Genomic DNA, 72,089 nt, shown 5'->3' with positions numbered 1-72,089 from the left:
CTCAGATTCGAGATCGGATGAGGACTGCTCAAAGTCGTCAGAAGAGTTATGCAGATACCAGACGACGAGATTTGGAGTTTGCTGTAGGTGATCACGTATTCCTGAAGGTGTCACCTATGAAGGGAGTAGTGCGATTTGGCCGGAGAGGCAAACTTAATCCGAGATATATAGGGCCATTCGAGATCTTGGAGAGAGTTGGCACATTGGCCTACCGTTTAGCTCTACCACCAGGGCTAGCGGCAGTACACAACGTTTTTCATGTATCCATGCTTCGGAGATATGTCTCCAACCCGTCGCATGTGTTGGATTTTGAGCCTCTTCAGTTGACACCGGAAACGTTTTCCATGTATCCATGCTTCGGAGATATGTCTCCAACCCGTCGCATGTGTTGGATTTTGAGCCTCTTCAGTTGACACCGGAGTTAGCATTTGAGGAGAGACCTATACGGATCTTGGCTAGGGAGGAGCGGAGGCTTAGGACGCGTGTCATACCGATGGTCAGAGTCCAGTGGCTGAATCACTCAGAGGAGGAAGCTACTTGGGAGACCGAGGCAGAGATGAGGACTCGTTTCCCGGAGTTGTTCGGGTAAGTGCTTTAATTTCGAGGACGAAATTCAATTTAAGGGGGGGAGAATTGTAACACCCGGTATTTTTAAATACGTAAATCTGCATGCATAATTAGGGAATTTAATTATTTAAATTTTAGATTTATGGGTTAAATAATTATGTGAATTATTTGTGCATGATTTAATTTATTTTTAAGCATTTAACCCATAATTAATAATTTTTAGGATTTTTAGTATTTTAATTATTTTACCGCGTTGACGGGACCGTGGACGGACGAGATGACAACTTTCTATCCAAATTATTTTATGAGTCTTTTTAGAGCCCAAAAATATTATTTTGAGTTTTATTTCCTCAATATTTTTAGTATTTAATTTTATATAATTTTAGGAGTCCGTTTTTATTCAAAATAAGCCAAAATAATGACTTTTTAGTATTTTTAAAATTCCCTTAATTTAATATTTCTGGATTTTAATTTAGTTATCAGATTTTACTTCTTATTTAAAGTTTTAAGTTATGTATTTAATATCCTTTTTAATATTTTCAATTATCCTAAAATCTATTTTAATTAAAAACTTAAACCTAAACCTATCATACCCAAACCCTTCAACCGATCACTCAGCCGCCTCCATCAGTTTCTCACCCCCATCTCCATCGTGTTCTTCAAGTTCTTCAGCCTCCATAGCTCGATTTTGAAGCTTCCAAGTCGGTTGTCATCGCCCCGTCGTCCCGGAATCGTTCTACGCACTCCTTTCTCTTTAAACTACGGTGCAAGGCATGATTCTTTCTCTTTTTTTTTTGTACCATATCAGTTATTATGTGTGTGTGTGCGTGAGAATCAGAATTCCTTCGAAATTTTCAGAAACAAAACGGGATCGGTTCGGTTGTATGCATTTGTTCTTGTGTTTATTGATCATGTTCACGTTTGGTTTGCCATGGTTGTGTCTAGGCTGCTGGTAAAGGTCCCTAGGTTGCCTAAGGTGAGTCTAGGTTCGAATGGCTCGAGTGGCTCGAGCCAAACGAGCCCAGACTTGGAGCTAAGAGGCGATCGACCAAGGGGGGACGCAGGTTAGGGTTCTCGGTAAGGGCTCGGTTCGGCTAGGGGCTGGGCTGCATGGGTTGGGTTTAGGGGCTAGGTTCGAACCGCTCAAACGTGGGCTACGTCTGGGCGGCGGCGCTCCGGCCAGGGGCGGCCGGAGCAGGCGAGCAGCAGCCAAGTGGCTGCTGCTCACGGCCGCAGCCGAGACGGGAAAAGGGGGGGCGACGGGTTTAGGGTTTCAGGGTGGTTCCGGGTCGGGTCGTGGGTCCGAGTCGGGTCTGGTAGTAAGTGGGTTAAGTTAGTTGGGTTCGGGTCCGGGTTAAGTTAGTTGGGCTCGGGTATTTTATTTTTAAGTTAATTAATGAATTTAAGAGTTTAATTGGGCTAATTAGATTAATTTAATTAATGAGCTTCACTTAAGTTATTATTTGGGCTTAATTAATTTAATTAAGTTAGTCCACTAATTTTTATGGGCTTTAGGGCCCATGAAAATTATCGGGCCAGTCTTTGGGCTTTTGGGCCCATTGGGTCAGATTAAGTTGTTATTGGGCCTAGAATATTTTAATGGGCTTTAATTATTTAATTGGGCTTAGAATAATTTTTATTGGGCTTAAGTATGTTATTGGGCCAGTCTCAGTGTTAATGGGCCAGATTTAAGTAAATGAGCTTGAGTGTTAGGGCCAGCAGTCCAGTACAATCCATGAGAAATTGCATGTGTCCTGAATATATATTTAATTATTTTTATGCATTGAAGATTATTTTTATATTTATATGTTAGTATGAAATTAAATTAAATATATATGAAGGACACACATTTTTATTTAAGTACATGCATTCATGAAATAATTTTATGTATGATTTAATGTTTAAGGTTGAGCAATAATAAAATATTTTATGTTGGAAGTTGAAGTAGTGTGACAATTTGAGGGGGATTCGTCCCCATATGTGAACTATTGAAGGGCAGTTTACTGCCAATTTAAGAGGTGATTCGTCACCGCCACGTACGTTGATTTCCACGCTGATCAGTATTTGATGTATGATTTAAGGTTACACTATGGATACAACCATGCGATGTTAGAAAATAATTTGCTCAACAATGTTTATGTATTATGTATGATTATGATATTTAAGTTAATTTAAGTTATGTTATGTCATGATGTTATTTTAAGCATGCTCATTCATGTATATTTTATGTATTAGTATTAAAGTGATTTAAATTATTTTAAATCCTTGTTATGTTAGCATGTTGGGCTTCTAGGCTCACTACACTGGTATGGTGCAGGTGAGTACGTAGAGGACGTAGTACCCACCGGAGGCGAGGACGTATGAGCAGACTGGCAGTGATCCCCGTGACCGTGATAGATATCTGAGTCATGATGCATGTTTGAATATTCCAGCACGTTAAATATTTTTAATTATTTTCAGTGGTGGAGTTTTTGGATAATTTATTTAAATATTTTCAGTGCATGCAGTTTTTAATTATTTTCTTATGACAGCATTTTAATTTCGTATTTGACTCGGATATTTATTTTATTAAAGAATGTTTTTTTTATTTAAGTTATTTATTTATTTTAAATCTTTTTATTTTGTGCATATATGTATGAGCATATATGTACATGTTATATTTAGTAAGTATAAAAAAAAAAAATTCCGCATATTTATTTATTAATTATAGAGTTAGGGTCGTTTCAGCTAAATCCGGAGCCCTCTCCCATAAATATCAGGTTCACTTTCATTATTTGTATTAAATCTTTACTTGTGCGCACACACCACTCTTTATATTTCACTATCCTAGCATCTGACTTGAGCGTCGGAGGGTATACGCCGGAACACCTTTCGGCCCCCTTTAACACTTTTGTTCGTGGTTTCAGGTCAACAACAGCTCATCACTTATTGGAGGAGTTTTGTTAGCTCGACTAATTAGCTAATCCAAGGAGATCACTTTATTGAGGTATATCATTCACAAAAGATATTATGATAAGGTCTCATTGGTCAATTTTGTGACACGGATATTCATTTTATTCTGACTCATGAAAAAATTATTACTGTCAAATGTATAACTTTTCGTTATTAATATGAGTCGAGTTAACTTATCTTACATGAGACATAGTTTATATATTTATGTTATTTATTTTTGTTCAAATTAAATTAAGTATATATGAATAACGATGTTACTATTATTATTATTATTATTATTATTATTATTATTATTATTATTATACATGTATAAATTTATGAGAATCTCATGGGTTAATTTTAATTTATAAGATTGATTTTTTACTTGATGTATTGACCCATTAACTCATGAAAAAATGTTAATTTTTACGGATTTTTATTCGTGAGACGGATAAATCCGGATCATATTTATAACAAAAAATAATATTTTTTTAATAAAAAGTAATAATTTTTTATGTGAGACCAAAATAAAAATGTGTCTCACATAATTAATCTGTGAAAAACTATTTTGGTTTTTTTAAATGAATTTTCACAATTATCCCTGTTTTATCATCTTTAAATTTACTTTATTTCTCTTCTATAATCTATATTACTTGATAATCGAGTTTTTATTTTTAACTACACGTAACGTCGGTCTATCTCGTATAGAATAAACATAATTGGTTTAATTAGACTAGACTTTAAACCTAATTGTAACATTGTCTTCTATCTCCAATCATGTGGCGGTTGTTATATATAGATGAATTCAAATAATTGGAGAAATGGTGTCCTCTAGACTCATAGCCTTAAATCATTTCAACGAAAAGCCAGCCATAGCCATGTCTTCCTATTTTTCTAGCATCGACTCGAAGTCAAGTCAGTAAAAATTAAATTAAATACGTAAAAAAATTATTTGTCACAAATAAATGAAAAAAATATTGCTAGTTTGCGATTTGTTAGGCACTTAGGCTTATCCTGATGATAATTATTTAGTCATTATACTATTACTCAACAGAATAAAGGACCAAAACCAATAATATATTAATTAGCCTAAAAGATTATTTTATAAGTAATTCTATACTCGTTCATGGTGCGAAATAAATAGTGAAATATGGATTGAAAAAATTAAACTTAGGTTTTTTTTAAAAAAAATCATTTCTAAACGAGGTAGTTGATGTTTAGTGGGAATTATCTAATTTCTGTTGTGTCAAAGCATGTATTGCGATAGATTATATACTTTCCTTTCAGTGAATGAACTCGATCTAAAAGTAAAAAGAAATTTTTTTGAAAAAAAAAAAAAAACCAAATATTTATTTGATAGCCACTAAATAAATCGATACGATTTATGTATGAATTACACGATAAAATAAATATATTTAAGCCTAGCTACCTTCTAAGTCTGATACGGACCATACGATCGGAGATGAGATGCTAATTTAAAGATATTGTCTCAAGAGCACAGCGTATATTTATCAATATGTTTGAAGTTCATATTTTTTTCGATACACCCATTAAAATATTACCCTTGAGTAACATGAAATTTTTCCCATCACATACAACATGAACCCATATGCCATAAAAAATGTTATGCTTTGTACGTTTGCTTTATATTTATGTTTATGTTTACGTAGCTGGTTTATGTTTAATTAACTCCCAAATCAATTGTATCGAAAGATATAACATGCATGCTACATATATATATATATATATATATATATATATATATATAATTAATATCACAACCAGCTACAATGTTACTTTTACCATCACAAAGATAAATTATAAAGTCACTTGCCAATTAAAGTGACAACAAATTAAACAGAGTCAAATCAACGTTAAATCTTAAAGCAAAGACCTCATGAAATAGGCAAGCGACGGGAAAAATTGCCGACCATTATCACGCATATAGCTGGACTATTTTCATTGGCACATAGTTTATGATATCATGTGGTTAATTTCCTTTTTATCCTTACATGGATCTCTTTGAAAATAATTTTTTATAAATTGTAAAAAATGGTTATATGAGTCATATATTTTGTGTTTTATTCTTGTAAATTAGGTTATATTTTGGTTTTTTATATTTTTGTTTTGGTCTCTTGACTATTTATGCGGTGTCACAAAATGTTGGTATGACATTGAAAATTCTAATGTTCAATTCCTTATTTTTAATTAATAAGAAACGACAGAAAATAAAATCACAAACAAAACATATTGGACCAAAACTCGAATTTAAATATGTACATGACTGGAACACAAAATAAGCAGATTTAGATGATCAAGCTTTGATCCCGAATAAAATAAATAGATTTCTTGTGATGGAGATAAATCATTATTTATTTCGTTGGGATAAATTAAGTTTCAAGTAAATCATTATAAGTTCAATAAACACGCATCTATATATATATAATTATAAATGTTAAAGTTAGATCGTGCGTCAACTTTGAAGATATAATGTCTTTACATAGACACAATGTATCTTTTCCAAAACGTGTAATTTTTCATTTTTTTTCTTTTATTACTCTTTGATATCTCTCTAACAAGAGATTTCTTTCGATCTTAGATTAAAGAAAAATATTTGTTTACTCTCACATATACAAAGACAAATTAAGTTCTATGTATAGCGTAATTTCAATATATATGTAAGTGCTGAATAAGTAATTATAAAAGTTAAAATTAGATCGCGTGTTAATTCTTAAGATATAATAATTTTATAGGTGTAATCTACGCTACACCGATAATGTTGTTTCCTTTATATCATTTGATATCTTTTTAAAAGGGGCTTTATTTCAACAGACATGAAAGACAAATAATTGTTTACTCTAATATAACTCAATTAAATAATAATTTCTATAGTTATGATATATAAATGTCAATTCTTGATATATATATAATATCTTTCACACATCTTTGCTCCGTCATAGCATGCACCCCCAGTGAATTGGAGCTCCCCTCACTAAAGGCACCCCTTTACATATATACATGTCATTCTCACATCATAAAACAATAATTTTAAATTATCTCACGTCTATAAGAAATAAAAAGACTAAAATTTCAGAAAAAACCAAACATAAGACGATTTTTATTTTTATTTTTATTTTTATTTTTGGAAAAAGAGTACGTTAGAATGGTTTGTGAATTCATTGTGAGGTCATTTTCTGTGTACTAGATTAGGGGGAGAAAAATAACGATATGGGATGAGATTTATGGTGGATTAATTTGTGTGGTAAAGAAAGGGGTGCTGTCTCTTCATCAGTCGGCAAACGAGACGACAAACAAAATGGGGACTGGTTTGCGTTTTGTGTTCACTCCACTCATCATTGCTTACTTTTATCCCAAGTGATCCCATCTCCCTTTTTCATTTCTTTTCAAACTTCTTTTCAAAAAAAAAAAAAAAAACAGTTCATGAATTTGCGCAATCAATTTTTTTTAAAAAAAATATATGTTTTTAACTAGATAAAATAATTCACAATTAATCACATGCTGTCTTAGATAAAGTGTCATGTATGATATGGATACTTGTTCGTGACATAAGTTGACATGATTCATGTATGAAGTTAAATGTCATATTTTTGACATAACAAACAGCATCTAGGGTTGGTAAAATTGTAGATCGATTAATTTATGATATATTTTTACAAGAGTTTTTATGTTAATGTAATTAACCGACTCGTTTCATATAAATCGTTTTATCATTTTCATTTCTCGTTGTCTCCATAGTTTGTTTGTTGATGCTTTCGATCAATTAAAATTCCTTATTTTTGGTTAATTTTCTATATATATGTGTAATGTGTGTGTGTGTGTATGTGTGTCCGTACATCGTGTTTCAATGAAACTGGAAAAAAGGTTTAGGGACCTCAAGACTTTAAATATACGAGTAAAAACATTGCTCAAATTTGTTATTAACATGAAAAATTGGTTGACCAGTTTCAGATATATATGTTTGGAATTTGGATGCGGAAATCGTTGGTGAATGTATACTTGTATTAATATGGACTACACATTTATAAAAAAAGTAAAAAATTATTTTAATACGCAATTGATAAAATATTAAATTGATACATAAACTATTGAAAATGTTTAATAATTGGTATATGATCGAATTCAAAAATCACTTTTGTCATTTACTTAAATTGCTTGTAACAATATCGTTGTCATATTCAACAAGATACATATATATTTCGCTTTTAAATTATTTTGTTGACTAAAATTGCAAAAATAAATTCATATTTCCTATATTAATTATAAAAATAAAAGTGTATATCATGCATCTGAAAAAATATTCTACGTGAAATTTATGTATCATAAATGAAAAGATACACACACATATCATTGGGAAAAAAAATCGATAGCTATGAAGGTCGTAGCAACAACACAACATCACGTGGATCTTACTTATTATCTCGATTTGCACGATGATATTACTAGAAATTAGAAATTTTTTTTTACAAATTACAAGATTTTTTAATTGTATAATATAAAAAATATTTATTTTATATATCTTTATAAATACATTAATTATATTTTATTTATGTATATTTTGATTTATCGGTGAATAATTTTGTTAATATATTTGATAATGTTGTAACATAGATAAAAATAAAATCATTTTATTATATATTTATAAATAGTTTTTTAATATATAATTCATGATTTGTTATATATATATTTATATTTGTAATAATTAATATTTATAATGTTTTCGCACCATGAGTAAAATATCTTTTTTATAATATAAAATTAAAATAAATATAAATTTATGTTTATAATTGCAATCAATAAAATAATACTGAAAAATAAAACATGTATTAATTTGAATTTAACAAAAATATTTGATTTTAAAATAATTTAAGTAAAAGATAAAATTGACTTTATAACTTGATCGTGTATCAATTAAACTATTTTCAATCATTCATGTATTAATTTGACATTTTATGGATAGTTAGAATATCAAAAGATTTTACTCTTTATAAAAAAATTACGTAAAATTTTATTTTATTGCATAAATTTAATGAAAGAAATAAAGTACCAAGGGTTGTGTAATTGAATTTGATGGCCTAGGATAAAAAGGGTGAAATATCAACAAAGTTAAGGCGCGTAGAAAATATTTTTATTTTTATTTTTTGGGAGAATGATATACAAAAACAGCTCAAAATCGAAAATGTTTTAGGAAAAAAAAGAATCATTTTTATTTTTGTTTGCCAAATCATTATGTTTGTCTGCAATATAAGAAAAGGTAGTAAAAATGCCTCAGAAGTTGGGCCTTTGCACTGCTTAGAGTTGTCCTTGCTCATTTAGGCCCACTAATCTTTTTCTCTTCTACTTACAGTGTCAAGTTTATGCATGCCATTTTCTACTTTATGTTTATATATATATATATATATATATATATATATATATATATATATATATATATATATATATATATATAGCCTTAAAATATATGTTTTAATAAAAAAAATATTATTCAAAGCTATTAGTTTATTTTGTTTAATAAATTTGAATACCATTAGGTTGCAATTGGATTCATGGACTTAGGCTAATGTTTTAAATCCATTAGTTTGTTTGCCTAATTTTTCTTTATCATTTTGTTTGGACAAATTTACTTGACAATGGATTTCAAATTATCTCTCAAATTCAAATCTTTTAATACCAACGCAACCATAATTCATTTTTTCGCTATATGAAAAAAATGGTTAGGTCGGATCAGGTAGAGCCGTAGAGGGTTATAAAATCTTAACCAAATTCATTAACTTTAATCGGTAATTAGAATAAAGTGGAGAAAGGGATATCATCTCGTTATAAGTAGAAGCGTTAGATATTATAAATATTTAATTTTTCTTTAAAAAAAATTAGGAGATAGACATCTTATTCTTGACATGTATATTTAATTTTAATGGGGAAAATTCATTTAAATCACATGTAATATATATAATATATATACTCTATATAAATGACGAATGACATTTATGATCACCAGATATGGATGTAATTCCTATTCTACTAATTTTCTTTAGTAATGTTCCATAAACCGATTGTTTTATTTACCCAAAAATATATTAAATCAACACTCAAAAATAATATCAATATAATTAATATGCTTAAAATTAAATTTTAAATCAAGAATTAATAAATCTTGTCCTTAAGGATTCTATGCGTTTAACTCCGATGTTTGTTCTTTTGTAGCCTTCATAGTCAAACTATAAATCGATTCTTTATATCATTATTATTATTCCCTAGGTCTTCAGCCTATATATATATTTTCAATTACAATACCACATTTGGAATAATGTATCACACCCACTTGTTCGTTATGGGGGCATAATATATATACCCTATTTATGTGGGGAGAATTATATTTTTGTTCATGTTATTTGCAATTTTTTTTTAACTTTTGATTCTGTTAATGGTGAATTTGTATTTTTAGTTCTCTAGCTTAAACATTTTTTTATTCATTTTTTTGTTCCGTTACGCTGAATTTTCATTGTTTGTAATGTAACTTGTATTTACTTTCATTTGTGATCCTTTAACTTGTAGTTATTTATATTTATATTTTTTTATAGGTCATAAAAGACCGAAATTGAGAGAAAATACAATTTCAAAGATCAAAAAATGAAAAACAATACACAAGTCATAAGACTAAATATGAAAATTCATCGTAATATGACCAAAAATGAAAAAAAAAATACAAATTACAGAACTAAAAATACAAATTCATTTTTAACATTACAAAAAAATACAAATAACATGACTAAAAATATTATTATCTCATTTATGTACTAGCCAAGTTTGTAATATTTAATTTACATGTTTATTATTAACACAAAACCCCCTCCCCAATAATTGTAAAACATGAAGTAAAAATAATAAATAGTGAAACGAGAATCTAGTGAGTAGGCCCTTCAGACTGGTCAGCAGTCACTTCCCTCATTGTTTTAAATTAACAATAAAAAGAAAAAAAAAGCATTTTTTTTTAGTTTGTCAAATTGATCTGATACGAGTTTTATTCATGTAACTAATTAATTCTTTGTTTTTATATAATAATATGGATTTTTTTTCGGAATTTTGATTTTTTTAAAAACCAAAATCCAATGGCTATTGAATATTGTTTATTTGGCACTGTCATTTTTTCTACGTAGCTCTTGTAACGTTAAATTAAATCCCAAAAAAAAAAAGGAAAATTAAGAAAAAAATACTAATATTTCAAAATGGGAGGAAATAAGTTTGTCGTTCCTCTTTCTATATTTTTCTTAGATAGAGTTTATTCGAGCTAGCCATGTAGAAGAGTATATATCGGTTGTCAAATAAGCAACATAGATTTAGTGGTTTCAAGTTAAAAACATAAATTAAACCCTCAAAACAAAACAAAACAAAACAAAAAACAAAGTCATTGAATAAGAACCAAACATGGATGAGTTATATGACCAAATTAAAACTCAAAACCGGCCAACTAACTGGCCAAAAATTGCAATTTCTCTAATAAAAATAAATAATGCCAGTAAGAATTAAATGTTAACCAATGTCATTTATCTAAGTAATATAATAAAATTGGCTTAAACTTGGTAATAAGAGGAGAAAAAATAACATCTGGAAACCACTAATCTGCATTTTGTCTTATTAATGAATTGATTATATACAGGCTGGAAAATCAGCACCATATCATAATTAACTAATTAAATTTTTTTTTCCTTCGGTCACTTCCCGCAAACCTCAGCGTTTAATTATATTATTGTTGTTGATATCGATAATTATATCATTATTATACAATTATTTAGTACAGTACAGATCGTTACATCTTCCTCGGCAGCTAAATCATTAATATTTGTTGCCATTTGAACCAAACGTAAATAAACTTCGTCACAACATTAATGTAATTAACTTCAATAAGGAACACTAAAATTATCTTATATAAACACACTGGTTCAAGCTAATTTAAACGTTCAAGTCGAGTCAAAATCCCGCAACGTAACTTTCATGTGGGACACTAAAATGAAGCAATTGCTAGATTATATATTGTATGAACGTGTACATTAATTTGGACAGCTACTGTCCATTTAATCGATTACCAACATCGACTGAGATTCCGAGTACACATGCAGGTATCGGAGTTAACTCTCTTTCTCTGTATCTATCTAGATCATTCGACTAATATTTAATAATGTGTTGTGTACTGAATAAATTCCGAAGTTAATTCGGTTGTCTATGTCGCCGGCCCTAAGTGTTGTATATACGTACATACGATATTAAAGTGAAATATACTCTAGAATAACAAATTTTTTATACCATCAACTTCATATTCCACATTTCATTTATTATTATTATTTTTTTAAAAAAAAAAACTTGTACTTTAATTTCTTCTCTATTTTCTATACGCGCCACGACCCTATAGTATATAAAATAGATGTTTAATGTATTAATGTAATTTGTTTGCGGTAGGGCAAAGTGCCACTGTTGTATATTCCAATACATGCATGCCTTTTGATGCAATTAAATCCTGTTTCCGGAAACCTTGACAGGAGTGCTCCCAATTGGGATTTGTATCCATAACTCCTCAGATACATATGTGTGAAAAATATTCCAATTCCATTTGAAAACGACAGCCACAACATTGTAGAAATTGCAACAGTATATATAATGCACTATATATTATAATATATACATATATATATGTCACTTATTTTAATTATATATTTTATTCCTTTCATTTGGATCGAGTAGTACTGGCCGGTCACATCAAGTTAATTAGTGCCTTAATTGTGCAATTAATGTTCCGAAACTGGTCATACGGTAGCGTTCAACTTATAATATAAATCATTAAATCTATGATTTAGACGATACCCTAAAAGTAAGATCTCATATTCTCATTAACCGTAGACATACATACATGTTGGACAATGCACAGGACCATGATTCATTAGAGGGCTAATTAACTACAGTTGGATTAATTTGAGAATTATTAAGTTTAAATAGGTCCCATGTATATATGCTGATAACATGAGGGGTCCGTTTTATTCCTAAGCTGATCCCATATCAATAATAATATATTGTTATTTTCAATGTAACATAAAATATAGTGTCAATATTACGATTATTTTATGCTTAATATCAGTGATGAAGATGATAATATAGGAAAAATCAAATCTTCATTAAAGTGATAAGAAAGTGGTTTAATTTAAAATTAAGTTACGCAGACTTTAAATCCACTATATAATCCACACAATATATATCCTCATAAAGTGACAACAAAGGAAGTTGAGATTCATAGAAATTAAATTTACTTCAACAAATAAAATAAATTAAAATGTTTGATTTGAGTGAGCGCCAAATACAAGAAGCATTGGAGATGGTATGTTTATAATTAAGTGAGGCAAATTAGTTTTTTTTAAAAAAAAAAAGAAAAAGAAAAAGAAAAGTGATTTGTAGTAGAATTTTTGGGGGGTATAAAAAAAAAATTCAAAATTAATAATATATATTCCTAAACATGAGAATCCGTAATTAGGGCATGGGCTGTCACTGCCCAAGGGATCCCCACTCATGACTGGATTATATTTTGTCAAGTAGCAAGAACAATATTTTCAATGGGGTATTTAGTAGTACAAATTAATGAGGTGATAATGTTCACAAAATACCAAAAAATGATTTATTAAACTCATTGATTGAAGGAATAAAAATTTTATGAAGAAAAAAAGGAAGCAGAAAGCAACTGCATGGTGGCCCATTGCATGTCAGCTCAACCCCAAATACCACTGTCTTTTGATGTGATTTCTTCATCTTCCGATTGCTCCAAATAACTATTCCTTTTAACCTTCACACACTTTCCCTTATTTAGCAAACAATCAGGTAGAAGAAGATAATTGATGGTATGGAGAGAGGAAAAGATTTGTCCGAAGGGGATTCGTCGGCGGCGGCGGCGGCTATTACTCCCAGCCGCTACGAGTCCCAGAAGAGGAGGGACTGGAACACTTTCGGCCAGTTCTTGAAAAACCAGAGGCCTCCGGTGTCGCTGTCTCAGTGCAACAGCAACCACGTGCTGGATTTCTTGAGGTACTTGGATCAGTTCGGAAAGACTAAGGTTCACTTGCAAGGCTGCATCTTTTTCGGGCAGCCGGAGCCTCCGGCGCCTTGCGCCTGCCCACTGAGGCAGGCTTGGGGTAGCCTCGATGCACTCATCGGCAGGCTTCGTGCCGCCTACGAGGAAAACGGCGGATCGCCGGAAAACAACCCGTTTGCCAGCGGCGCAATCAGGATTTATCTGAGGGAAGTCAAGGAATGCCAAGCTAAGGCCAGAGGGATCCCTTACAAGAAGAAGAAGAAGAAGACGACTGGAAGTAGTAGTAGTAGTAGTGGAAGGCCTGATGATGATTCCAATTCCCCCAGTTCTATGCCATTTTCTTGATTCCCCCAACCAATGGATCCAATTACAAGTACTACTGGGTAATGATCTTTCTTCTCTATTATTGAAAATGGTTTCTGTTCATTCTTAACTATAATATATATATATACTTGCTATAATTTGACCTATATAGGATTTAATTTCGTCAGTGTCTGTGTAAGCTAAACATGTCTGAGTAAAAATATATTCGATTAATGTAATCTAATCCGATCTTATAAGGAAAAATTACTTGAGGATATATATTATTATCCACAAGAATTAAGAATCAAATTAATCAGATACATATCACAAGGCCCATGTTAGTATGTTACAAGTAATGGGATCAAAGGTATATTCATAAACCCTAGATAAGAACCAATGAAAGACAATTTTGACAGAAAAATCAAATCTAACCCCTTACCATCAAACATTTCCCAGCTCTTATTGAGACCAATGCAGTGTTTTTAAGCATGTGTTTCAGTCTCCTGTAAGTTCCACCTCGAGAATGGCGACATTTTTCTTGTTTATTTCTTTCGACATACAAATTAATGGACCCTTTTTCACTGACACCAGATAGAATCCTTCGGTTCCCTTCTTTTTCAAGCTTTTTGTTCACAAAAATCTCACCAATTTGTGGTTAGCTAGGCCACATTTTTAGTACTCTCAATTGCATGTCAGCCTTCCAATTTTCTTTCTATAGCATCTTTTAGGATTCTGGCAGATTTTTTGCTCCCCACAGATTTAGAGAGCTAGCTGATCAGGGGGTCGCATTTTCATGTTTTTATCTTCATTTTTTCCAGATATTAAAGAATACGTACCATACATATATTGCTGCACTTTTTTTAAAAAAAAAAAAAATTATATTATTTGTGATTCAATATTAGAGTTATATTATGAATATTATTAGCTTCATGATGATGATTCATCCCATGCATAGGAACCTCCATTTTGAAGGATTTTATGTCCCAATATTTAATATGAAAATCTCATCATTAATGTGATATCACTCAGGTGTACGAGAAATCAAGAAATGCTTATTTAATTATATATCATATTCTATTAATTAAAAACTCCATTATCATAAACTCCCCCACTAATTCGATTTCTTTGACATATTATAATAAGATAATGGTGAGTGCATTTCATAATTTTCATTTAAACTCGATTGTCCTTTGCATCTTTACTAGATTTTGCCTCCTGTCTGTACAGATTTTGTGGGACATCACAATTATTCGTTTTTGTCCCAACGCTTTAATTTTTCCCAAGCGAAAGAATAAATATCATGTTAATATCTTGGGCTAATGACCAATCAATAATTTAACAAAAAATTTATATATACGGGTAATTAGGTAATAGAATATTGCATAACAAATTTTTATTTTTTTAATTTTAAGAGGCTCGTGAGGCATAGTAAAGTATATATATGCCTTAAATCAGAATTCATTTTCCGCAAAATATTAGATGCCCAAATTAGCCCTACACTGTACTAAAATGCATTATCATCAACTAAAGATACAATAACTTTTATATTTGTGTGGCATAAAATACATAGATAGTCTGTCTATGATTCACTGATCGTCAAACAAAATCGAGACACGAGTTATCAGTCATAAGCAATGAAGTCCTATGGATTGAGAGGGTGACTTGGATATGATTCTCATGAGATAGCTAATTAGTCAAAGATTTAAATCAGAAAAATTTCCAAGACCAATATATGACTTGGGATTTATCAAACTTTTAGAAAAGGTATATATGATCTCCAAAGAACAAACTGATTCTAGATAAAATGGGATTCTGCAGATATATTGTGTGTTAACATATATATATATATATATATATATATATATATATATATGTAGGAAAACCAAAGGCCAAGATTCTCTCATGCTTTATTTTTAAATATATGTGGTGGGTTTAATTTGTCAGGGTTCCTAGGGTTTATAATGGGCAGTCTGTATTTTTCAGACAAAGTATATATATATATTCAACTGTTGAATATTGATAATATTTAGCTGTAATTAATTGTCATTCAAACTGCTGAACTGCATGCATTGCCTGCGTTTTTACTGTTTTCTGTCGAACTAAATATCATTAAATTAATACTTCATATATATAGTACGTAATTAATTTATGAAGATTATTAATGTATATGTCCAGGAATTTTGAATCTTTTAGTTCAATTTTAATGCGTCTTAAAATGAAATATGTAGCGATGAATCATATGCAAAATTTGATATATTTTATGAGAAAAATAGGTAGAAGGAATTATTACATGAATGCATGTTATTCATGAGGAAGAAGACTTCAGACTTCTAAAATTAAACTGGGTTAGGGTTTTAGTAATCAATTAATCTTTCATAGGAAAGAAAGACATGCTGTTTTTCATTTGGCTGAATATGTTCATTTTCACCTTAAGAAAAAAAATTTAAATATGACACCGCGTTCATTGCATGTTGACAAATACATTATATTGTTTTTTTTTTTTGGAGTTCTAGTCATTAAAAGTTATGATCTTGAGTTAATGATCTTGTGTATTAGATTTCATTCATCTCAAGACAAGGTCGGAAAATGGGTTGAAAGATCAGTTGGTCTTTAATAATAAATAAAAAAGAAAATCAAGATTTCATTTGGACATGTACTTATAAAATGTTTTTATAAAAGTGTATTTAAAAAACTTTTTACAAAATGTTTTAAAAGTTTTTTTTAAGAATAAATATGTGTTTAGACAACTATTTTATAAAAATATTTTAACATTTCAAAAGTAATATTGTTCATCCTTGTATTCCATAGTTTCATTTTAAAAATATTTAAAAACACCTCTAATATATTATTTAAATACTATATTTGGAGAACATTTTTTAAAAAATATTTTTCAAAAACATTTTATAAAAATTTTATCCAAACACATATTTTAAGTTTTTTCACTTATAAAACACTAAAAACGTTTTTAAAGTATATGTCTAAACGAAACTCAAATGTTACGTAAATATAATTTTTGGCAAAAAAAGAAGAATTTATATTCTCTTTTGATTATTTAATTGTTAAATACTTGTATACGTTTTCCAGTGCAGTGAATGATGTAATTTGTTTTTAGCAGGAATATCATGTGAAACTGGTTCGAGGCATGCAAAAATTTCTATTCAAGTCGTGGTCTTCTTTGTATACAAATTCAATATTGATTTACTCTATTATATATATAATATGATAATAACTCATATTTTATTAGTATTATTGCATATGATTTTTGAGTTTGTTTTGAAATATTCTTAAGGTCTTGTATTATCAAATACTTTGATGCATGTTGTTAATTCGGCTTGGTTAGTATGATCAGTTCAAACTCTATGATTCCTTCACAAATGTACACACACTATCCCAACCGTTATTTGGATTTTTTGTTATAGCAGCAAACACTCGATTTTACAAATATAAATCCAATCATGATTTTAGTTGGATGTATATATGATTATATCGGCGTAATGGCAATCAATTGGAACATTTAGGGAGTGTTTTAGAGAGTTTTTACTTATTAAAAAATGATTCTAGTAAAGATTATTTTGAAGTTGGTTAGAAGCTAAAATAGGGAATGTTTGGAAATAAAAATTGAAAATTAATACAAGCTAAAGTTTTGTGTTTGGAGAATAATTGCTTTCAAACTTAATTTTTTAACTAAATGATAACCATACTCTTATTTGATTATTTAATTTTTGATACTCGCACTATAAAAAATGAGTTAAAATATTTTATTTTTTATAAGATGAATACTTGAAAAAATATATAAGATTAATAAAAATAAAAATATAAAAAATGAAATTTTTTTATAAATATACAAGATATGTACAAGAATGTATGAAAATGCAATATATATATTATATATATTTAAATAAATGCTTGTAATAATAACGTAAAATTTTAAAAAATATTTTTTAAAAAAATGCTTGTAATAATAATGTAAAATTAAAAAAAATATTTTTTTAAAAAAATACTTGTAATAATAATGTAAAATTAAAAAAATATTTAAAAATAATAATAAAATCATATGTAATATGATAAGTTTATTAATGGTATATATGTCAACTTGTAATTTTATATCTAAAACAAAAAAGCAAAGCCAAAAAAAGTATCAACTTTTTGCAAATTTTAGTTTCTTGCTTTTTGATAAAAGTTGTAGAAGCTAAAGCAGAATTTAACATTTACAAACACTCAAAAACACTTTTATGCAGCTAGAAGCTAAGAAGCACTTTGTAAAAATTCTACCAAACACTCCCTTACAACGATAAATAGTAAATCAACTAATGGAGTTGAATTTTTATTTGTTCGGAGAATTTTATAATAAGAAAACACACCGCATTGCCCCTCTTTCAATTTTTCATAAACATTCTATTTGACTTTTTGGTGGACCTATGATTTTGACCCCTTATTATTAATTAGGGTATTTGTTGAGAAAATGACGCGGGAAAATTTCTGTAATGGCCGAAAGGTGACATCAATATTTTATATTCAAAAACTTACAAAAGTGAGAATGTCAGAAGACTAAAATGTTAATCACCATTGTTTGAATAACACTTTCAGCAGAATTTAACTCGGTAACTTGTTACAATGGAAAGTTTTTCGGTGGTACAAGTATCAAAAGAGGCATTTGAGAATAAAACAAGATGCAAGAATTCGACGGATTATAAGTTACACCTTCCATTTGAGTCCCAAAAAGAAGAAAAATATAGCACTTAATTCACAGTATACTCGTCATGAAACAAATTAACCTGATAACTCAAGAAAGTCTCAATCTAAATAGCTATCATAATAACAATAACAATGATATCTAAATTAGCCAGACCTGTATGTATATGCAGAGCTTAACTGAAACCGACCATATCATCCGCTGAAAGCTAGCCAGTTTGATGCTGTTGAGTCTCTATAAGTAACCATCTGCTAAACAGGAGATGAAACGCATGTGTTAAAAATTTTAATTTCAAGAATATATCGAGTTTGTGTTAGTTCATTACTTGGAAGATTAAACTTGAAACAGACGACAATTCAGATTCCAGGCTAGAATGGCTTCTGATGGATAATATTACCAGTATGAAACTCATGCAGGATTCCAGGAAATAATATGAGAAAGCCACAAACATTTGTGGTACTAGAAATGATTTAAGTAGAGGTTCAGTCTGTGCAATATAGATACAGTGTGGTATTATCGAAACCTTTTTGAGGGTCAGCAGACTCAGCACGCATTGAATGGAGTGGATAATGAACAAATAAAAGACCAAGAGATAAATATGATCTACCAACTTGTTTTTGGGGGTGTTACTTGGGAACTTGATAACTTATGAATGTTTGGTCTTATGCAGCAGCAATTTTAGAAGCCAACGGTCCATTTACTCGGTAAAAATCATCTTTCAGAATTTACAATTAACTCCTCACATTGGATCAAATGTACTTGTTTCAATGTAACTCGATTGATACTGGCAACAGTGACATAAGGCTAAATTAAAACAGTGGAAATGTCCTGGCCAAACTACAAAACGAATCTATGACCTACAAATGCCAAAATTCTGATGATGTTGGACTCATCGTAATCCGATAAATCCCCCAAGAACCAAAAATTAGCATTGCATACATAGGCCTAAAAATACATGATGTGCAACTATGTTTAATCTTACAAACAATCAAAAACTCTCTTCTCGCTATTCAAATAGGAACAGGAAGTATTAGAATTTGATTATATTAAAACTATGAAGTGCTATCGGCACTGTATTGTCTAACATCTCAGAGGAATGCAAAATCGACTAAGGGGACGCTTTGGTTTAATGAATCATATGAGAACCAAACATGTGTAAAGTATGTTCCAGACAATGCCGAAATAAATACGATGCCCCAACTAATCAGTATGTGAAGGAATAAGAGATGAAATTAATCAGGTAACATTTTCGATTAGTTAAAGAAAAGGAGTGAAAAATCCCATATCTAGTTTAATTAAACAAGACAACAGAGTCACCCAAAAGACTTTCAAAAAGGAATAATAAGAAGTCATCACCAGCCGCAAATCTGATGTTCGTTCATAAAGTACAAAATGGGCAATGCTCGGTTTCTAGAAACATTCAAAAACCAACTCACCCAATTATCTAATGAAAATAGAGGATCTGGAATGGTAAAATTGCTATTAGACACCATTTCATGCAAACCTATACAAACTTGTACCCTTATAGCATATCACAAGAGAAGTTATCCAAAATCCATGATTGCAGAGAACAGAGTTGATTTATGCGATCAACTGAAGCACAAAACAAACATAATCTTCATGGAGTAAGTATTAATCTAAAAAACGATAGAACAACTAAACGTGCAAAATATATTGAATCAAATAAGCAAGGTGCATTAAAACAATCTGATCTTGTAAGGAGAAATGATCCCCCGGCGTAACACCAATTTGCAAGTTCTATAGAGTTACATCTCAATGGGTACCAAACCAAACTCTGTAAATCCATATACAAATGGTGGAACACAAAATACTTACTCTTTCCATCTCTAACATTATACATTCTTACTGTACCAGTGAGACTGCAAGATACCAATGTGCTTAGGTAGCAAGCAGAATACTAAAAGAAAATGCCAATTTCTTCTTCTTGTTTTTTTCCTTTGTCGGAGCAATGCAGCATGATCCATACGCAGCTTCGCAACACAAAACAAAAGCTTCAAAAGATAAGTCAATTGGGTTTTAGACACTTACTACTTTGTGAATTGTGCTTGAGTCGATTAAGCCTCTCGAACTGGACCTGTGATTCCACGAATAACTTCATTCTCTGGATCTCCAAATCCTTCGCAAACTGCATCCTTTGTTTCTCCAACTCCACCATCTGCCTCTGCTTCGCCACCTCCACTTTCTCGTATATCTTCCCTAAACTTGCTATGGCCTCTGCTAACCTCGTATACCCCTCCGCCACCACTGCCCCTTTCTCTCCCATTGGCCCTTTCCTTTTCATTCCCACTGCCGATGACCCCCGACCCCAAGCTGCAGAATCCTCTTCTTCATCCTCTTTAGCCTTCATAACCGCGGCCGCCGCCGCCATGACAGAGAAATTCGTCATGCTCCGCTTAGACCTTGGCCCAACAGGTACAGACCATGGTGGTCTCAGAAGATGACTAAAAACTTGATCTTTTTCTTGGTGGTGGATCATGGCCGGTGGATTCATCCGGTAATGGGTGAGTGCCTCAGGTGGAGGCGGGGAAGATGACGAGGCCTCCGGCGAAAGAGAAACTCTGCGGCGAAGGCTCCTGCTGTGACCATTGGAGTTACAGTTAGTCTTGTAGAAAGCGTCACCAATGAGGGCGTCAACGCTGCGGAAATGGGGCCACGTGGAGGAGTAGCGGCCGTTTGATTGAACGACCTTAGGCTTCTCGATCTTGTACTTCTTTTTGACGGTGTCGATGCGGTTCTTACACTGGACGTCGGTGCGGCGAAGCTTAAGGGAAGTGGCGTGGATGGCATTGACGGCGTCGGCAACCTCCTGCCAGTCCTTGCGGTGGAGGTTTTTGCGGTTAAGCTCCACGTAGCGTGCCCCCCAAGCATCAATGAGCGTCTGAGTTGCATCCTCTGACCAACAGTCCTCGCGGGTCGGAAAACCCGGGGTTCGTATCGCCGGCGGCGGAAGTTCGGGTTTCGTCGGTGAGGGAGGGGATGAATGGAGATCTTTGTCGTCGTCGGAGATGGGGGAGGCTGCGGCGGAGTAAGGAGGGGTAGGAGTGGTGGGTGAAGGCGACATGTCGGTGGCTTGCGGCGGCGGGATTCTGAGAGGTATTTATTTTAGTTTGCGAACAGAGGAGGAGTCCGAGGCAAAGCACCGGTGGGGTGTGTAACCGAACATAAACTCCACGGTGGGGGCTTTCAAATTTATATAATATAATATAATATAAAATAATATAATATAATAAAGAGTGAGAAATAAAAATAATAATAATAATAATAATAATAATAATAATAATAATATTTACTTATAAAATAAGATTTGAGAATACGATCATCTTTATTTTATAGAAATCTTAAACATATAATACTAAAATTCTTTAACATATATTATACTAAAATTATTAAAATACACGCCTGGTGTACATGTAAAAAATGTAATCTTTATTAAAATTATTATAAATATGAAATTTTAACAATTTGCGAAGAATGTGTTGAGTACATGAACGGCCCATGTTTTGTATGAACGGCTCGTGCAAATTAAATGATCCATCTACAAATGGCCTGTGTTTTGAATGTGGGCCGTAAAATGTAGAATATTAGGGTTTCATTTATATTCAAAAGATCCGGCCCAATCTACCTCCCTCGATGCCTCGACCCTCGCTACTCGCTATATTTGACTTGTGAGTCTTGTGGCTCACTCTGCTGAGAATATGATCAAAATATAATTTTTAGTTTTGTATAATTTAAAAATATATAATTATCATCAATTATAAAAAACAATTAGTGAGATGCCAATAATGTGTTTTGCATTATATTATATTATGAATAAATAGACTGTATCATATTTTTGTTTTTTAAAAAAAACTTCAGTCACAGTAGCACTTTTGTTGTAACATGTCAGATGTGATTAATATAAATATGATGTTTCGACAAAAGATAGAGCTGATAGTGAAGATATAACGATAATTTTTAAATTGTGTAGTAGCACAAACACTACATTTCATTATTCTTTTAGCAGGAGTAATTGTTGGACCAACATTATGTCCAGTTTAATACTTTAGGCATCGTTTTGTGTGGACATAACACGTTGATTGTTTACATGTTCTTCCTTTATTTAATGTTTGGTTCAAGTTCTTTCGAGAATTAATGACATTTGTTATTATATTATCTATTTTTATGTACTGATTTATTATCTTCATATTATTCATCATGTCAGTGAACCAAGCTATGCTTAAGTGTATTGTTCACCAGAATTGAATGTATTAAATGTAAGTATATACTATGCATATATGATTTGCGTGGATTTAGTAATTTACATATATCCGGGTAAAAATTTTCCGATACATGTATCTCTTCTCGTAATTAAAAAGAACTCAAGTATATGACAAAGAGTTTATTTTAGTAAATCATTCAACTTATCCAAGAACAATTTATGAGGTAACAATACATAATTTTTTTTCCAATTAATCTCATTGTTGTTATCTAAACATTCGATCCAATATGCCTTGATGAAAGTTTTGGATATTTGTACGTGAAGTTATCAATGATTAACCAATCGAGGTTGTTAGAACAACATAACTTGAATATATCGTCACAATAGTATGATATTGTCCACTTTTGACACAAACTCTCATAGTTTATCAATGAAGGCACGCGTCTTACATGACCATGTCTATAATACCACTTATTAAAACAACAGAACTTGGATATCTCAATAATAGTATGATATTGTCTACTTTGGGCATAAATTCTCATGATTTTATTTTTGGAATCACACAAAAGTCTCGTACCAATGGAGATATCATTCTATATATTAATACATGATCTTTTTTTTTTATCTTTTCATGTAGGACTTTTGGTTGAATACCCAACAGAGGTGATGTCAATCGATTTATCAAATGTTATGTTTAAAATTTTGTTGATGATGTATCTAATAATGCATATTTTATTGTTTGATACGTATTTTTTAAAAAATAACTGTGCACTTAAATACATCTAATGATAACATGAAATTGTCCATGTCAATATCAACTTTTCCACATTTCTACTTATTTTAGTGTGCTTATTGATTTTTATTGGAAATTTATCGCATCCACAAGTTCAAACGACATGCGAGTCAATATATATTTTATGAATTACTTAGTTTCTTGATTTGACAATACTATACTTAAAAAAATAAAAAAAAATCCACATTGTAACAACCCACTTGCAATAATTTTATTTTATTTTTGTAATTTTTTTCACTCTGATTGCATTAACTATCAATAAGTACATCCGTTTACACAACCGAAAAATAGAATAAATTTGATTCAATAAACTTATCACTTATCAGACACACAAAATTAATTATATACGAGTGAATGATTATAACCTTTTTGTTTTATTTGTATCCGGTGTCATATTACAAAAATACAAATAATCAATATACCTCAGAAAATCAAGAAATTAGTATATAATATATATGATAGAAAATTTTTTGAATTCGAATGTATCGCTCAATGTTGTATTAGACATGGCAAATGGGGGTCCATCTTCGCCATTGAATCCAAAACTTATATCCATCCCTACCTCAATCTATGTGTCATACCCGAATTTTTACTTAACATCATCGTGAGATAAAATTAACAAATTTATCTCTTCGTACTTGAATTTTTAATCGAGAAATCCTCAATAGTACACATGTTATTATATAATTCAAGGGACGGGGATGACATTCCTGCACTTGTTTCGGGAATTTAAGTTTCCCCGAATTCAAAACCGAACTCGTATCCAAAAAATAGTCGTGAACTCATCTTCATTCAGGACGACACGGCTGAGAGGCCCGGGAACCAACTGATGGAATTGTATCCGAATTTTGTGTATAAATCAAGAAATATTTACTGGGCGTAATGAATATTACTATGATTATTATTCAAGGACAGTGACAATATCGTTGGGGCCCCAATTATATCGAAAACCTAATCCAAAGAGAATCACCCACTCTGGATAAGGCTTAAGAATTTGGATATGTCCAAAAATGTCAATGCCTCGAAGACTTGTTTGATAAAGACTCGAACTCATTTGTAGGTGCATCATTTAATTTATGAATTTTTGAAATATAATTTTTTAAAATTGTAACTCGTATGGGAAAAAAAAAAAACTAAAATATTAAAATAATTAAAAAGGGTATGATAGATAAAATCATAAAATTAAGGAACGTAATACAAATGATGGATATTATAAAATTCGTGAACGAGAATGAAAATTAACGCATAACTAAAAGAATCCCAACTTGGAATATCTTGTTAAAAGCAAATTAATTTCAATTTTTCAACATCATCTCCGATAATTTAATTGTTATAATAATAGTATTATTTACATATACAATCCAATTAACGCAAATAAACGGATCACTCAATATAATTTATTGATTCTTTCATTTAAATTATATATATATATATATATATATATATAATTAATTGTGGATTTCAGACTTGACCCGACGTGATCTTAAAAAAGGTATTAATTTTTATGTAAATTTTTTATTTTTCTACATGGATCCAAATCAGTTCCATTTGTACATGTCGCAAGACACCAAGTATTTAATTTTTAAATAAGTTGATTAAATATATTTTTAGTATAAAATGGTAGCGTAATTGAGTATTCGTTTGCGATCACACACTAGATCAACTAACAATACTTTATTACTGAAAATTGTCAGAGCCTCGCGTGAAAATGAACTCAGAATTTAATTAAGATTTATACGTGATTATATATATCTTTTAAAAAGATATAATGTTTTTTAAATTATTATCGTATGCCAGAATGTTTTTATATATATATATATATATGTATGTATAATATTCGTATGCAGATTAAGGCCCCGTTTGAATTTAGTAGTCTTTTTTTTAAAAAAAATGCTTTTTAAAGTTATAATTTTTGATTTTTTAAAAAGCTCTAATTTTGACTTTAAAAAGTGCTTTTTTAAGCACTTATTTTACCATCCAAACACCTTATTAACTAAAAAAAACTTTTTTTTTTTATAAAAAAAGTGCTTTTCTTCTCAAACGAAACGGGGCCTAAAAACAATAAGCCTAAAATAATAATCCATTCACTACATTTCTGGCGATCCACCATCAGTCCTGTTTCTTTTTTTTTTTTTTTTTTTTTTTTTTAAAAGATCAGTTTTGTTTCGGTCGCTTGCATTTTCTCTGTTCCATTGTTCAATATTTTATTATTACAAAAGTAGATTTTTTATTTTTCATTTACGTTTTCAGTAATATTTGAATCTGTGTAAGTGGTAACTATACACATGAAATTTAATTTACTTAGGAAGTGTTTGCAATCACTAAAAAAAATAATTGTTAGCTTTTAACTTAAAAAAATCATTTTTGTTTGTTTTTTAAACCTAGATTATGTGTTAGCTTATGCTTAAATTAATTGAAATCTAAAAGCTAGTCATGTGGTGATTATATTCTCCAAAAGTGATTCTAATAAGAAGGTCATTGTTAAAATCACTCTAATCACTTATTTATCAAACACTACTCAACTTTGATTTTTAGATTTTCACATTTGTTTTCAAACACTACCAACTTTTGATTTTTCTTAACTTTTTTAGGGAGTGTTTGCAATCACTAAAAAGAAGTGATTGCTAGCTTTTGGCTTAAAAAATCATTTTTGTGTGTTTCTTAAACCTAGATTATGTGTTAGCTTATGCTTAACTTAATTAAAATTCAAAAGCTAGTCATGTGATGATTATGATTCTCCAAAAGTGATTTTAATAAGAAGATCATTGCTAAAATCACTCTAATCACTTATTTATCAAACACTACCCAACTTTGATTTTTAGATTTTCACATTTGTTTCCAAACACTACCAACTTTTGATTTTTCTTAACTTTTTTATAATCTATAAATTAATCAGTTCTACAAAATCACAATCTATTGCAAACACTCCCTTATAATCTATAAATTAATCACTTCTACAAAAGCACAATCTATTACAAACACTCCCTAAATAGTTAAAATGATTGTATTTGAAATTGATTACAAAATAAAAGGCATGGAGTCTTTTGATGGTAGCTAGAAAATGTTTTTTCCTTGCACATTTTTTGTTTAAGGCAATATAAACTTGCTGATGATTATATGTTGAGTCAATAGATTTAATAAAAATTATATAATTTGCTTATGTCAAAGTAATTTTGTAAGAATTTAATCATTTATTTAATTTTTTTAAAATCGTTTTTTATTATTAAAATCGGGCTAAATTCTAATGAATTGGTCGTTTAAGGGAGGCAAAATGTCAGTCATCTCAATCACGGATGTATCAAATTCAGAGTTATTTAATGATTTGTTTAAATGATAGATTTTCATGAATTTGATAGATTTTTATTAATTTCTATAACATTTCACGTATTTACGAATAAAATTCCATTGATTTTTTATAGACTTTTTCGCATGATTTTTTAGAAATTTATTAACTTTTTCATACAATTACATGGATTCGTGCATTTAATACATCTTATTATTATTTTTCATTGATTTTTTTAAAATAATGATTATTTGACGTAAATAATAACTTTAGTTTGAATATTTATTTTTTAATTTATAGAATAAATAAATTTCACTTGTTTGAAATTTAAATCAATTTAATTCATATATATTCATTTAAAAACATTAAGACATTTTTCTATTGTGTAATTATAATTTTTAATAAAAATATGGTAGTTCATATACTAATTAAAAATACTAAAAAAATAAAATAAAATAAATTTATACTCAAATATTTAACATAAAATTTAATCTCATTTATTAAAAAATTGTTATTACTTGCATGAAAGAACCACATTTTATGATTTTTCCTATATTTGGTGTAATAATTTTATTTTAAAAGAATCAAAATTATAACACTTACCACAATTTTAAGTTTAAAATTCATAAATAAGTATAATAAAATTTAATTTTTTAAACAAAAAATGAAATAAATTATATTATAAATTATATCATAAAATTTATATATTAATTTATATATTTAATTTTTATTAATATTTTTGTGTACGACTATTGAACTGAAGAATAAAGTCATGTTATAATTTTTTGAATCATATTTCATTTTTGACTGTAAAAAGCTTATAATATTATTAAGAACTAGTTAAATCGTTTGTTACAAGATTACCAACAAAAATGAAAAATTATCAGGCTCCCAAATAAAGGAGAAAGAGGAAAAAATAAAAAAATTAAAATCATTGATATAAATCACATATTAAAAATCACAAAATCAATTCCAAAATTCTAAATTTTCAAACAAATATTTTTTATGTTGATTTCAAGATATTTTGAATACCACTGTATTCTTATAAAATAGATAAAAATCGTGATTGAATATCCCTAAACTTTTAAAATATACAGAAATGGTTAAATGTCATAACATAACATCTCCCGACTCCTAAATTGAATACACCCTAATAAATATGAGATTTTCCTGGAAATAGAGTTTTTGGGTAATTTTTTTTATTAAATTTTCTGAGCAGATTGAAAAAGTTTGTGATATATTTTTTTTGGACGACCAACTTGTAGAAATTTAATTAAAATAAATCATTCGTTACACGCTCAATCAACCAAAAAAAAAACTCATCATCATCCAAACAAAAAGAGAAGGAGAAGAAGAAACAAAAAAACAAGAGAATGTGCAATGTGATTCACCGATCTAGGTTCATGAATAAGTTTTGATATAACTGGTTCCTTTATCACTTCATTAATTTTCGAAGCACAGACATCTGCATGACCCAGATCTTTACAAAAAATCATGACTATTTGCATTGTCAATAGTGAGTGAGACCCCACCTCAACATTGCTAAATCTTTCAGCATAGAGTAGCTTGACACCCTCACGCACATCGGTATTTTAAATTATTACGGTGCGTTTAGTTAGTGTAAAAAAATGTGAGTAAATGTATGCTATATTATTATTACAATATAATATAATAATGAGATGATAAATAAAATAAAATAAAACAATAGCCGTGCCCTGTGTAATTAATTAATGAATGAAATCATTAAAAATATCAAAAGCAAACTGTGCACAAAGAAGTCATCATCCTCATCCAATCCAACCAACTAAAACGCAGATTTGGATTCAGCCCGCATGGCGGCGGAGGCGGCGGCGGTGGATTTCATTACGACAATCAACGACCTCCCGGACGTCATTCTGTCCAACATAATCGCCGCCGTGTCTGATGTTCGCAGCCGCAACTCCGCCTCAGTCGTCTGCCACAAGTGGTACCTTTTGGAGCGCGCCACACGTGGTTCCCTCACCCTCCGTGGAAATATCCGCGACCTCTTCATGGTCCCCAACTGCTTCACATCCGTATCCCACCTCGACATCTCTCTTCTTTCCCCATGGGGTCACTCCCTCGCCGCCGCCTCCGACCCTAAGCTCATCGCCTGCCTCCTCCACAGGGCCTTTCCTTCTTTGTCTTCCATCAAGCTATACGCTCGAAACCCCTCAACTATTCAGCTCGTCGCTCATCAGTGGCCCAATCTCAAACACGTGAAGCTGGTCAGATGGCACCAGAGACCTCAAACATCCGCCGCCGGTGATGAACTCAAGATCTTGTTTCAGGAACGTGGACAATTGAATTCTCTTGATCTTTCGGCGTTTTATTGCTGGACGGATGACGTGCCTCCGGCTCTTGAGTCATATCCGTTACTTGCCTCGAATCTCACCTGCCTCAATCTTCTGAACCCATCGTTTTCTGAAGGTTTCAAATCCGATGAGATCAAGATAATCACCAAATATTGTCCAAATCTGAGGGAATTTCGCGCTGCGTGTACGTTCGATCCAAGGTATATCGGATTTGTTGGTAACGAAGGTTTGGTTTCTGTATCAGTGAACTGCCCAAAGTTGTCAATTCTTCACTTGGCTGATACTTCAGCTTTATCCACTGCGAGAGGTGACCCGGAGCACGATGGATTCACCCAAGAGGACGCGAAAATTGATGCGGCCACTTTGATCGAGGTATTTTCAGGGCTTCCATTGTTAGTAGAACTAGCTTTAGATGTTTGTAATAATGTCCGAGACAGTGGTCCAGCTCTGGAGGTTCTCGACTCGAAATGCCCCAACTTGAGGTCCCTTAAATTGGGGCTATTTCATGGGATTTCGATGCCGATTGAGTCCAAGCTCGATGGCGTAGCCCTCTGCCAAATACTTGAGTCACTGTCGATTAGGAATGTGGGTGATTTGACTGACATGGGATTGATTGCAATTGCCAGAGGGTGTTCTAGGTTGGCAAAGTTTGAGGTTCAAGGTTGCAAGAAAATAACCACACGGGGGATGAGGACTTTTGTTTCTTTGCTCCGTCAGACCTTAGTCAGTGTCAGAATCTCCTGTTGCAAGAATCTTGGCGCAGCATCGTCTTTGAAGGCGTTGGAGCCAATTCAGGATCGAATCGTGAGGCTTCACATCGATTGCATCTGGGATTGTCCCGAAGAGCTCAATGATCTTGATGGGGCTAATGGTGGTTTCGACCTCAATTTTTTAGAGCAAGTGGAAGCATCAAATCCTCCGGGTGGACATTCAAGCATGAGTTCCAGTTATGACTACTTGGACATGGGTAATCCCCCCAAGAAATGCAAATACTCGTCCAATCTTGACTCTGGTTATGTAGGTTTCGATCTTAATGATAATGGCTTCACATATGGGAATGGGTTCGTGGAGAAAACATGGGACAGGCTTCAATATCTATCTCTCTGGATCGAAGTAGGCCAGCTTTTGACCCCTCTGTCATCTGCAGGACTTGAAAATTGTCCAAATTTGGAGGAGATTCGAATCAAGGTGGAAGGAGATTGTAGGGACTTATCAAGGCCTTCTGAACGTGAATTTGGGTTGAGCATTCTAATGAACTATCCCAGCCTAAAAAGGATGCATTTAGACTGCGGCGACACCATTGGCTATGCCCACACTGCACCTTCTGGGCAGATGGATTTGAGCCTCTGGGAACGGTTTCATCTGTTCTGTATAGGTGATTTGGGCCTAACTGAGCTGGATTACTGGCCTCCACAGGACAGGGATGTTAACCAGCGGAGCTTATCTCTCCCGGCAGCCGGATTGCTGCAAGAATGTGTTGGGCTCAGGAAACTTTTCATACATGGGACGGCTCACGAGCACTTCATGATGTTTTTGCTGAGGATACCGGATCTAAGAGACGTCCAGTTGAGAGAGGACTACTATCCTGCACCAGAGAATGATATGAGCACTGAGATGAGGCCAGACTCGTGCAGCCGTTTCGAGGCTGCGCTTAACAGGCGCCGGATTTCTGATTGATGCAAGCTGACTGTGATTACAGAGGATTTAGGAATTTCCTGAATCAGGATAGTCTAATGAATTTGGGCCGTGGAGGCTGGCGAACGGGCGCTACCCGTCTGTCAGCATCGAATCATCCGTTTTTTGGTCTGTTTTGTACCCGTTTACAGTTTTGAAAATAAACTCTCCGAGCTGTCTGTGTTTTATTTAGGGGCAACACGTACGAGTGCCATAGTTTTAGACATGAATAAACTGGGCCTTCCGATTGTTCTTTACCATTACATCATGAAATATAATTGAAATCCTTGAGAAAATTACTTTGATTAGCCGTTTTAAGTTTGTAAATTAAGCATACATGTATTTATTTAATTTCAATCATAGGATGTACATCAGTCGTGATACATTTAATATAAAAAAGATATCTTGAATAGTTGACGACCTTCCATCAAACCCTATAATCGAAACGGGTATTAATCTAAATGATTCAAATTTACTTGTATTAATTAATAAATTAAAATTCAGTTTGGGCTACAAATTTATAACTCTACTTCTTGAAATTATACCGATAAGAGTTTCTTTCACAAGCCCATTTCAAGAGAGTCGTATAGCATTCTTCCGTGGATCTCACTACTTCCACCTTCAAAATCTGGACTTGTTTTGTTTGTTACGCTGTTCGTGGCAATTATATAGAACTTATTATTAATTTTTTTAATCCTAAATATATAAATAATGATTTCTAAGTTCAATAATATATATTTTTCTCAATATATCCTTATTTATTTGAGTCTTATAATTAACCAATTTTTGGAAAATGATAAACATTATTCCAATCGAATTCCTATTTTCAGAAGATGGGTAAAAATTTGAACTTCATCTTTCCCCGTATAAATTTTCTCCCACTTATATTTAACTAGTAAAAGTCACGTGCGATGTTCGTGGGAATATCTTTTGTTGTCGATAAACGTTGTTAAATAAATTAATTGAGATGAGAAGATATTAACACACATTTAATAAATGATATTCATGGTAATAATATATACTTTTTGGAAAAAAAAAACCTATTACATGTCTTAGTTATGTAATCAATATAATCTTCGACATGCAACTAATAAAAATATTTGCAACATTTTCGAACAATGTAACACTTGCAGTTTCAATGTTTGTATTATTTACGGTCATGATTATTTTACATCCACATTAACAGTTTAGAATAAGACATTATCAATAATTCATGTAAGCTTATAAATATAAGTGTTACGTTTATTATAGTTTTACATTAACACAATAATGATATTGAAACTTATGTAATTATTACAGCTCGATTGAGTTTTTCATTTTTTTTATTAATCTTGAGAAATTATGACATGATTCGTACCATGAATGCGTTTTATTTTCTATCTCATGTATGTATGATTTATTTTTTATTTGTTAATAACTGAGATATGTTAATCAAATTATATTAAATATGATTTTGTAATTTTCTATGTTATATGTATTGATCACTTATTTTGTGATCACTATTGATTTATGGGGAAAAATGGTATAGATAATGCATTCTAAACCTTAATTTAAATTATTGCGTCAAATATTTTTTTTCTTTTATATTTGAGACTTTTCTCTATTTAAAGATTTTTCATATCATGTGTTTTTCTATGAAAGAATCATTATTATCATCATCTTTAATAACAATTTTTGTGATACTATCTTCATCAATCATTTGCATTTTTCTATCGTTATTATTTAATCAGACGGTCTATTTTTATGCTAAAAATATTTATTGCAAAGAATAACAATAATTTTATCATTCTCATTTGCATTCTGGTATGTTATCGTCTTCCATTACTTGTATGTCAGTATCGTTAAAACGATCAATGTATTTGTTGAACATCCTTTTTTTTTTCGTTTTTTGAAATCTACTGATCCCCTTTTGCTTACAATGCTCTCGTTGCTGAAATTTTTGATTGAATTTTGAATATATTTAATTACAAATGTTAACATTCCATATTTTATCTCAACTGTTTTGTTGCATATTTTTTTTTATTTATTCATCTAATTGAAAATTTACATCAATGTAATTTTTACAGTATCTTTAATTTAATGTGAGGCGTGTCATCATAATTTTTCTGGACTTATTTTTTTTGATGTTATTACCTAACCCGTAGTAGATTGATTAACATATATATATTTACAGACTCCAATAATATTTAAATAATATCAATCTTATAGTTTTGTAAATAACAATTGAAGATATTAATCTCTAACTCTTGTAAAAATATTCTTTCGTTAATTGCAACATCATCTTATAAAATAATTGTTATAGTTTTTAGATTTTTTGAGGAGAAAAGTAGTTAATTTTTAAAATTTCAACTTATACATATATGATATTTGTGTGTTGGTTTGTTTTTTATTTATTATTTTGGATTAAAACTTGACTCCACATGAATTGATTTATTTCAACACGATGTATGATTTTATATATATATATATATATATATATATATATAACATTTAAAATCTGATATTTTGTTATATTTATGAACTTATGATATAATAGTTATTTAGTTCAATAGGTCCTTACTCAAACTAAAAATAAATAAGATTTTTTGTTGAAAAAAATATGTCATTTCATCTGCAAACAAATAAAAACTAAAGTATTTTGGTGTTTCAATCTTTTAGAAAATTGGATAAATATTTAATTTAATTAAAATTCTTGTGGGAAAAAATATGTTCATTATATCTACAAAAAGTTAAAACTAAAATATTTTGGTATTTCAATCTTTTTGAAAACCGAAACCTTATCTAATATGCACACATTGTCAATTTTGATCTTATCATAATAATTGATTTTACAAAAGTATCCTCATATCAAGTGTGTACTAATTAAGGACAAAGTTAAAAATACACAATGAAAAACTTTGACCTTGATTCACACTTTTATAATTGAATGATGATTGATATAGATTAATTAATAAGAGGTTTAGTATGACTATGAATGCAGAAGTTATAGCTTATAAAACACTAAAATAAGTTCAAAATTTTAAATTATTAGAAAAAACGGAAGTAGTTTTGACGCTTGAATATATATTGAAAAATATTTTATTTTTATTTTAAATATAAATAAAAGAAAAAAACGAAAAAAATACAGAAAATTTTTTTTGAGGAAAAAAAGTCTTGTTTCTTAAAAGGTTCAAAACATATGACTTCTTTTTTTATAAAAAAGAAAATCAAATATTTTTTTAAAATGTTTTTATTATGTTGTTTCTCCAGCTAAACACACTTTTATTGTCATTAAATATATTAGCTACATGTAACAACGTTTTTACTTTTTATATAATCATAATGTATTCAAATACTCACGAAAATCATAATAAAAAAAACTATGAAAATGAGGGTAAAATGTGACATTTGTTTTATATAAATGACTTTTCAATAAATTTCTTAATTTGTGTGGAAATTTTTTTTCAGAAAACAAGTTTTTCTTTTAGTAGTACTACTAAATAATGTTAGAATTGAAATTTATATATATATGCACGTGTCGATAATAAGTGAGATTTTTAGAAGTTATTAATATTATTATGAAATAATATTATTAATATTTCAAATTTGGAGACTCCTCCAATCTAAAACCTACTCAAGAACCAAGATTTCTTTGCATGATCTTCCATTTACCCAATTCAACTAAAGAACTCAATCGTAAATTAATTAAAATGAACCCACTTTCATCATAAAGATGAAAGATTGTCCCACAAAATTTATAAGAATAATGCTAGAGGTACAACCAATATATGGTACAACAATATTTACAACAATTATGTCGTGATATTTTGTTATTATCTCGTGAGATTTTGATATGATATCGTGAGATTTTGCATTTAATGTATCGTGAGATTTGATAAATTTAAATTTTATATTGAATTTTTTGTGGTGTAAAAATTATTATAAAAATTTGATTGTACATGTAGCATTGCTCAATCTATAATACATAGCCTTTAAGATAGAGCGCATAAAGTTGAAAATTTATGTGGGTTGCTTATGATTTGGGGTACAACATTGCAAAACCAACTCATATAGTGGTCCTCTAAACTAAAGTCACGAGATTTATTTATTTATTTTTATTTTTATTTTTTTGGCCTTGATAATATATGAATTTGTGTTTACGGAACAAGCAAATACCTTGCTAGCAAATGGATCGTGAGTTTATTTCGTATTACGGGTCAAGTCGATCCATCTTCCATTAAGTAAATTTTTTTCACAAGGGGTTGTTTGTCGATGAATAAGTAATTGCACAGTTACCAAAATACAGCAGTAAACTCCCAAATCCCCAAGTAATGAATTCACAGTTACCGTGTCCCATAAATTATTTTCCCATTTCCAAGAATTCTGAAGTTTCATGAACGTTCAATGATGCATGTGTAAAGATGACTTTTTTTGGGTCATCCCCTTAACAATCATATATTATATTATTGGTTAATTAAAATATGATAACATGATCCCAATACTGATGGCCAGACGTAAAGTCAAAATAACATTGTACTAAACTAAGTAATGCAATAAATTTCATAACATAATAACAAGAATTTGAATTTCGTACGCTAAGATATATGTATAACCCACTACCATATATATGTAAGAAGTGGTTCTTCTTGCTTTGCACATGGTGAGCATCTCTGTCCAGCTTAATAATCAATTCCAATAAAATAAAAATCATATTATAAGGATGGTAATCAGATCTTTCCTTTTATTGCTGTTTTACAGCTTTCATCAGCAATAAATGTGAGCCCATCAAGCATCTGTTATGTGATGTTCGACTCAATAATTTGAACCAAAAACGGCATTTCAGGAAAGGTACAATCTTTCTCCCATAATTGTCTGCAGGAATCGTAATGGGTTTAATTTTTGCTGATGATGTATGATCATTAGTTGTTGATGTATGTTGGGTTGTTCGTGTTTAATTTACACCATTGAATTGATTTTTGGGGTGTTGGTTGTTGCCGCAAGAATTTTGAACCCAGAAATAAATCAGCCTCCGAGTGGGAACTTTTGATAAGGTTTTAACTTTGTTTTATACGAAGATTTTCTTGAAATTATGATTTATGTGTTGTTGGAGTGCCTCAGATGCTTGAATTTTTAACTCTTTTTGAAGTGAGCTCAACTTTCAGCTTATATTAGCTTGTATGATTCAAATTCTTGTAGCGTTCGTTCATCAGATTTGTATAGATGTCAGGGCATACGAATTCGTCTTATTTTTGCTGTTTTCGGTTACATCTAGTCCATTTTCGTCTGTCAGTTTGAACTTCAGTCAATATCTATGATTCGTTTGGGGAATCATGTCACCATCTTGAGGTTGAAATGTGGTTTTTTTTTTTTCCCTCTCTAAGCATGCTGCACTATCAAGAATTTTTTCAGGTGAGCAATGTGGGGATTCTAACCATGTGACTTTTGAATTCTGTAGATGAGTTTGGGAATACATATAATATCTCTGAATCTTCTCCTATGTTCTTCCATAACCATAACAGAAGATTGAGCATGCTAGAGATGGACGAACTTCTATAAGGAGGAGTTTTTCGAGCCAATCGATTTCTCCCTGGTAGTGAATAGAAGGAGTCAATCACGGATTGCCGGTGACATTGACATAGATAGTGCAAGTTGGTGTTGCTGGAGTATCGGATGGAGGACAAGAAACTGAATTTCAATCGACCATTTCTGTCAGTGAGACGAAATTCGCCAGCGGTGACCTCTCAAAAGGATGACAAAGGTAAAACAGGCAATTTTGTGCCTGTTACACCTCAGCTTCCTTCTTATCGATCACAACTCAAGTCTGGCCCAATCAGAAATCCTGGAGTCGTGCCTTTTCAATGGGAACAGACCCCTGGACAACCAAAGGAAGCGTCGAAGCAAGAAACTCGAAACCACGACAGACCTCCAAGTGCCCCTAAGCTCCCTCCTGGCAGATGTCCACAAGCTAGCCAGCAGCATTCATGTCAAGTTATTCCAAATGAAAATTCAAGTCAAATAGTAACAGTTGCTCGTGATTCCCAGAGTGGGCTGCATCACGATGAAAATTTCAAGAATCTTGAGAGATATGATGAGATTACAGAGAAGGGGATGCATTCTGAGTCAGGGGATAGTGATGAAGGATATTTTGATGCGCCTGATACACTTTCAAGAACCGAATCTTTTTTCATCAATTGTAGTGTGAGTGGTTTAAGTGGATTTGATGATTTAGATACCGAACCACCCAAAAGTTTTTTGACAGACACAAAATCTCGGGAGTTCATGATGGATAGGTTTCTCCCTGCTGCAAAAGCAATGGCTTCTGAGACACCACACTGTGCATCCGAAAAAGAAGCTATCACCAGAGAACAACCCCAACAATCAAAGAAAATAGTTAACAGCAGTAAGCCTTTACTTCGCTATGGGCCTAGTTTTGCAAAGCGGTATTCGTATTGCCATGAAACAGAAGAAGATCAAGAAGAAGAGGAGAGTGATGATGACTATATGCAACATAAAAGATTTCCGGGAGTTTGTGGTCTGCTACCCCGGTTTTGCTCAAGAAGTTCACTGGGCGTTTTAAATGCAGTACCTGCGATGAGTATGAGGACCCGAGTTCCAATATATGCTAACACAACTCAAAATCGATCTTCTTCAGCTGGATCTTATAGCGAGACCAGGAACAAGGTATTAACTTTACTTTCATATCTTTGACCTTCATGCGTGCTTTGATTCATTCCATGATTTTTGATGCAAATTTGACCCACCTTACTGTTATTTTTATCGAGCAGTCCAAGCCCGATCATTCTGAGCTTAAATCAGTGGACACAATCCAGACATCTGAACTTGGGGTGAATAAGACTAATTCGGGAAATGAACATGTTCAACTAGAGAACCATAATGCACCAACAAGTTGTAATGCACCTTTTTTGTTTATTGAGGAACAAGAAGTTACTGGTGTTCCTGAAGAAACAAAGAATACAGGGATTAATGCCAAAACCTTTCAAGAACTATTGGCTGATCAAGGCAGTTTAGAGGAATCAGATGCAGGAGAACCTGCTGTGGAAAAAACTCTCTATGTTGATACAATGAAGATAGTGGGCACTGAAAGCACGGCTTCCTGTTCTCCACCGACTGATGAAGATGCTAAAGGAGTTCCTGTTTCAGGGGAAGTCGTAAACATTAGTGCTAATAAAGTAGTGTTGGATGTAGCAGAGGCATACGGAGAAAATGAAGACGTTAACCTCAGTTCAACTATGACAAAAAATGTAAAAGATATGGACAAAGATTCTTCTGAAAGTTTAGACAATCAGCCACCAAAAACATTAGCTCTGGAAAAGGGGACTCATCCAAATCACCCTCGATATCCAGTTCCCCCATCTTTACCTAAATCTCCATCAGATTCTTGGCTCGGGCGTACTTTACCTTCCATTTCCATGAAGAAGTCACATCTCCGTTCATCTTTTGCTGTGGCAACAAATCCCCAGAATCATTATCCCAAGGCACCTAGAGGCGATATCACCTGGGAAACTTTTGTTAAATCTACTAAGGTGAGACAACACCATTCATGTCATTCTAAGGCGTGTTCTTTTGTTGCTTCCACTAATTACCAAATGTTTTCATCAGTGGATTTCATGTGCATGAATCTAGTAGTTGGTTCACATTGTTGCTTGCTTTATCAGGAACTCTTGGCGCCCATACCAGAAGGTTAATGATAAGCCATTCTTGAGCCATGGCTCTTGTACAGCCATTTTTCCGGCAAGGTTCACAGATTCAATGTTGATATGTATACGATGCAATAAATAGTTCTACTCTCCACAACTCTACAGGTACTCTCTTTGGCTTGCAAGATGGTTGATGCCTCACTTTTTTGTAATAACCCTGTATAGAAATATTGTTCCATTCAATGGGTGGGTGCTATTTTAGTTTATTCACTGTAATAAAACCTATATGTGGTGCCTGCAATTTGTGGAATCGGGTCTCTTTATTTATCAAATAGTTGCCGCAGATGATATTTTTATGATATCGCTTTTGGTAGATTTTGTTCGATCTCTCACGGTTTCATGTTCAATTTCATATCTTAGATGATGTGCATATGTTAAGGCAAGATTTTGTAGTAGCTCATCACTCTTTGGTGCAAAAGATAATGAATTGATTATACATCATTGTAATAGCCTTAGATAGAAAAGAAGTTACATATAAATAGAGTGAGATATATTTTGCTATTGACCTAATCATTTAGAACATGCAAGCTTTAATCTGTTTTACTTCTCAATGCGTGGGGGTTTCCTTCTTGAACCCCGAGATTCAGGGAAACCCATAACCTTGGAATTGCAATGAATTTGGCTTGGATAACTAACATAAGGCAAATTAAATATACATCTCCACACTCGAACGCACTTCTTTTTTTCCTTGCCAAATTAAACCACACAAAAAGATGCAACACAATAACAAAAATCTCCAAATCCACACCACACAATTAAACTCAAACCAAACACATGGTTTTAACAGCTAGCACTGGCGAGCTCACTGCGTCCTGCTTATTTTACATGAAAATATAATAGTGATCTTGCACGTTGTTGCAATTAAGACAGTTAAATCAAGGCAATTTTTCGAACGAAAAAGATTCGGGTTCCGGCAGATCTTCGGCGTCGGGTGGGGCCAAAATCCATTCTCCATTACTCTCATCAAGAATCATACCTTTGTTCTCCACCATCCACCAACTACTCGGAATCAAATACTCATCCTTGATAATTCCACTAGACTTGTTCACCAACGCCAAACTCCTCTTCACCTTCAATTCAAAGGCCTGTTCTTCGCCATTCCAACCAGCTACAGTGTGCAGCAGCGCTTCCAGATTATGCCAGTCAAAAAAATTAGTGCTGAGCTTCAAATTCGGAGACTTGGCGTTATCGATTTCCAGCGTAGTTCCGAGGTTTCTGAATCCCAGTATTTCAAGGGGATAAGCAGGAACCAAATCTTGTTTGTTCTTGATGTGCAGAACCTTGAGATTTGGATACTTACTCACTCTGTCGACGAAATCCTCCTCCCCCACATGAGGACTACAGAACACGACAGCCGCAACCGGTACATCCCTGATCCCGTTTTCGACAAGATCGAAAGCAGATAATGTTGCTAAACTAGCACCAAGGCTATGCCCTGTTACTACAATGCTCAATTTTTCGTCTTTATACAGGTCTATCAGTTCTTGGATCTTTGCTCTCACCTGTGTCCTTGCGCTGAATTTTGTGAATGGGGAATCGGGATTGCTCGTAACGTATAGTTTCAACCAACCTGCCATAACTTTAGGCACTTTTCTATGGATTCCTACAATTTCTGGATGTAGCAATTCTTCGATAGACTCAAGCCTATTATATATTCATGTGTTACAAAAAACAGTTAACAGTAGAAATATTTCAAAATTAAGATCATTTTTTAGGTAGTGTTTGCAACCTCTAAAAATTGCGAAGAAAATCTCCATAATCACTTACTGTAAATCATATGATCATTTCTTAATAATTACAGGAGTAAATATTTACCCGTCATACAAGTCATTCATCCACTCGTAGTTTCTGATGGTTCCACGCCACGCGACGTAGATTTCGCGGCGGCCCAAGGCCTTGCTAACCTCATCGGTTGTGACAGCAATATAGCCAATCCAGTTGGATTCTTGGTCCCAAGAGTCGTGAGACATGGAATGCATAAAAATGGCCTGGGCGAAGCTGACTTTGGCAGTGGCATAAAGGAAAGCTTGGACCTGGTAATCGGAAGCCGATTCGAGCTTCACTTTTCTGAAAAAAGATTTCTTGCCATACCTGCTGCTGCCTGCGTATTTGGAGATTTCGTCATTGTCGAAGGCGTCGTATGTTCCTTGGCAGAAGTTGCCGCATCGGAGGATCAGTTTCCGGAGGCTGAGGTTCAATGGATCCAGAAGCCCTTCCCAGTTCTTGCTCCCCAATAGCTCTTCCCATGTAGCTTCTGTAGCCATGCTTGATTAATTTTTACAGAAAGAGTAGCTTGATGAAGATTTTGAATTCCATGTTGGGATTTAAATAATGGTACATGAACACGGAGTCTTACGCTTTGGGTTACACATGACATTTAAAATGACATGATTATCTCTCTACTTGATTTGGAAAAAATCTTTAAAAAATGCATGTAGGATAATCATGTAATTTTAAGCGTCATGCGTAACCCAACGTAAGAGTGATCTATGCATGCAATTAATTTAGGATAGGTACGTAGGTTTTATCCCTATACATGTGATAAATGTGGAGGGGATCTACACCGTTTGTTCAATTTCGAAACAACCCCTTACTTGACTCTCTTTATCAATTTTTTTTTTAAAAAAAATTTATGTTAAAAATATTAATTTTAATTGCAGGTATAATGATTCCTCATATTTCACAAAAAAATCTACCAGTCATTTGTGTTCATATATTGCACTTATGGTCTCGTTTCTTCCGCAAATTACCCTTCATCTGTAATTAAGATCCTATATATGTACTTTTAGAAAAAAAAAATTCAGTGTTTTATGTGAACAAAAATTAAAAATGCATTTTGAGTTTGGACAAGATTTTTATAATTCTTACTGTAAAATTATTTTTATAGAACAGTTTCCGAAACAGGTATTGATTATCAAATTAAAATTTTAAAATGATTTATAAAATATTTTTTTAAAAAACTTTTTATAAAACATATTTTCAAATGAAATCTAAATGATTGGAATGGTCATGTCGTAGCCCGTAGGTCCAAAAACCCGAGTTTATCCGAGTTCATTGAAATTAAGGAGAAGAGTTGGAGGATATTTATAAGGGTTGATTTTCGGTATATTGTATAAAAAAATATTGATATGAAAAAAATTCATATCGAACTGAAATTGTGAAATTTTGATATAGAAAAAATATATATTGATACCGTATAAATATCGAAAAAAATTTCGTATACCCAAAAAATATCTCTATATTGAAAAAAAATTTGGTACATTATCTCGAAAATTCAGTATTTTGGATTCGGTATGACAACCCTAGATATTCACATTGGAATGGAATTTTGTATCTCGATGATGTTTGCATTTACTGGATTCTTTATTGGCGGTTCAAATGGTTAACCGGTAAGTGAAATACAGAAAACTGGTGCAATAACATCATCAAACCCGAGTGGCTGTCAAAAGCCTGAATGCGGAGTGATTCCCAAATTGGTGAGGTGAGAGAAGACCAGTCACCAGAGAGCTTAGGGATGATAATTTTTCCGCGGGTTCGGGTATCCGAGGGGAAAATCCGAAACGGGGCGGATTTGGGGGAGTATTTTCGGGTATGAGTTCGAGATCGGGGATTTTTAAAAATCTCCGAAATATATTGGGGCGGGTATGGGAATGCAATCCCCATCCCCGAACCCGCCCCGATAATAATAATAATAATAATAATAATAATAATAATAATAATAATAATAATAATAATAATAATAATAAAATTTTATTAAATCTAAAATATTATTAAAAAATTAAAATTAAAGTATTATTATTATTTCGTTAATATATTTTTTTATACATTATATATAATACATTCTTTTATGATAGCTTAGTTTTTTATAACATAAAAATATTATTTGAATCTAATTCATTTTACATACACATATAAAGTATTTATATTAGTCTAAATATATATTATTTATTTTGATAAATTTAAAAACAATATATAATCTTAATAAATTTTTGATACATAGTATTTTTTTTTTAAAATATTAATTTTTATTTATAGAAATATTTTGTATTTAAAATATTTTTATTAATTTTAAAAGTTAGTTTTATAATAAAAAATTTGACCCAAAATATTTTAGGTATTTTATTATAAAATTTAATAATAATTTTTATATTTCTATATAATAAAATTTACTAATTCATATATATACATATATATATATAAATAAATAAAATTTATTTATAATATAGATAAATATATATATTTTTGGGTATGGGTATGGGGATTGGGAATTTGATCCCCGCGGGGATGGGTATGGGGAATCCCCGATAAGAATTAATAGGAATTGGGGCGGGTATGGGGATCATATTTGAATTCGGGGATGGAGATGGGGAAGGCATCCCCGTCCCCGAACCGCCTCATTGCCATCCCTAAAGAGAGCTCTTCCCTTGAGAGATGGGTCTTCCCTCACTAGATAGTTCTTTCCTTGCCAGAAAGGTCTTTCCTTGAAAATGGAATAAAATAATAATGCATCGGTATGAGTGCCACTCGAAAATTACGGGGACATCACTTCACATTTAATGCTGCCAAAAAGTCATACCGGGTAATCATTAAGATCTTCCTATAAATATCAGGTCTCTCGATCTGATGGAGGTACGTTCTCACTTCTCACTTCACTTTAACATGAAATACTTCACGTTCTCTATTTACTTCCACGCTGTTGATTTTTTTCATGATTTTTTGATTTTTTACAACATTTTAATGTCATATATTATGTTACACAATCAACGACGCATGTGTACGATAACTAATATATATAAAAGATTCCCGAAAAACTTATTTATTTATTATTATTTTTTATCCAAAGCAAATAAAGCTACCTCTCTTTATGTCATTGGTATCGTATATTTATATATACATCAATGCATACATACAAAATTTTATTTTATTTTATTTTAAATGTAAATTCTACAAAGCCTCGATATATTCTTCTAATCATGATAAAATATCATTTAGCCTCATGTGAAAATCCAGAAACCCCTACACGAAATTAAATTAACGATATTTAAAATTAAAATATTTTGTTTATTAAAACTAAGGAAACCTGATAAAAAATGTTTTTAATTATAAATAAGATAGTTTAGTTCCTCGATCGATGGCCAACGTCCATTAGGCATGACAAAAAGATCATGTCACACACGATGAGTGTGTCTTGTTAAAAAGAGAGAGAGAGATAATGATTTTTTTATAAATAAAAGTTATAAATTTTTGAAATTGAAATAAGGAGAGTGTTATTTACATTTCAAAAAATGTTAATCACACACCATTTCACATTTTTATTTAATTATTTGACAAATATACCCTTATATATATTTCTTTATATATCATCCAACTCTTGAAGGGCTTGAACTAGTTGGTCCTGGGATCCCTTAAGTTCACTCCGCAAAGCTTTTTATTGCACCTCAGAGACCCGGAGATCATTCTGCGACTTCAACCGATCAGCTTGGAAGTCCATCCACATCTCCTCTATTTGGGCTCGGAGATTTGCCATCTCTCTCTCAGAAGCAAGCTTCACATCCTCAGCTGCCTGGTTAAGCTCAACGAGGTGGGTCTCGAAACCCCGGGTCTCCCTGATGAGTTGTTTCCAACCAATGGAGGCTCGGAGAGACACTTCAGCTTTCAAGGCGGCAGCCTGACATAAAAATAATAAGATAATCATGGTACTGAGATGAATGAAAGAAGTGCGCTAAGAAAAATGTGAAGAGAATATAAATCACCTCGGCAGAAGCAGTGTTGGAGCGTTGTAGGAAATCAGTCCAGCCAAGGTTCTTCACAAAGTCAGCATCGGCTTGAGAGAGCATGTCCCGAAGGACTGAGCCTGCTGCTGGGATAGGGCCTACCCCCACTATCCGAAGCTCGTCATGGTACATATCGAAGAAATTGGAGCGACATCGGATCACGGGGGTCTGGGGTTTATCCGACCTGAACTGCCGAAGGGGCGCTACCTCGGGAATGGTAGATTTTCCCGAATCCAGCTCTACTACCTCGGGGCGGGGCTGGATGTAGCGCGCCTCTTTGATCCTTTAGAAGGGGCAGTGGAGGGCTCAGAGGCGGCAGTAGCTCGGGGCGAAGCAGCTTTGGATTTTCCCTAGGAAGCTTTAACCTTGCTCCCTGGTTGAGCTGTTGTTCTCTTCTTCTCAAACATCCTTTTCATTGCAGCATTCATTACTCTTATTTCTGGGTAAGTAAGAAGGAGGTCAGCAAAAAAAAAAAAGAAAAAGAAAAAGAAATAATAAAATAGAGCATGGGCGGGGGAAGGTCCATACCTAAGTGTCCTCGGACCGAAACATCGGCCGAGCTGAGCCCATGGTGGCAGAGCAAATCCTCCGCCAGGAGGGCGGCGGTATCAAAGCACCTTTCCCCTATAGCCCTTTGGGCTCCAGTGAATAATTCCCCCTGTCGGAAGCCGGGGGTGGAAACATGTAAAATTGGGAGAGCATTCCTCCATACCGAGCATATATCCCAGTCCTCGGAGGGATGGACAAAAAAGAAATTATTCTTCCAGTTCTTGTTTGAACTGGGAGAGCCCTTGAAAAACTTGCAATTTGGATGACAGAAAAAATAAAATGAGCCCTCCTCAGAACGTTTGGGGAGCAAAAAATTATAGATAGTAAAACAAGTTACTTCAAAGCCTAATGTTCTGAAGAGAACTATAAAGCTGCACAAAGTTCGAAAGGAGTTAGGGGTGAACTGCCCTAAGTGAAGCTCATAGTAACGGCTGAGCTGCTAGAAGATGAGGGGCACGGGAAACCTAAGACCAGCTTCTAATTGGTCTACATCAAAAGTGTAATATCCCTCGGGGGGATTGTTAGCTCGGTCATCGAGGTCAGGAATAATGAACTCATATTCTTTGGGGGCATGGGATAGAGCTCTTATTTTGTCCTCGTCCGAGGCATCTAGCTCGGAGGGATATAGCTCAAACCATGGCACCACAGGGACATCATGGTCATTGCCCGAGTCATCATCCTGAGCTGATGTGGAGGGGTGAGCAGGGTCCTGGCCTGTAAGCTCTTCTGCGGGAGTAAGAGCAAGGGAATCAAATTGATCCACCTCACGGAATACTTCGTCTGAGCTCCCAGAGTGAGCTCGGGAAGAAGTGGCCATGAAAGGTGTTTACTTACTTAGGAAGCTCGGAAACCTGGGAAAGGGAAGAAATTTGAAGCAGCAAGATAGCTCAGAAAAGGGAATGGAGGAGAGAAAATTGGAGGAAAAATCAGAGAACGGCAATCAGAGAAGGGTAAAATGAAATTTTGACAGTGAGGGGCTATTTATAGAAAGCATGGAGGAAACATGATCGTTGATTTTGGGACGGATGGACGGCTCAGATCAAGTGGAATTTGAAAAGTTACCGTTAAGATGTCAGAACAAGGTACGTTTGGTCAGAGTGACAGTTGGGCTCGGTAGTACACCTCAGCTCGGCATTTTCTTAGGGTCATCTCAGAATAAGAATAACGAACTTCGAGTCTTTGACCTCAGTTCAACCTTTGAGGGGGGGACTTGTGATACCCGAATGAGGAAATTACATTAGCTCCTCGATGATCCTAAGATAGAAGCCTATCCCTAATCAACTAGGACTAGTTCAGGAGCTTGGGAGCTCGGCCAAGCTCCCTCACTATAATTACCAGCTCGGGTTAGGAGCTCGGCCTTGGGAGTTTGGGAGCTCGGCCAAGCTCCCTCACTATAATTACCAGCTCGGGTCGGGAGCTCGGGAGCTCGGCCAAGCTCCCTCCCTATAATTACCAGCTCGGGTCGGGAGCTCAGCTCGGCCCCGATGTCATTGGGGAGTTGGCTTAGTAGAGGGGTTGGATAACCTTGGTAAGCTAGCTAAGATGTTAGGATCAGTGGTTTATGGTGAGTTCAGGGGTTCAGCAACAACTCATTCACCCCTTTTTATATGACCCCAGGGAGAGCAGCAATATAGAGTCTTAGTGATGACAGTTCAGCTCAGATTAAGTCTATCATTATTTTATTCGTTAGACAAGTTTTGGGAGATATCTCAGCCTAAATATTCGGGATCGTGATCCGAGATCCTCAGGTTCTTGATAAGGAAGGTAAGCGCTAAATCCGGAGCCCTCTTCTATAAATAACAGGTTCATTTTCATTATTTGCATCCTAATTTTCCACTCGTGTGCACACACCACTCTTTATATTTCGCTATTCTAGCATCTGACTTGAGCGTCGGAGGGGATATGCCGGAACACCTTCCGGCCCCCTTAATACTCTTGTTCGTGGTTTCAAGCCAGCAACAGTTCATCTTTTGTTGGAGGAGTTTCTTCAGCTCATCCTTAACACTCTTGTTCGTGGTTTCAGGCAAGCAGCAGTTCATCTTTTGTTGGAGGAGTTTCTTCAGCTCATCTGAAAGGGCCCGTGTCCTGATTTAATATTTAATGATCAAACAACCAGGATTAATTAATGTAAACAGCGAAAACGAGTTAAAAATTTGCGTTTGGGCCTACAGAAATTTCGGCATGACATATTCGTAAATAGGACATCCCTAAAACCTGTACAACACAACCAGCAATATATACTCGAAAATAAAGTCACAACTCCAATTTACAAACCTATAGCCGCACTGGCCAGGACTAAACACATGCAGAGCCGGCAAGGCTCGATCACACAAATAACAATTCAAAACAAGGTCCAAAACTATTTATACAGATACACAGGGCATCACTCCGGCAAATATAAAACTCGCTAAACTGATATATATACATATATCTGGGAACTCGACTCCACACTCGCCTCACTGGGTACCACTAGATGACGCTCCACCAGATGCGTCAAATCCCCCTGGATAACCTGCTATGGAATCACAAACAACCACGGCATAAAAAAAAAAAGGGGTCGGACCCCAGTACGACGAACTATAAAAATTACGACAAATATAACTGACATGAATAAAATCAAGTACAATGCAATGAAATGCAATGTAATGCGTGACAGGTATCAATGAAATAAGGGATACCAAAAGGAGTCCAAATAATCGTATCACAATAAACTCAGTGGCCACCCGTGCCAGGAACGCAGCAGACCTCGAATCATCACTGCTAATCCATACACGTATCATCGGATGGTGACAGGAGCGACCCGTCCAGCCTCATGCTATCATCAGGAGTGTCGTACGTAGCATCGGAGGGCGACAGGAGCTACCTGTCCGTGCCTCATGCTATCTTAGGAGTGCACTAAAACAATGTCACTCGCTCCATGATGACTCAATACATCTCAAGAGATCAATATCAATAGCAATCAAAGAAGTCAAGGCTCAACGTGCTATGTAAACTTGTAAATGAGTGAATGAAATCATATAATCCACGTAAGCACATAAAACACATTATCACTCATTACAAAATACTTAATATCATTACATGCCATTATAGGCGTCGTAATATAAACAGCTCATACGTACCTCAACCGACACTTAATTACCACATAAATATCTCAAGTATTTCTCGGATATTTCAATCCCAAATTTTCAGAATTTGTAATTCCAAAAAAATTGCTCATAAATTCTAAAATTCATATTTAATATTAAAACATCCTATCAATGACCAAATATCAAATATACGACTCTAAAAGTCAAAATACCCCAAGTAGAACAATCTGAATTTTCCGAAAATTCCTACAAATTTCGAAAATTCGCATTTATATTTTTTAGAGCATCTAAACACTCAATTAATGAATAATCAACACTTAAATTCGAAAATCCCCAATATAAAAAATTCTGAAAATTCGAAATAAATCCCAAATAAATTCTGAAAAATATCGAATACCTTCAATCGACTTCGATATAATACCTACAAACAATAATAAATCAAATATCAATTATCGATGTCAATTGAATCGAAATACCCAAAATTCGAAACCCTAAATTCAAAATTATACCTCAAATCTTGGAATTAAAGGGTTAAACAACTAACACAACCTACCCCTAAACTCCGGCGACGATCGGCGGCGGCGAACGACGGCGGCTGGTGCGACGGGTTTTCGGAAATTTCAATAAAAATATGAAATATGGGTACCGAAAGATAGCTCTCGTCGCGAGGATTCCGGAACTATATTTACTTTTGAAATCCAGCCAAAAACGAAGGAGATACAGACATTTGAAGAAATGAAGAAATTTGAAAAACAAAGAAACAGAAGAAACGATACTGAGGAAGAGAGAGACGGTGGAGAGAGAAAGATATTATGATATATATATTATATATGTATATATGGATATGTATTAGTTTAATGTGTGTCTTATTTTATTCATTCGGGGTTCAAACTTGACCCGGTTCGAGTTATTTCAACTCTTGTGTGCTCTATAAATAACATATTCATTTTAATATCGTCTATAAACCGATATTTATAAATACATATTTTTAACACACAAATTAATTAATATATTAATATCGGGTCCTTACATTTCTCCCCCTCTAAAAAGAAGATTTCGTCCTCGAAATCAAACACACATCAAACTTATATACATAGTGGTCAAGCATCTACCACTGATAGTACATAGGAAAATCAGAGTACATGGCATAATTCATGACATTGTCAAACAAATGAGACCATTCTTGACGCATTCGAGACTCCAATTCCCATGTAGCTTCTTCTCTCCCATGTCTACTCCATTCCACCATAACCAAAGGAATCGTCTTGTTCCTCAGTTGCTTTTCTTTACGATCAAAAATCTGCACTGGATATTCAACATAGCTAAGGGAACTATCCAACTCCACATCATCAGCCCTCAAGATATGAGAAGGATCTGGTTCATACTTCCGCAGCATAGATACGTGAAATACATCATGTATCGCAGACAAACTCTGCGGCAAGTTCAATCGATAAGCCAAAATACCAATCTTCTCAACAATCTCGTACGGACCGATATAACGAGGAGCTAATTTCCCTTTACGCCCAAATCTCATAGTACCATGAAATGGTGATACTTTCAAGAAAACAAAATCGCCAACCTGAAATTCTAAAGGTCTACGTCTGTTATTAGCATAGCTGGCTTGACGATCCTGGGCTGCTTTCATTCTTTTCCTGATCAGGTCAACTTTTTCTTTCATCTTTTGAATAAACTCTGGTCCTGACAACTGTCGTTCTCCTACTTCTTCCCAACATATCGGAGATCTACATTTTCTGCCATACAAGGCTTCAAATGGTGCCATCCCGATAGATACTTGATAACTATTATTGTAAGAGAATTCCACCGAAGCTAAAGATTCTTGCCAACCACCACTAAAATCCATCACAACAGCTCGTAATAAATCTTCGAGCGTCTGAATAGTCCTTTCAGATTGACCATCTGTCTGTGGATGATAGGCAGTACTCATGGCCAATTTAGAACCCAAAGCTGATTGCAAACTAGACCAAAACTTAGAAGTAAATCTGGGATCACGATCTGATACTATAGTAACTGGCACACCATGCAATCGCACTATCTGATCAATGTACATTTTCGCCATTTTCGTATATGTCCAAGTACGATCATATGGAATAAAATGGGCAGATTTAGACAATCTATCCACAATAACCCAAATGGCATCACAACCACGATTAGATCGAGGTAGGTGTGTCACGAAATCCATAGTAATGTGTTCCCAATTCCACTATGGTACTTCAAGACTAAGTAACATACCACCTGGTCTCATTCTTTCAGCCTTAACTTGTTGACACGTCAAACACTTAGCCACAAAATCAGAAATATCATTCTTCATACCTTCCCACCAGTAATGGGCTTTCAAGATATGATACATCTTTCTAATTCCAGGATGTACACTATGTCGACTACAATGAGCTTCTCGTAGTATATCGTCTTTCAAATCTATCAAATTCGGAACCACAAGTCTACCATTATAACGCAAACATCCATCAGAAGCAACAAGAAATTTCCCTGACTGACCAGCTGGCGTTAATTCTTTCAAATGATGAATATATGGATCAGTCTTTTGTGCTGCTTTGATTTTTGAAATTATTCGTGGTTCAACTTGTATAGATGAAACTATGAAATGATTACCTTTAGCTCGATAAGTCCATCCTGAAGTTCTCAAATGCTCATGAACTTTAGAAATAGTTAACGATGCCAACATCTTAGTATGAACTTTTCTGCTCAAAGCATCTGCAACTTGATTCACGTTTTCTGGCTGGTATTGAATATCACAGTCAAAATCCTTAAGCAGTTCCAACCATCGACGTTGTCTCATATTCAAATCAGACTGTGTGAATAAATATTTCAGACTCTTATGATCGGAATAAATCACAAACTGTTCACCGTATAGATAATGACGCCATATTTTCAATGCATGCACAATGGCAGCCAATTCTAAATCATGAACTGGATAACGAGTCTCATGTGGTTTCAATTGACGAGATGCATACGCAATCACGCGTCCATTTTGCATCAAAACACAACCCAGTCCATTCAAAGAAGCATCTGTACAGACAACAAATCCACCTGAGCCTGAAGGTAATGCTAGTACTGGAGCCGTAGTCAATTTCTCTTTCAAAGTCTGAAAACTAGCTTCACATTCCTCAGTCCACACAAAACGTCGATCTTTTTGCGTCAATATAGTCATAGGCCTAGCTATTTCGAAAAATCCCTTGATGAAACGCCTATAATATCCGGCCAAACCCAAAAAGCTACGAATCTCAAAGACATTGGTTGGTCGAGACCAATTAAGAACAGTTTCAATTTTACTAGGATCAACAGATACCCCTTGTGCTGATATCACATGTCCTAGAAATAATACTCTGTCCAGCCAAAATTCACACTTCGAAAACTTAGCATATAATTGTGATGTTCTGAGTGTCTGAAGAACTAATGTTAAATGTTCTTTATGCTCCTTCCTTGACTTAGAATAAATCAAAATGTCATCAATGAAAACGATAACAAATCGATCTATAAACTCCCGAAACACACGATTCATTAAATCCATAAAAACCGCTGGAGCATTAGTCAACCCGAAAGGCACAACTAAGAATTCATAATGTTCGTAACGCGTTCGAAATGCTGTCTTGGAAACATCTTCCTCTCGAACTCGAAGTTGATGATATCCGGAACGAAGATCAATTTTAGAATACACAGATGTACCCTGCAACTGATCAAACAAGTCATCAATTCGTGGCAAAGGATACTTATTCTTCACAGTAGCCTGATTCAATTGCCGATAATCGATGCACATTCTCATCGTTCCGTCTTTCTTCTTCACAAACAAGACTGGAGCACCCCAAGGTGATACACTTGGTCTAATATAACCTTTTTCCAGCAAATCTTGCAATTGCGTCTTGAGTTCTTTCAATTCTGCTGGAGCTAATCGATATGGAGCTCGGAAAATAGGACTTGTCCCTGGCATTAATTCAATGCTAAGATTAATTTCCCTTTGAGGCGGAAAACCCGGAATCTCATCAAGAAATACATCAGGAAAATCCTTAACGACAGGAATATCTAAAACTTTCAATTTCTCTTCCTTCATCGCATCAAGAGCATAAATCATAAATCCTTCATTTCCTATCGACAATAATCTAAACATTTCCATTGCCGATACTAATGGAATGCGAGATTGTGAATCACTACCATAAAAATTCCACTTATTGCCATAATACGGTCTAAATCTCACAATGCCATGGAAACAATCAACCGTAGCTCTATAATTCATCAGTGTATCCATACCCAAGATACAGTCAAAATCAGACATAGCTAGTTTGATTAGATTGGTTATCATTATCCTATCCTTAAATCTAATCATACAATTCAAAACTATCTCATTAGACATCAAGAAAACACCAGCAGGAGTAGCAACAGACACAGTATCCAATAACGGAGTAAAAGCAATCTCATGCTCATCAGCAAATGTAACAGATAAAAATGAATGAGATGCTCCTGTGTCAATCAAGATACGTGCAGGATACTAAAAAATATAACAAATACCTGCAATAACTCCCCCAGGTGCATCTTGTGCCTGATCCTGAGTCATAGCATGGACTTGAGCCTGCTGTGGACCTGGAAAACGCTGCTGACTTTGAGGAGATGGATACCTAGGCTGCTGAGTGGACTGTACTGGAATATAAGGCTGTGTAGGAGCAAACTGTGGTACATGAGCATATGGTCTGAATGATGGTCGTCCAGAAAACTGGCCAAACTGTTGTGGCTGAAATTGCTGTCTTCCAACATTTGGACATACTCGAGACGAATGCCCAGCCTGCCCACAAGTATAAAAAGTTCCTGGAAATCCTGTACAATGTGCACTCAAATGATTACCACCACATCTGTCACAGTACACTCTCCCAGACGATCCAACTGAACTTCCACCACGACTACCACTGGAACTGGAGGAACTAGACTGTGGTTTCTTTTTAAATGGCTTCCCTCTAGCTTTAAACCAAGGCCTTTTCTCTTGCTGAGAAGATTGCATAGGCTGATATGAAGGTAAACCCATTGGTGTCTGTGAACTGCTTCCAGCTCCTTGAGGAACAGATGATGGGATTGATTGTGGTTCACCCCTGAGTAGACTTGCTTCAATTTTCTTGGCCTTTTCTACTGGTTTTATATGAGTAGATGGAGTTCCAGTAGTTACCAACGTATGGATCGTTCGTGTAAGCCCCTTCAGAAAATGTGAAAGCTTTGACCGATCATTCTTTGCAACATGTGGGACATAAGACAAAAGAGCAGAAAATTGAGAAGCATACTCAGCAACAGATTTATTGCCTTGCACCAACAGATTAAATTCATCTTCTTTAGCAGAATAATAAGATGGTGGTGCATATTCTTGTGCAAACTGCTTACAAAATACTTCCCATGTGATCTTTTCACCAGAATCAGAAAATGTTTCTGCTGTCGTTTCCCACCAAAGTTGCGCTCGGTCTTTCAGCTGAAAAGGAACTAACTTCAGTCGAATTTCATCAGGATATTCTAATCCATTAAACATATTGTTGAGACTTTTCAACCAACTAGCAGCTTTCTCACTTCCTTCATTGCCAAAGAACTTTTGCGGACGCAACTCCTGAAATTGAGAAATTATTAATCGTATTCCTCCCATTTTCTCAGTCAATTGGGTTACTGGATCAGCCTCAGCCTGAATCGCTTTTCCTTTGTCAGGATTTACCCGTGTCTGTTGTTCCACCTCTAATTCCAAATCTTTCGGAGGCTGAACAGCTGGTCGACCACGTCTTCCCCTGACAATATCATCAAGATTTCTAACATTTTTTGCTGCAGACTCTTCTACAACTTCCTTCCCTTTTCTACCTCTTCCTCCTGGTGCCATTCTACAAGACACAAGGATTTAAATACACAGGCAAAAATATCTTAACGAATAGAAAACTATGATAGAAATTCAGAGTTCTAATAGAATTCATAAACTAATTCTAAAGCCAAGAACTACTGGTTCTAACAAATACGTTCAAAAATAAACACCACAAGTAAGTCACGTAAGAACAAGTAGTCACACACATACGCAACCATTTTGTTAGTGTCTAAACTCGAGTGTCCTAGACTCTAATTCGAGCATATCCCAGTATACGCTCTGATACCAAATTAAAGGGCCCGTGTCCTGATTTAATATTTAATGATCAAACAACCAGGATTAATTAATGTAAACAGCGAAAACGAGTTAAAAATTTGCGTTTGGGCCTACAGAAATTTCGGCATGACCTATTCGTAAATAGGACATCCCAAAAACCTGTACAACACAACCAGCAATATATACTCAAAAATAGAGTCACAACTCCAATTTACAAACCTATAGCCGCACTGGACAGGACTAAACACATGCAGAGCCGGCAAGGCTCGATCACACAAATGACAATTCAAAACAAGGTTCAAAACTATTTATACAGATACACAGGGCATCACCCCGGCAAATATAAAACTCGCTAAACTGATATATATACATATATCTGGGAACTCGACTCCACGCTCGCCTCACTGGGTACCACTAGATGACGCTCCACCAGATGCGTCAAATCCCCCTGGATAACCTGCTATGAAATCACAAACAACCACAGCATAAAAAAAAAACAGGGGTCGGACCCCAGTACGACGAACTATAAAAATTACGACAAATATAACTGACATGAATAAAATCAAGTACAATGCAATAAAATGCAATGTAATGCGTGACAGGTATCAATGAAATAAGGGATACCAAAAGGAGTCCAAATAATCGTATCACAATAAACTCAGTGGCCACCCGTGTCAGGAACGCAGCAAACCTCGAATCATCACTGCTAATCCATACACGTAGCATCGGAGGGTGACAGAAGCGACCCGTCCAGCCTCATGCTATCATCAGGAGTGTCATACGTAGCATCGGAGGGCGACAGGAGCTACCTGTCCGTGCCTCATGCTATCTTAGGAGTGCACTAAAACAATGTCACTCGCTCCATGATGACTCAATACATCTCAAGAGATCAATATCAATAGCAATCAAAGGAGTCAAGGCTCAACGTGCTATGTAAACTTGTAAATGAGTGAATGAAATCATATAATCCACGTAAGCACATAAAACACATTATCACTCATTACAAAATACTTAATATCATTACATGCCATTATAGGCGTCGTAATATAAACAGCTCATACGTACCTCAACCGACACTTAATTACCACAGAAATATCTCAAGTATTTCTCGGATATTCCAATCCCAAATTTTCAGAATCTGTAATTCCAGAAAAATTGCTCATAAATTCTAAAATTCATATTTAATATTAAAACATCCTATCAATGACCAAATATCAAATATACGACTCTAAAAGTCAAAATACCCCAAGTAGAACAATCTGAATTTTCCGAAAATTCCTACAAATTTCGAAAATTCGCATTTATATTTTTTAGAGCATCTAAACACTCAATTAATGAATAATCAACACTTAAATTCGAAAATCCCCAATATAAAAAAATCTGGAAATTCGAAATAAATCCCAAATAAATTCTGAAAAATATCGAATACCTTCAATCGACTTCGATATAATACCTACAAACAATAATAAATCAAATATCAATTATCGGATGTCAATTGAATCGAAATACCCAAAATTCGAAACCCTAAATTCAAAATTATACCTCAAAGCTTGGAATTAAAGGGTTAAACAACTAACACAACCTACCCCTAAACTCCGGCGACGATCGGCGGCGGCGAACGGCGGCGAACGACGGCGGCTGGTGCGACGGGTTTTCGGAAATTTCAATAAAAATATGAAATATGGGTACCGAAAGATAGCTCTCGTCGCGAGGATTCCGGAACTATATTTACTTTTGAAATCCAGCCAAAAACGAAGGAGATACGGACATTTGAAGAAATGAAGAAATTTGAAAAACAAAGAAACAGAAGAAACGATACTGAGGAAGAGAGAGACGGTGGAGAGAGAAAGATATTATGATATATATATTATATATGTATATATGGATATGTATTAGTTTAATGTGCGTCTTATTTTATTCATTCGGGGTTCAAACTTGACCCGGTTCGAGTTATTTCAACTCCTGTGTGCTCTATAAATAACATATTTATTTTAATATCGTCTATAAACCGATATTTATAAATACATATTTTTAACACACAAATTAATTAATATATTAATATCGGGTCCTTACATCATCCAAGGAGATCACTTTATTGAGGTATATCACACTAGTAGAATTTATGCATATTACTTCGCTATTTTTTACTTCGGCGATTATTATTGCCGAAGTAATACATAGTTTTTTACTGCGATTTTAAAATCAACGAAGTAAAATATACATTAGACTTCATCAATTAAAAAAATGGGCTTCACTTAAATTTTTAAGTGAGTTTTTACTTCACCAAATTAAATTTGATGAAGTAAAAAGATAAAAATAAAATTTTTAATTTCTATTTGATGAAGTAATAGGTTATCCGTTTACAATTCTCTATTTTTATTTTCCACCTTGTTTCGTCTCGCCCTTAATTTCTCTCGATCTGAGATCGATCCATTTAGGGCTTCCCCATTCTCTCCCCTACAGATCGATGTCCGTCGGCTGCCTTCACTTCCGCCTGCTCTAGGGATTCCCCATTCTCACCATTAATCTATGTAAGAATCTTTATTTTCTCATTCTTTTCATTACCGATTTGGAGATGGCCAAGTTCAACGAAGTGCAAAAGCGTCGCCGCTCTGCCGTCGCCCTGTGGAAGAGAAAGCCTCAACTTTTTCCCCCGGTTTTTTGTTATTTTCCCTCTTATCCAATTTAAATATATGTTCTTTGATGCAGTTGTGGAAATCCCATTTTGTACCAAATCAGTTGAAGAATAAATTTTGATGCTTCATGAGAAAGTCGACTGATTAAAGAAGTGTGGTTTGTTGTATAAGAATAGTTAATCTTGTTGGGTTTCATTTCTCGGAGTTTTGAATAAGGTTTGGTTGGATTTTGTCATTTTCCTACAATTTCATTTTATTTAAGTGACTTGGTATTCTTGATTAATTACTTCTTGACAGTGAAAGAATTGAAACTTTAGGTGTCTTGTGTGTTGTCTCGTACATTTCAATTTTGAAATAGTAGTCCAATATAAATTTGCAAAATCTGATCCCGAAGGTCCTTAATGCACTTTTACTTGTTTTTATCTTTGTAGTGCACCTCGTTTCTTGAATTTCATGGTCTGAGTTGGCTTTGGAACTAAGACACATCAAATATATTGATTTGTTATCTTCACTTGCCATTACTGAAGAGATTATGGAATATATGTCTCCTTCAGTTGTAAAAAGTCTAAATTAAATCCCCAAAAAGCAAATTCTACGTGCTAATTAAGCCTCGATATAATCTTTCAATTTGGATAAAATATAATTGTTTTCCTTAATCAATTTACATGTAAATTAGTCATCTACGTATTTGATGATTTATTAGTTAGTATAGGAACACTGCTATTCTAAATGATATAATAGCCCAGAGCATGTTTTAACTTTTAATCGCTCCCCTTAAGAAGGCTTCCTAGTACTTTCGGGTTTTCAACTTCGTTTTTCCTTCTCTTATCAAAAGTTGCGTGCATAAAATAAAATAGTATATGCAATAAATTAATTATTATATTTTAAAAATTATAATTTAATGTATTTTACGGATTCTTTTTATAAAAAGATAGTTTATTACCTGAGTAATATATGAATTATTGTTTTTTAAAAGGAGAAATGTTTTTATTGTCAATATTCTATGCTATATCGGGTATGTTACACTCGATTTGATTTCACAAAAAAACCTTACAATTTTTTTTAGGGAAATATTTAAGGATATTTCCAAAATACATTAAGGATATTTATTAATTTCAAGTGCAACGTGTAATCCAACGTATAACGCAACGTGTACATGTAGCATCACCCCTTTTTTTTATTTGAATTAAAAACCGTAAGGACCTAGTGCCGTATAAATGGACATCATGAATTCATGATTCATGAGTTAAAAGTCTTCGGACTCAATAATCAAGTACACTATATGTGTTAATCACTACGATATGTTTGAATTTACTTTATTTAATTATTATTAATAATGCCTTGTGTTTATACTTAATTTCTACTTGTATTAATATGATTGGAGAGATGAATTGTATGATCATGTTTGTGTTATGCAAGTTTGAGATTTCGAGAACGAAATCGTTTCAATCATATATATATAAGGCTCTCCTACCGTATATTTAGAAGTTTTGTTCGAATCCTCAATAATAATGATTTAGGTATATATATATATATAGAGTGAAAATAAGAAATTGAACCTGTACGAGCCATAAGAACAATATCTAATTTTGAGCAATCGGAAATGAGATTTACAACTTACAAATCGGGATTCGGGGCATCAGGATTGAAACTTTGCGGAATTATTATAATTGGAAGACAACAAAATATATTTGTTTTGTTTGTTTGACGTTTTTTTTTTAAACCATGAGAAAGAAGACTGACTTATTATTTATTAATGTCTCATATCATCTGGGTAAAGTTTTTCGAAGTTGTATATATGTATTATAAAACAAATGAATTCACGTCATAGTTATAATTTCGAAACGCATTATATATCGAATATTGAATACTTAAGTGGAGATACACTTAATGTTCAAATAACCGAATTATGTTAGTTGAATTCAGATTGTGCGATAAACAATAAGAATAGAATTGGATAACAAAATGAAAGGGAAACGAAATGACATACGATGCATTTTATTCATATATATATGTCAAAACAAAGCACACACACCATCAAAGATGCAACAATTAATAAAATAGCCCATGCAAACATTAATAATGGTGCCATGAAACAATATGCACCTTATTTCTCACGAAGACCATATGGTACGTACGTAGTCATAAAATATTACATATATATATATATATTTTGGTCCTAGCTAGTCTTTGAAGCTAGCTAGCTAGGTTTCCAGTACCGGCTTATCCTGAACCAAAATCCATTCGTTGGGAGGATGGAGAACCATCCCTCTGTTCTTGTCCCCCCACCAACTGACTGGGATCAAACATTCCTCCTTCAGAAGGTCGCTATCCTTATTCGCCAACGAGTGGCTCCATCCCTCGATCAATTCAAATGGCTTGTCCTTCCCATTATAACCCGCCACCACGTGCATCACCCCCTGCAAATTATGCACGTCGGACATGTTGCTCTTCAGATATGGAGATATCTTGTTATCAACTCTCAGCTCTACTCCAACGGCTTTGTATTCAAATAAAGGTGTTTGTGGATGGTTAGGAACTTGATCATTTGTGTTTGAGGTGCGAAAAACTTTCAGATTTGGATACCCTTTCACTCTGTCCACGAAAAACTGATCCCCCACATGAGGACTAGCAAAGACGATGGCCGCAACCCGGATATCTTTAGTCACATTTTCGACGAGATCGAAAGCAGATAATGTTGCTAAACTCGCGCCAAGACTATGCCCTGTGACTATAATGCTCAAGTTTTCCTCCTTATAGTCGTTTATCAGTTTGTTGATATGTTTCTGCAGCTGTTCTCTTGGAGATAATTCGATGAATTTCGACTCTGATTTTTTGGAAAGGTAGATGTTTAGCCAACCTTTCATGATTTTAGGCACCTTTTTTTCGTCAGTAGGTACCAATTCATTGGCAGACACAAGCCAGCTGGTGTAACAACAAACAAAATTAAAACACAACATTAGAAAAATAGCTAGATGTCAATAAAATCTAACTAGACTAAATTACTTTGGCTTTAAGGTAATTTTAATTTTACCCAATATCAAGGTTATAGAGCCACTTGATGTCTGGGACAGTGCCACGCCATGCGACGTAGATTTCGCGGCGTCCCAAGGCCTTGCTAACATCATCGGTGGTGACAGCAATGAAGCCGATGAAGTTGGAATACAAGTCCCAAGAACCAGGCACCGTCTGGTTTATAAACACCGACTGAGGGCTGAGATCAGAGGCGGAATACAGAAAAGCTTTAACCTCATAATCAGAAGCCGAGTCAAGCACCACTTTGTCAAAAAAACCTTCCTTGCCATATCTGCTGCTGCCGGTGTACTTGGAGCCGTCGTCGTTGTTGAAGGCGTCCATGGTTGCTTGAGTGAAGTTGCCGCAGCGGAGGATCAAGTTGCGGAGGTCGGGGTGCAGTGGCTCCACAAGTCCCTTCCAGTCACCGCTCCCCAGTAGTTGGTCCCATGTAGGTTTGAGCTCTGTACCCATTAGCTAGCTAGGATTATTGATTTTATGTATCTTGGATTAATTGATTAACTTTTGCAGAGAGTGTTTAATTAAAGCTTGAATGAAGGTGTGAGTTTAATGGCTATGGCTGATGGGTTTAAATAATAATATGCAGGGTATGCTAGCTAGCTAGCTCAACTTGTTGAAAACCACGTGAAAATATAATATTTAATTTAATAGAATCGCTCGCTAAAATTCGTTTTTCCTTTGGAAAATTAATGGGCTTATATGCACGTGAAAAATTAGGAGAAAAACAAACTATTTGTTATACATTTTTTTTAGGTATATATAATATTGGTGGTGATCAAATGATGTGATAACTGATATATATGTGATGATGTTTATGAAATAATGAAAAAATTAGAAAAAAAGAAATTAAAAATATATATGTAATATGATTAAATATACTTATGTCAATTATAAACTTATTTCAATTATAAAAGTGAAAATCATAGTCAAAGTTTTAAATTGTATATTTTTAATTTTATCTTTAATTTGTACACATTTGATAAATCATGTGAGAAAGTTTTTATAAAATCAATTATTATGATAATGTCAAATCACGATATCTCATAATATGGTCAATAACATTATGAGAGAAAATTCTACTTTACAAAGATATCAAGGATTTTCTGCAATACAAATCGAGAAATTCTTAGAAAATATTGGCCTGATAAAGCATTACCTGATCTATAAGTGATGCGATCATGGATAGCTCGCATGTGGATCAAGTGGCAGGAAGAGTTCGAGATCCATTGGAGTTGCCACGTGGACCAATAACGAGGAGCCGAGCTAACAAATTCAAGAAGACACTTCAAATATTGGAGTTGGAGCACTTGAAGATCAATTTGAGAGTTGTCTATGCGTTCTTGAAGTGTTAGAAGTCAAAGTCAAAAATATTGAAGGAAACAATTTTCAGACAGAAGTGCTCTCGCCCGAGCGGCCATTTTCTATCGCTCGAGCGAGCCCAAGTTAAAATTTCGGACAGCGCGCGTTGTCCGCTCGATCTGCCTTTTCTTACCGATCGAGCGAGCGAGGTTTTTTGGGAAAAACACACACTTCGGCATGTTGTGTGTGTGCTTGGTTTTTTTTTTTTTTGATAAGTTTTGTCTATTTTGAGTATTTTAGACCTACTAGAAAACTTTTTAGATGATATCTTTGATATCTTTAGGCAATATTTTGCATTGTCTTTTATTTTTATTGTAAACTATAAATATTTTGTTTATTCTTATTAGTAATAATTCAGATTCAGTTTATACAAAAATTATTGAAATTCTCTTTAGAATTTTATTCAAAGCTTCGCTTTGGTTTTCAAATCAAACTTTTCACAGTTTAATTACTTGTAAACGTTTGTCAATTGATTTCTCACTGAAGATTGTCAGATACAAGTTATCTGAAGATTTTCTTTGGTTTTCGATTGTCGTGATTTCTGTTGTTAATCGTACCGTCAGTTAAAGATGTAAAACCAAATTCTGTCAATTTTTACTTGTTTAATTCAAAGATTTACCAAAATTTTGGTTCTTTGTTTATTGATTATAGGGTGCGATTTAATTTTATAATCGTGTTTGCTAATCATACTCATCAAGATTCATATCAATAAGGTTTCTAAAAGAGAAATGACAATCCCAATAGAACTTACAGGAAATTGTATGAAAATGTAATTAATTTCTTTTGAAGAAATAAAAGAGGAATTGCAAAAGATCAAGCGAGAGATAGCACGAACCATGTCTTGGATTCATATCGAAGCAGTCCAGATCATGATAAAAGCTACCTTGAAAGAAAGAGTGTGTTCACCCATAGACACTGCTATATGCAATAAAAGGATGTGTAATCTTCAAGATTCAATACTGAGAACTATCTAAGAAAATATTTGCGCAGAAAAAATTGTAGAAGTTATATATCCAAGAATTAGTTACTACAATCTAGCAGATCGAGACTTCAGCCAAGCCTTGGTACTACATCAAAATTTCAAGGAAAAAAGGTTGATGAAAGAGGGATTAGACCTTACTCTATTACCTACCAAGTATCATATGCTTTCTCTAACACACATCATTCAGAAATTTTTTTATTAAAAATGAGTTTATTGAAGTACATGAAGAATTTGGAAATATTGTTCAAGCAATATATCCATATCCAAATAGAATCGAGTTTTCATTAATACATGAATTTATACAAATCCAAGACAAACCGATTTTGCAAAGAAATCAAAGTCTTATATTAAGACACAAAAAGACTATCTTTTCAAGAAGATAGAATCACCAGTTACAGAAGGGAAAAAACATCGGTACAAGAAATTCAATCGGTACCAAAAGGCTTCTCAACTATCGGAAAGGTTTTATGTCCGAAAGGATGGAAAAGAGTCGAAATAGTGTTTGATATTACAATTCAAAGGTATAAATCCCCTTGTAATACTATATAATATTTAGAACAAGTAGTAGGAACCTACCAAGGGGTAATAAATATCGGTAACTTGGAGGTTCATATTAAAGGGGTTCCAGGAAGAGAACCGGATGAATTGATTCTTGGTCTAGAGTTTCTTGAGGAACACAAACCTTGGAAACTTCCAAAAAATGGAATAGAATTGGTCATATAACGACCCACGTCCCGCATCCCTCCCCAGCCTATAGCATGAGCTCGGACCGCATGGTTCGACGGGCATCGCACTCATGACCTCCCCACTCCTAGCAGTGGGTTTTTGCTCTCCCCAGGAATCGAATCTTGTACCCCAGGCTTAAGTACATGTGAGACCCCTGTCCCACATGGGAAAAATGAAAACTTTAAAATGAGTTTAAAATGGGCTACAATGAACTTCTATAGCAACTTGGGTTAATCATTTTCGTAAAGCGAGGACGAATACAAAGTAGTTGCTATAGGGGCCCATTGTGCAGTCGCGGGCTTGGGCCCGGGGCGTGACAAGAGTTTTCGAGTGCAGGGCTCTGCACCTGGAGCATGGTATTTAGGTACCCCTAGCACAATTGACAAGTTGGGATCATTTTCACATGAGTCGACCCAAGCAAAAATTGAGGCTTCATATCCTTATCTCGATCCATCAAATGATTCAAGTCAAATTTTCACCTCGGGAATTGAAGAGGTAGAGATCAGCCTTAGACCTGAAACTGAAAAAACTAAGGTTGATGCTAATGAAACTACAATTTTTTCATTTCAGGTATATCAAAAAACTTGGAAAAAATTAAAAACTTGAGTAAGAATTAATCCGAGTACAATTCGAGTTGATGTTTCATAAAAGTATCCAAGGATGTGGATGAAGCCAAACACACATCCAAAAAATGTGAAACTATGGTATGATTTTGGGGTCATCGTCTCAATTTATACCACCTCACCAGTTTTTTCGAAGATAGTCTTATTACCTAAATAGATTTAGAAGAAATGCATGAAACTTGGGCAAATAATGATTATTTGTTCAGAGGAGATATTCTGGAACTATATTTTTTTAGTACAGCACCAGAACCAGCTGGGAAAGACTCACATGAAGCCCTTTACTTCATCAAACTTATAGAAGGCCAAACATAAATGCTCAAAAATTCATTAAGGTCCCTCCAAAATAAGAAACAGTCCTGGTTGCAACTATCAGTGAAGAATAAATTTCTACCAGGAGAGCATGAGGAATATGAGTATGTCTCAGTTCTCACAGAGATGGGAAAAGTCAAGTTTCCATTCAAATTCTACTAGAATTCAGTTAACGGATCATTTCTGTTAAATACAATGACAGAAAAAACTACAGGATTTGAGAAGATACATTTAGTAAGGAAAAAAAATCTTCTATGGAACAAAAATTTATCGTGGATTAAATAACTCTCCATAATTTTTTCAACATGGCTCACGTAGGAAGACGTATAGAAAAAAAATATGGTCAGACTGCCCAAATCAACAGGAGTCAGAATTCGAAAATGGTTTTCGTCTAAGATCTAACCGAAAACACATAGCAAAAACAAATCCAAGTGAGGAAGGCCGCCCACACAAAAATTATTTTCCTTGATGACCTTAAAATCCAAAGATTTCCCGACAAAAATAATAGAAAATATGTGACCCAACTACCAATAGATGAGATGGACCACTCGGGACCACCCGATAAAAGAAGGTGTCAGTAAAGTCACGAGAACAGCTGGCCAACAATAATGTAAAGAAGTAAGCAAACTTGAAGTCAAGATTTCAAATCCATGAAAGATCTCTATAAATATCAAGCAGAAGGAAGATGGATGCATAAGTCATTCTCTTCATTGTTCTTCAAAATAAAATTATAATATTTCTCTTTCTAGTTCACGTGTTTTGTAATTTCCGCTACTATAAATAGCTAAACAAGTAATTTTCTCCTATATAAGAAGTTACTATTGTAATAATATTTGTTATGTTTGAATAAAATTTATGGTTCTTTATCATGTTGTTTTCATTAATAAATTAAGTATACTATTGTACGTCTTGAGGTAGGAAATAAAACAAAGTTGTGCTGGGTGTTGCTGAAGAGATGTATGACAGGAACCATTGATTGAGATCGTGTGGTTAGATTGTAAGAAGTAGTCTATAAAATCCGGTGGATATAATCCGGCAAGATTTCGATCAAAGAGGTGATAGTCTTAGTTTATTTTACGAAAACATGATGGGCTTAAAAAATAAAATTAATTATATATATTAATAAATAAATAAATAAAATTTAAAAATACAGGATAGAATAGGAATTATTAAGTTTTAGGGACAATTTTACGAAACAATTTAGAAGATCAGGGACATAATTGGTAAAGGAAAATTTGAGGAGATATAAATGGGAAAATGAAGAAACTATGAGGATATATTAAATTAGTATCCTTACAATATGGTGGTAAGTCGAGAACACACATAGATGAAAAAAATGTATTATTATTTTTATTATTATTATTATTATTATTATTACATTGGATATATCGAAATCAAATTACATCAAATTGTGACACTAAAGAGTGAAATTGTCTGCATACAATCGATGGGACTTGAGAATATTGACCCGAGACTTGCTTATCTCGAGCAAAAAAACTACTTAAATCTACCTAAATAAATCAGAAAAAATCTCGCAATCAACGAAAATCGAACCTAAAACCAATTGGTCTCAGAGCCTCACCCTTACCCTTTGGGCCAAGGGCTCATTGGTATTATTATTACTATTATTATTATTGTTGTTATTGTTGTTGTTGTTGTTGTTGCCAATGCATGTGCACATTTGAATAGTTGATCATGACATATAAAAAATAAAAGCTAAATTTTATATCTGAATATTTGAGTTTGTCACGTATATAATCATGCTAAATTTGAGCTTTATTTAACGAGTATATTCATGTCTCATGACGAGCTTATTCTAGTTTTTATCGAACTTAATAAATATAAAGATATTCATTAAATTTATTAAAAACTAAAATGTACAATTAGAGACAAATATAATAATTTAGATTATTAATTAATTAAATTTAATAAATTTTTACATATTTGTCACAATTAAAACGTGTGATTCATGACAAGGTTCAAAAGATGTGAGCAAATCACATTCCCCCAGGAAATTAAACCTAAGGATAGACATGGAGGAAAGGAAACCAAGGGCCCCAGTGCATTTAGAGGCTAAAAATCTAAGGATATCATTATCGTACCGTACCGAAATCTTCGGAACGTATACCAAAAATTTGACAAATTTGATATTTTTTCGGTACGGTAACTTAGATATATCAAAAATTCGGTAATTTTCCCTACCCCTATCTATTTGAATTGATATTATAACCCGATTAGCAAAAATCCGAGTAATAAGTGGAGATTCGGGTGTCAAGATTATACTTATAGTCTCAAAAACGAACTTTCGAGTGATCACAGTTATTACTTGAACAAGTCCAACGAACTAACTTTATGGATAGTTAATTTCATGTATTTAAAGCAAATGGAGCGACATTGGAGTTATCCGAAAAAGATGTTCGATGTTCAAGTCAGTATTTGTCCAGTAAAATTTTGGGAGAACTAGAGCATTTGACTAGAGAGTTATATTTAAAATTGAAGTGAGTTGAACTATTTATAGATTTTTGGAGTGTTTTACATACTTGAGTCTTCTCATATAGATTTTTTGAATATGAGTTTTGATAGATTATTCCAATAATATAATTAAATAATAGTAGACCGAGTCATTATATTTGGACACGAAAGCTAATCAAATTATCACATAATCTATCACAATTACAAGAGAATAAGTTGTACACATAGTCTAAAAACAGTAAACTGGTATAATATAAGAACAGTAGATATCCCATGCAACCAGTAGAACATAAGCGTTAGAGAAATAATATAGAGTTGTCCTTAAGCCTTTCAGAACTAGTACACTTACGATAATGCAGAATAAATAAGCACGGTTCAGTTAAACATGTCTTAAATAGTCGTTTTGATATGATAAGACATCACATTTAATGCATCGTACGAAACATTAAATGAGTTATTGCATATCCCTTTTGAGCACACAAATCTGATGTACTAAGATACATATATTTCGTGTTCCAAGGACAATCATTGAAAGAGTTAATAGAGTTAATAGAAAGAGTTAATAGAGTCGTTTGTAGACGTTGGAACCAGCAGCTATATATAGATCATCGGCTACTTCGAAGGGAAAGACATAGACTCAAAAAGAAAAACTCACGAGAAAACTCTACTGCTTTCGAGTTCAGATATTCAAATTAAAGTCTCCACTCGAATAATATTCTTGCATATACTTATCGATATCTCAGATATTTAAGATCATTACTATACGTCAATATTTGTAATCTTATGTTGAGTATCAAGTATTGAGTATTGTAAGTTTTTGGAGGAAGTCAATCCAAAAACACTTAGAGTTGTGAGAATACTAGGAGTTTCAGTACGCAGTGGGTAAGTCCTGTTGAAATGGGTTCGTACTAAATGAGGGTACCAATCTGTTAGGTGGAAATTAATGAGGTTGGTCGGGAAATTGCAGATGGTTGCTGAATTCCTATTAAATGCAACGCGTAAATAGACGCGTAAAATGACCTATAAATAGGCTCCTCTGATTTCAGTTTATATCATCCCATTCTTCTCTTTTTTTGTATTAACAAAGAGAGAAGAAAATAAAAAGAGAGAAAAAGTGTGTGTTTTTTTCGGAGATCTCTTGTGAGTTAGAGAATTATTTCTCGGTAATACTCGGAGTTTGGGTGTGGTGAGATATAGTATTTTGTATACACTTGTAATATTTCTTCGGTTATAAATATTTACAGCAGTTCCGTGGACGTAACCTATATTGGGTGAACCACGTAAATCTTGGTGTTCTTGTTGATTGTTTTATTCCGCAATTTTATTGTCGTCATTATAGCTCCGGCATAATCCATAACAACTGGTATCAAAGCAGTTACGGTGTCCGGGAGCCTTGGTGAAAAATTTCTTAAAATTCTGAGTATGCTCTGTGGTTGCAGCTTTGTCTGATCTTTCACATCAGAAAAGATTTTTTGAAATCTTATTAAGGCAGTAGAAGCGATGGCCGGAAATGACGGATCGGGACCTGGAATCAATAAGTTCGATGGTACAAATTTCACGTTCTGGCGGTTACAGATTAAAGATTATCTGTATAGCAAGAAGCTACATCAACATCTATCCGGGGTGAAGCCAGAAAATATGGAGGATGATGAGTGGGAGCTTCTTGACCGACAAGTGTTAGGGGTAATACGATTGACCCTAACAAAGAACGTGGCACACAACGCGGCGGAGGCAACAACCACGGAGGAGATGATGTCCATTTTATCGGACATGTACGAGAAGCCATAAGCAAATAATAAAGTGTTCCTCATGAAAAAGTTATTCAACTTGAAGATGGAGTAAGGTGCTTCGGTGGCGGCACACATCAATGAATTCAACACGATTGTTTCCCAGCTAACATTGGTTGAAATTAAATTTGATGATGAGATCCGTGCACTTATTCTTTTGGCGTCTTTACCAAATGCTTGGGAGCCGATGCGGGCAGCGGTTAGCAATTCTGCTGGAAAAGGAAAGTTACAATTCAATGATGTCAGAGATCGAATCCTTAGTGAAGAAGTTCGCAGGAGGGATTCGGGAGAAGCAACACCATCGAGATCTGTCCTAAATCTCGAAAATAGAAGTAGGGGCAGGAGTAGCGAAAAAGGTTCTAACCGATGGTGTGGCAGATCCAAATCAAGGAGTGGAAAAGACAAAAATACATTCAAAAAGAAATTAAAGTGCTGGAGCTGTGGTGAAACTGGTCACATGAAAAAGGACTGCAGATCACCCAAGAATAATGCAAATGCTGTTACTGAGGATGTACATGATGCCTTAGTACTATCCATGGAAAGCCCGGTTGATTCTTGGGTTATGGATTCGGGAGCTTCATTTCATACCACCGGTGATCGTGAGGTATTGAGTAATTACATTGCTGGTAATTACGGAAAAGTTTTCCTGGCTGATGGAAAACCGTTGGAAATAGCTGGTATGGGTGATATCAGTTTCAAAATTTCAAACGGATCTATCTGGAAACTCAACAAAGTGAGGCATGTACCAAAGTTAACCCGAAATCTGATCTCAGTGGGACAGCTCATTGACGAAGGCCATAAAGTGACCTTTGGTGATGGTTCTTGGAAAGTGAGCAAAGAAGCCATGACTGTTGCTCGAGGACAGAAAACTGGAACCCTCTATATGACTTCCAGTTGCAGAGATATGTTAGCAGCTGTGGATGCTGGAGCTAACTCAAGTCTATGGCACTGTAGACTTGGACATATGAGTGAGAAAGAAATTAAGATGCTGATATCAAAAGAAAAGCTACCGGAGTTAAAAACTGTCGAACACAAACTGTGTGAAAGTTGTGTTCTTGAAAAGCAGAAAAGGGTGAGCTTTTCGAAAGGCGGTAGAGAACCGAAAGCAGCAAAGTTGGAGCTGGTTCATACTGACGTGTGGGGGCCATCTCCTGTGACATCCCTTGGAGGCTCACGATATTATGTCACATTTATCGATGATTCGAGCAGGAAGGTCTGGGTTTATTTTTTGAAAAATAAATCTGATGTTTATGAAACCTTTAAGAGGTGGAAAGTCATGGTGGAGAATGAGACCAACCTGAAAGTGAAGTGTTTACGGTCTGATAATGGTGGAGAATATGAAGATTTTGAGTTCAAGAAGTATTGTGCACAGAACGGGATCAAGATGGAGAAAACCATTCCTGGTACACCTCAACAGAATGATATAGCTGAGAGGATGAACAGGACCCTGAATGAGCGAGCCAGGAGCATGAGATTGCACGCTGGACTGCCGAAATCATTCTGGACTGATGCAGTTAACACTGCAACGTATCTGATCAACAGAGGACCTTCAGTACCACTTGATTTCAAAATACCAGAGGAGGTCTGGAGCGGCAAAGGAGTAAACCTTTTGTTCTTGAAAGTGTTTGGTTGTCTCTCATATGTTCACATCGATTCAGCCAACAGAACGAAACTTGATCCGAAATCAAAGAAGTGTTTCTTATTGGTTATGAATATAATGAGTTTGGTTATCGGTTCTGGGATGACAAAAATTGAAAGATCGTTCGGAGCAGAGACGTCATTTTCAATGAGCAAGTTTTTTACAAGGACAACTCAAACATTCCAACTGGAGATAAATGTCCTGAAGTCCAGAAGTCAAATGAAGTGTCATTGATTGATATTCCTGTGAATGAGTTGGAGGATAGTAACCGGGAAGAAGAAACTGCACAAGAAGCTGACCCACAAACTCCGGTAATTGAACTCAGGAGATCGTCAAGAACAATCAAACCACCTCTGAAATACTCCCCTGCACTTCACTATATTTTGCTGACTGATAAAGGTGAACCGGAGACCTTTGAAGAAGCGATGTAAAATGATGATTCAACCAAGTGAGAGTTAGCCATGGAAGATGAGATGGATTCACTGTCATCCAATCAGACATGAGAATTGATGGAACTTCCGAAAGGCAAAAAGGCATTACACAACAAGTGGGTGTACCGGTTGAAAAAAAAACATGATGGTAGCAAGCGATACAAAGCGAGACTTGTTGTGAAAGGTTTTCAACAACGGGAAGGCGTTGATTACACCAAGATTTTCTCTCCAGTGGTGAAGCTGACCACTATCAGAACTGTACTTGGATTAGTGGCGAATGAAAACTTACATCTGGAGCAGTTGGATGTAAAGACGGCGTTTCTTCGTGGTGAACTAGATGAAAAAATTTATATGAAGCAGCCACAGGGATTTGAAGTACGAGGGAAGGAAAAAATGATATGCAAACTTCAGAAGAGCTTGTACGGTCTCAAACAAGCTCCAAGACAGTGGTGCAAGGAGTTTGACGGATTCATGAATAACAACGGTTTCCTGAGGTGCCAGGCGGATCAATGTTGTTATGTGAAGAAGATTGATGATTCTTATATCATTCTACTGTTATATGTGGATGACATGTTGATAGCAAGATCGTGTCTGGAGGAGATTGATAAGCTCAAGAGAGAGTTATCAAAAGAATTTGCAATGAAGGATTTGGGAGCTGCAAAACAAATTCTTGGTATGAGGATCTTGAGAGATAGGGTGAACGGAGTCTTGATGTTATCTCAGGCCGAGTACGTGAAAAAGGTGCTTAGAAGATTCAACATGAATGAAGCTAAAGCTATGAGTACTCCTTTGGCTAGTCATTTTAAACTAACCAAAGCCCAATCACCATCGACTAAGCAGGAGCATGCTTATATGAATAAGGTTCCTTATGCCTCTGCTGTCGGAAGCCTCATGTATGCAATGGTGTGCACCAGACCAGACATTGCACATGCAGTGGGAGTTGTGAGCAGGTTTATGAGCAATCTAGGGAAACAACACTGAGAAGCAGTGAAGTGGATTCTCAGATATTTGAAAGGTACTATCAGTTCTTCTCTGTGCTTCAGAAAGTCAAATTCAGGCTTACAAGGTTTTGTAGATGCCGACATGGGCGGTGACCTAGGCGACAGAAATAGTACTACTGGATATGTGTTCACATTGGGTGGTACGACAATAAGTTGGGTGTCCAAGTTGCAAAAGATTGTTGCACTTTCGACTACTGAAGCTGAGTATGTTGCAGTGACAGAAGCTAGCAAGGAGATGATATGGTTGAGATCATTCCTTGTGGAATTGAGTCAGAAGCTTGAGGATAGCACATTATACTGTGACAGTCAGAGTGCTATTCATTTGGCAAAAAATCCTGTTTATCATGCTAGGACGAAGCATATACAGGTTCGGTACCATTTCATCAGATCAATTTTGGAAGATGGAATCTTGATGCTTGAGAAGATTCCTGGAAGTAAAAATCCAGCTGATATGTTCACAAAGGCGGTGACCACTGACAAACTGAAGTTATGCTCAACTTCAATTGAACTGCAAGTATAAGAGAGGAGGCATGAGCTGCTACATTAATTGTGTGAAGACATGATTGAAATCAAGTCTTCAAGTGAGAGAAATGTTAGGTGGAAATTAATGAGGTTGTTCGGGGAATTGCAGATGGTAGCTGAATTCCTATTAAATGCAACGCGTAAATAGACGCGTAAAATGGCCTATAAATAGGCTCCTCTGATTTCAGTTTATATCATCCCATTCTTCTCTTCTTTTGTATTAACAAAGAGAGAAAAAGTGTGTGTTTTTTTTGGAGATCTCTTGTGAGTTAGAGAATTATTTCTCGGTAATACTCGGAGTTTGGGTGTGGTGAGATATAGTGTTTTGATACACTTGTAATATTTCTCCGGTTATAAATATTTACAGCAGCTCCGTGGACGTAGCCTATATTAGGTGAACCACGTAAATCTTGGTGTTCTTGTTGATTGTTTTATTCCGCAATTTTATTATCG

General features: G+C 34.0%; 6 protein-coding genes and 1 long non-coding RNA gene across 13 annotated transcripts; 3 read left to right on the top strand and 4 right to left on the bottom strand.

The window, feature by feature from the left end:
* Positions 1-13,334: 13,334 nt before the first annotated feature.
* Positions 13,335-17,215, top strand: LOC140859828 (protein LIGHT-DEPENDENT SHORT HYPOCOTYLS 10). 2 transcript variants are annotated; one of them, XM_073262397.1, is made up of 2 exons: positions 13,335-13,968; positions 17,004-17,215. In XM_073262397.1, the coding sequence occupies exon 1, from the start codon at positions 13,397-13,399 to the stop codon at positions 13,928-13,930; it is 534 nt and encodes a 177-aa protein (XP_073118498.1). In that variant the 5' UTR covers positions 13,335-13,396; the 3' UTR covers positions 13,931-13,968; positions 17,004-17,215. The 2 variants fall into 2 exon arrangements, with proteins under 2 accessions (XP_073118498.1, XP_073118499.1); XM_073262398.1 differs by having other exon boundaries at positions 17,001-17,215.
* Positions 17,216-18,574: 1,359 nt separating this feature from the next.
* Positions 18,575-21,756, bottom strand: LOC140859827 (trihelix transcription factor ENAP2-like). Of its 2 annotated transcripts, none has more exons than XM_073262395.1 (2): positions 20,631-21,756; positions 18,575-18,832 (listed from the first exon to the last, which is right to left on the bottom strand). In XM_073262395.1, the coding sequence occupies exons 1-2, from the start codon at positions 21,661-21,663 to the stop codon at positions 18,816-18,818; spliced, it is 1,050 nt and encodes a 349-aa protein (XP_073118496.1). In that variant the 5' UTR covers positions 21,664-21,756; the 3' UTR covers positions 18,575-18,815. The 2 variants fall into 2 exon arrangements, with proteins under 2 accessions (XP_073118496.1, XP_073118497.1); XM_073262396.1 differs by having other exon boundaries at positions 18,575-18,829.
* Positions 21,757-28,620: 6,864 nt separating this feature from the next.
* On the top strand, positions 28,621-31,199 carry LOC140864135 (F-box protein MAX2 homolog A). Its single transcript, XM_073268082.1, has one exon. It carries the CDS (start codon positions 28,709-28,711, stop codon positions 30,884-30,886), a length of 2,178 nt encoding a protein of 725 aa, XP_073124183.1. The 5' UTR covers positions 28,621-28,708; the 3' UTR covers positions 30,887-31,199.
* Positions 31,200-35,468: 4,269 nt separating this feature from the next.
* Positions 35,469-40,518, top strand: LOC140863127 (uncharacterized). 5 transcript variants are annotated; one of them, XM_073266303.1, is made up of 5 exons: positions 35,469-35,522; positions 35,621-35,710; positions 36,318-37,543; positions 37,648-38,406; positions 38,539-38,849. In XM_073266303.1, the coding sequence occupies exons 3-5, from the start codon at positions 36,533-36,535 to the stop codon at positions 38,566-38,568; spliced, it is 1,800 nt and encodes a 599-aa protein (XP_073122404.1). In that variant the 5' UTR covers positions 35,469-35,522; positions 35,621-35,710; positions 36,318-36,532; the 3' UTR covers positions 38,569-38,849. The 5 variants fall into 5 exon arrangements, 4 of the variants coding, with proteins under 4 accessions (XP_073122404.1, XP_073122407.1, XP_073122403.1 ...); XR_012143851.1 differs by lacking the exon at positions 35,469-35,522 and adding an exon at positions 40,382-40,518 and having other exon boundaries at positions 35,541-35,710; positions 38,539-38,685; XM_073266306.1 differs by lacking the exon at positions 35,469-35,522 and having other exon boundaries at positions 35,541-35,710; positions 36,382-37,543.
* Positions 39,238-40,946, bottom strand: LOC140863128 (phospholipase A1-IIdelta-like). The gene is made up of 2 exons (XM_073266307.1): positions 40,396-40,946; positions 39,238-40,224 (listed from the first exon to the last, which is right to left on the bottom strand). The coding sequence occupies exons 1-2, from the start codon at positions 40,842-40,844 to the stop codon at positions 39,456-39,458; spliced, it is 1,218 nt and encodes a 405-aa protein (XP_073122408.1). The 5' UTR covers positions 40,845-40,946; the 3' UTR covers positions 39,238-39,455.
* A 14,040-nt stretch (positions 40,947-54,986) lies between these two features.
* Positions 54,987-55,922, bottom strand: LOC140867778 (uncharacterized). Its single transcript, XR_012145262.1, has 3 exons — positions 55,703-55,922; positions 55,546-55,569; positions 54,987-55,254 (listed from the first exon to the last, which is right to left on the bottom strand). It is a non-coding gene; the product is annotated as an uncharacterized lncRNA (long non-coding RNA).
* Positions 55,923-58,757: 2,835 nt separating this feature from the next.
* On the bottom strand, positions 58,758-60,306 carry LOC140867256 (phospholipase A1-IIdelta-like). Its single transcript, XM_073272332.1, has 2 exons — positions 59,787-60,306; positions 58,758-59,677 (listed from the first exon to the last, which is right to left on the bottom strand). Exons 1-2 carry the CDS (start codon positions 60,236-60,238, stop codon positions 58,957-58,959), a joined length of 1,173 nt encoding a protein of 390 aa, XP_073128433.1. The 5' UTR covers positions 60,239-60,306; the 3' UTR covers positions 58,758-58,956.
* Between the last annotated feature and the right edge of the window lie 11,783 nt (positions 60,307-72,089).

This window comes from Henckelia pumila, chromosome 4, assembly GCF_033568475.1.
Source record: "Henckelia pumila isolate YLH828 chromosome 4, ASM3356847v2, whole genome shotgun sequence".
Taxonomy (NCBI): domain Eukaryota; kingdom Viridiplantae; phylum Streptophyta; class Magnoliopsida; order Lamiales; family Gesneriaceae; genus Henckelia; species Henckelia pumila.
The sequence above is the reverse complement of the archived record's forward strand: the minus strand, read 5'-3'. Positions and strand labels throughout refer to the sequence as shown.

What these genes read in the sequence shown, in the direction of transcription:
- LOC140867256 (XM_073272332.1), bottom strand. Translation starts at nt 60,238, where the DNA reads ATGGGTACAGAGCTCAAACCTACATGGGACCAACTACTGGGGAGCGGT. An exon ending in CTCTATAACCTTGATATTGG is followed by an intron (nt 59,678 to 59,786) that starts GTAAAATTAAAA and finishes TTGTTACACCAG; the next exon opens with CTGGCTTGTGTCTGCCAATG.
- LOC140863127 (XM_073266303.1), top strand. Translation starts at nt 36,533, where the DNA reads ATGGAGGACAAGAAACTGAATTTCAATCGACCATTTCTGTCAGTGAGA. An exon ending in ATAGCGAGACCAGGAACAAG is followed by an intron (nt 37,544 to 37,647) that starts GTATTAACTTTA and finishes TTTATCGAGCAG; the next exon opens with TCCAAGCCCGATCATTCTGA. An exon ending in CTTTTGTTAAATCTACTAAG is followed by an intron (nt 38,407 to 38,538) that starts GTGAGACAACAC and finishes TTGCTTTATCAG; the next exon opens with GAACTCTTGGCGCCCATACC.
- LOC140863128 (XM_073266307.1), bottom strand. Translation starts at nt 40,844, where the DNA reads ATGGCTACAGAAGCTACATGGGAAGAGCTATTGGGGAGCAAGAACTGG. An exon ending in ATGAATGACTTGTATGACGG is followed by an intron (nt 40,225 to 40,395) that starts GTAAATATTTAC and finishes AATATATAATAG; the next exon opens with GCTTGAGTCTATCGAAGAAT.
- LOC140859828 (XM_073262397.1), top strand. Translation starts at nt 13,397, where the DNA reads ATGGAGAGAGGAAAAGATTTGTCCGAAGGGGATTCGTCGGCGGCGGCG.
- LOC140859827 (XM_073262395.1), bottom strand. Translation starts at nt 21,663, where the DNA reads ATGTCGCCTTCACCCACCACTCCTACCCCTCCTTACTCCGCCGCAGCC.
- LOC140864135 (XM_073268082.1), top strand. Translation starts at nt 28,709, where the DNA reads ATGGCGGCGGAGGCGGCGGCGGTGGATTTCATTACGACAATCAACGAC.